Here is a 72,089-nt window from a genome sequence, read left to right on the forward strand (position 1 = left end):
TGCCCCCTGTGGGCTACTTCTTAAGAGTCAGTAGGATGCATGATTCGGTCATATGGCCAGAGTTGCGACAAAGTAGGTGTGTTTGTCCACTGGTAGGGGACTTCTAAAGTCAGTGTCCCAGTACTTTTGGCCTCCTTGCAGTCAGAGAAGACTACACTGTCAAAATTTTCAGCCAAAATCACATAAGTGCTGGTAGCTATACGTTGGGCCAGTATTTATGGAAATAGAAGTGGAGGGGATGTGGATGGGTCAGAGGCAGGATCTTTGCTCTACTCAAAGCCAGTCATGTACTACATATCAAATCTATAGTGTATTTTTGCTGATTCTGTATAGTGGGTATTAATAACTTTAAAAAGAGAGTTTATTGAGTGAATCAACATTCTCTGTCAATTGATGAAGTCAGTAATCAGTGGCATCATCATCTTCTACCACCCATTCTAGGGCTCTTTACTCTCAGAAGCAAACCTGCTGGTCTGGGTGGCTTTCTCAATGGGTAACCTAGATCTTTATCCCTGGGGATCTAAGCCCCCAATTATAATGTTATGTCAGGCCATCAGTGTTGCAACTGTAGAGTCAAGCACACACTCATGGAATCCACTGAATTTACCTCTCTGCTCACATTGTGTGGCAGAAACACTCCATAATAATAATATTATTATATAGTTTATATTATAAGATTATTTATAATAAGTATATAAAGAGGTCATTTCTCTTGACTGGAAAGTAACTCCTTTCTTTACATACATGTCTACTTTTATAAGAGCTCCAAATGAGCATTAGCAGTAGTCACTTTAATTTTACTGGGCTGCATACTACATCCAGTGGTATGTGGTCCTATCTCATTTCCAGAAACCAGGAGCTTTAGATTTACAGAACCTAAAGTTAGACACATTTATAAATTTACATTCCACATTTTAACTCAAAATCCCCGTTGAACCTGTCAAATGTGGTGTAAGAGTAGCAGTCTCACATTTGTAAAACCACAGAAAATCAGGTTTGCTCTTACATTAAGGCAAGAGGATTTCTAAGTGATATGGGCTATTTAGTAGAAACTTACCAGAACATACTATTTAAACTCAGACATTTGAAAATACAGTTCATCAAAAATCAAAATCAAAACATGGAGGGCTCTTTTTTCCCCTCCACGTTATTAATTAGAAATCAAACCTAACATAAGCAAAACTGTATCAGAAAGAAACAGTTCACACAATTGAGGAAAGATTCCATGAAAACTACAGAGGAAGAGAGCTTTGGGCTGTTTGGGTGGTTGGAGCTTGTGTAGGGGGTTTTGCAGTATTTCTTTGGGTAATTCAACTAGAGTTTCCTTCAGATGCTCTGCTCAGTATTCAAGTCCTAGAAGGGTGGAGCCTCTTTTGTGTCATTTCGCGTATTTACCTTTCTGCAGATAGCAGGAGCAGTTCCTTATGTGGATAAATGTTGAGATAAAACCATAATTAAAAAAAAAGTGTTCCCTACATTTTATGCCTTGGCTGTCAAGCAAATGCACGTGTACATACCTGCTCATACACACTATTAAATAGATAATTCTAAAAAATGTTCATGGAGACTATGTAATGTCTTATTAGGACAGGATACAAAGTCACAGCCAGAGACACTTTTATGGGTTCACTGACCTCTGATGATGTAGTCTCCAGTTGGCCTCAGCCCTCCTGTGATTTCATCACAATGGCATGGAAAAGGGAGAGAAAAGGATATTATTTATAGTAATAATTATTATATTATGTATTTATCATATATAATAAATGCTTGGTATGTGTGTATCATGCATGTGTATCTAGCAAGCAAGGAAAAACCGGAAGTGGCCTCTTTATGAAACTGATATTTGTGACTCTCATGTTCCATTTCCCATTATCTTTATTCCTGTCTTCAAGTGGGCCTTCGGCTGAATCGAAACCTTTTCTACATTGAGCCAAAATCATCATTCCTGAGAGTTGTCTAAGATCAAATAATTCCATCAGCATCTCACATTCTACCAGTTTGCCTCATCTATGCTAGGTGGCACTATCAGCCTCTAAAGAAGAGCAAATATTATTGTGTGTTGGCTAAAATGTCCCTGCCCATTAGTCTGAAAACTTCTGTACATGAATAGAAATATTCTCATTAGTCACAGAAATTAAAAGCATTTATCCTGTGTGTGGTGTGAATAGGGGCAGTAGGAGGATAGCTCAATTCCCAGAGCAATTGGTTGGTTCTGAGACCAATATATTATGATTTTTCTAGAAAAGCACCATATGTGAAACATTTGTTCAAATAAAGTTACACCTAATATTATGGCACATAATTTTTCTTTAATCCCTTAGCCAAATGTTCAGTGGGCCATTTTACTTTATAAATCAGGTATAAAATTTGACTAATAAACCCTATGGTGTAAGCCTCTTAACTTATGTATTTTTTTTTCACTGAAGTGTAATTGTTAACAATGTGTGGAGTATCACAATGGAGTGTTAGAGTTTCAGAAAATTCCTAGACTGTTGCAAATAGAGACCTGAGAGGACAGGGTTATAAGATTATATGCATATTAAATGCATTTCTAGTGAGAAATAACCACTGTTGTATTGGCAGTGGAAGGAAGCAAAACATAATCTGTATTGGTAATAAGATAAAAAATCTTAAAAACAGGGAAACTGAAGGAGCAAAATTACTTGTATTCCAAAGACATATATCCCACCATACTGCCCTCCTCCTCAGTCCAAACCTACTTGTAAACAAGTTCTTCACATCCATTTAAGGCATCAGGATCACAAGTGGCCTTTTATAATATGCAAAGGAGGCATAGCATAATTAAACAGTCATATCTACATGTGAACATCTACATTTACCCCAGGAATGCCGTTTTAAAATGTAAGTTTTAATGGGAAGGAACTCCTAGTGGTTTCATGTGGAGACTTCAAGAATAAGAGGAAATAGTGATGGGATTTACCTTGTTGTTGTTGTTAAGTTTATTTATTTTGAGAGAAAAAGAGAATCCAAGCAGCCTCCACACTGTCAGTGCAGAGCTCAGCATGGGGCTCAGACCCACAAACCATGAGACCATGACCTGAGTTGAAATCAAGAGGCAGCCTCTCAACTGACTGAGCCACCCAGGCACCCCTTACATGGTTTTAAAGGATCATTAAAACTAGATTCTGGGGGCACCTGAATTCTGGGGGCTTATTCGGTTATAATCTGACTCTTGGTTTCAGCTCAGTTCATGTTCTCACAGTTCATGAGATCCTGACCTGAGTCTGGCTCTGTGCTGACTGAGAGGAGCTTGCTTGGGATCTTCTCTCTGGTCTTCCCCTTCTCCTCTCTCTCCCTCTCTCTCTCTCCCTCTCTCTCTCCCTCTCTCTCTCCCTCTCTCTCTCCCCCTCTCTCTCTCCCTCTCTCCCTCCCTCCCTCTCTCTCTCCCTCTCTCTCCCCCCCTCTCTCTCCCTCTCTCTCTCTCCTTCTCTCTCTCTCCCTCTCTCTCCCTCTCTCTCCCTCTCTCTCCCTCTCTCTCCCTCTCCTCTTCCTCTCCTCTTCCTCTCCTCTCTTTCCTGTTCCTCTCTCTCTCCTTCCTCTCCTCTCTCTCTCCTTCCTCTCCTCCCCCTACTCAAATAAATAAATAAAAAATAGATTCTGAAAAGTTAGGGAAATGAACACAGGCTGTGTTGGGAATCAAACTACATTTGGTTTGAAATGTACTTATGTTAAAACTTAATTGTGTTTGCTTCAGTGATGACTATTTTACTTATACTTACTATAGAAATTAGTTTAATGTTTAAGTTTATAAAAGGTGTTCGTTTCAATTCTCCAAATTCACAGGATTCATGACTTCTGAAAAGATAGGCCCATTGAATTCCGTCAGTCCCACTAAGGTTTTCACATAAATGCAATTAACCAAAGTGACGTTAATTGTTCCTTGTTTCAATTGTCTACAATTGCAAATGGCTAAGTGGCAAAAAGTAACTCTAAATTTACATATTGCTTAATACATGTAAGTGCTCAATACATCATTAATCATTGGCATTATTATTACCTCAGATAAGTTTAATATAGTAAAGAAAACATTTTGGGTCGTTTAGCAGTAATTCTTTGGTTTTTGTTTTTTGTTTTTCATTTTGTTAATGTTTATTTTTGACAGCGTGTGAGCAAGGGAGGGGAAGAAAGAGAGGAGGAGACAGAATCCAAAGCAGGGTCTAAGCACTGAGCTGTCAGCTCAGAGCCCAAACCGGATCTTGAACTCACAAATTGTGAGATCATGACCTGAGCCAAAGTCGGACACTTAACTGACTGAGCCACCTAGGCGCCCCTGAAATTCTTTTTTTGTTTTTAATGTTTTATTTTATTTTAGAGCACATGAGTAGAGGAGAGGGGCAGAGAGATAGAGAGACTCTTAAGCAGGCTCTACAATCTGCATGGAGCCAGGCAAGGGACTCGATCTCATAAACCTAGGATTGGGATCTGAGCCAAGGTTAAGAGTCAGACGTTAACTGACTGAGCTACCCAGGCTCCCCAGAAATTCTTTTAAGTTCTTACTAGAATTTTAAATGTAAATCATGGCTTTCTAAATTGGGACATCTTTCTGACCAAGCTGGCTGCTTACCACATGTAAATTTGTTGTATTTACATCAGCCTCAATCTAGAAGATGAATTCTAGTTCTCCATGATGAGACCAAATATCATGTATTACTTCCCCCTCCCCAAATAAGAAAAGACTTTTTAGTGTGCCAAGTTAACATGTCTGGAGGCAGGTTGAGAAGCTGGTGTAGCTGGGGTCTAATGTCAAATATTAAAAGGAAGCAGCTATTGGTTTTGTGTTTAGTGTTCCAAAATGCAAATAATTACACCACATTGATGGCTTCTAAAATTTACCATGATGGAGTTGGATGAATTGTCATTTGTAGAGCAACACTGTTATAGAATTATCTGAGGTTTAATCCTGGTTTTCACAGTCTACTTAAGTAAAATAGTAGATTTATTTTCAGTAATAATTATCATGTTTAAATCCATAGACATTTTCAATTTAGCCTTCTGTCTCATTAATCTTTTGCTTAATTTTATGTACATAATATGCTTCCAACAAAATAAGCTTGAAGAGTGCACTCTATTAGTCATCTTAAACAGTCTTATATTAAGCAATTTACCAAATTTACTAATACATTCTATTTCCTCTTGAAAATAATTATTATATAAATTTTAACAGCTTTATTGAGGAATAGCTAATATATAAAGAACTATATATATTTAATATGTACAATTTGATGAGTTTGGGCATATGCAAATACCCACAATACCATTGCCACAATAAAAGGTAACCATCTAGATGAAGTTTTGTTGATTTTCACTATACTTCCAAGTGTACCACTGATCAAATAAGGAAATTTATTTTATTTAGGTTATTGCAATAAGAGGAAAATCCCAGAGAGAATTAAGTTGTAACTGGGTAAATTGGATTTTTTTGTGTGTGTGTGTGTGATCATGGGAAGTCTCAAACTGCTGGATAGGACATGTTTATCTGTGTACCTGGCTAGTTTCACAGGGACAAATAGTTCAGCTCATCTTTCATGAGATAAAAAATGGAGGTGGTGGTCCTGTGTGTCTGGCTTGTCAGCATGTTCAGATGAAAGGGAAATATCTGTGTGGCCATGTCACAGGTAAACGAGTTTTCCCTGAGTCTTAGAGTAGTCATGAGGAGGAATGGACATCCCATTTCACTGAAATTATTTGGGGCACGTTTCTTTTTGGTTGAAATCTGTTTCTCAGAACACAGAAGGATGGAGGGACTTGCTGGATCTTATATCAGGTAACATGTGGCTTTTGTCACCACTGTAATCTTTGTTATTTCCTTCCTTCTACCTGCTTAGTATTGTTTGCTCTTATTTTTCAGTTAAAGGGAAAGGTTAGGTTATTGATTTAAATTCTTTTTAAAATACTTATTCGCAGTTATACACTTTCTATAAGCACGGCTTTAGTTATGTATCATAAGTTTTGGTATGTCATCTCAAAGTTCAAAATAGCCATTTCTTTTGTTCATGATGATTATCATTCATCACTGAAAAATTCAAGCAGTCATAAACCTCCTGAGTAGGGTTAATGTGGGCCTAACAAATAATCTCTCACAAACTCCAAAGCCAGTTGAACCTATTGAGGCATAATAAAAAACATCAGGTGATTTACAGTCCTGGAGATCAGACCTCTTAAAAGAGGGATACATGAAATGGAAGAGACAAATATTCATGTAAAAGTTGTGGTGGTGCGCCTGGGTGGTAGGGTGGGTAGGTAGGTAGTAGGATCCTACTCTTGAATTCCGCTCAAGTAATGATCTCACATTTCGTGGAATAGAGCCCTCCACTGGGCTGTGTGCTGACAGTGTGGAGACTTGTTGGGATTTTTTTCTCTCCCTCTCTCTCTGCCCCTCCCCTGCTCATTCTTACTCTCTCTCAAAATAAATATTAAAAAATAATCTTAAAAGTTATGGTAAAGAGTCAGGAGATGAATCCTGAGACTCTTCATTCCAGCAAATTCCAAGAGGATGGTGAATGAAAATCTTCCTACTGTGCTAATTCCTCATGAAATGTGACACGTTTTTAAAGATAAGGCATTGGGGTGCCTGAGTGGCTCAGTCTGTTAAGCATTCAACTTCAGCTTAGGTCATGATCTCAGTTTGTGGGTTCCAGCCTGATGTCAGGCTCTGTGCTGACAGCTCGGAGCCTGGAGCCTTTTTCAGATTCTGTGTCTCCTTCTCTCCCTGCCCCTCCCCTGTTTGTGCTCTATCTCCCAAAAATAAATAAATATTTTAAAAAATTAAAGAAAACAAATAAGGTGTCAATGCTCTTGGTGATGTTGTCCACAGTACTGATTACCTTTTGTACAGAGACAGGCATGACCCAAGTGTTTCTCTAGACATACTTTATGGTCCAGACATTGGCTTACTTGTTCAGGGAGAAATCCAGCCTGCGTTTGGTCTGATGCACTGATGAGTCCTTTGAATAATATGTCAGTTTGTTAGCCTTGTACTCTTAGTATTTCTTTGGATTCTGAGGGAAACTAGATATGCATCAGTGGAGAGTTCTGATAAGGATCTTGGTGCTCAGGTCATAGTTCTTGGGGCTAAATTGGAAACGTCAGTTTGGAGGCTTGGAGCTGATATTGAAGAAAATGGAACAATTAAAAATTTCATAACAGAAGTTTCCATTCATGTCCTGTTAACATGTCAGACAAACACTTATTGAGTCTATACAAATATATTGCCATGAGCGTAAAATAACCCAGTAAAAGTATCCAAATTCTGGAGGGTACAACAAAGACAAAAATACAAATATTTTATTTCTGTTTGTAAAACCATAGTCTCCTAAATTGTTTTTGAGTTATATATAGCTTAAAAGAAGAGAAAGTGGTTCCATATATCCAGAAAATAGAATATTATCATATTAGCAATACTCCAAACATAACTTAGTCATTTGGTCCTATGTATTTAATTCTTATTCTGTTTGATCTTGGTTTAGCAATCTCATGACCACATTTGCTTCTCTACTAGAAATATGGAAAAATTTATTCTATTATGTGATCTTCAACTTATTTATGGAATGCCTTCAGGAATCTCTACCCAAAACTACTTTACTGGATAGTAATTTTCAAAGGGTCTCTGAGTCCCTTTTTATTAAAGAACTTTGTGGTAGCTGATTTGCAAGTACTTTCAGGGAAACATCAGAGTAAAACAACTGTCTGTAGATGAAAAAGATCTAAAATCACTGTGGTTGACTTACGATAAATTTCAAAAGTGACAGACCTGATGAGATTTTATTGTAGGAATAATGTAACTGACAAGAAAATTTTCTTGTTTTTGTGACATGCAAAGCAAACTGAAGTCAGTCAAAGAGTTTTATATAAAATATCTATAAACAAAATGAAAGTCTCTATTTTCAAAGAACAGGATATTACACCTAATTTATGAAAAAAGTTGAACATAATCTCCTTACAGAGAAAAAAATACCTGATGTATAATAACCCAGAGATCTACTGTATCATAATAGACCAAGAATATATTAAGATTATCAAGTAAAAAGAGTAAGCCTGAGGAAGATACTAAGTAACTGTGTATTAATTTCATAAGTGATGTGAATCTCCAAGTGAAAACCACTAGAATATTCTGGATTCAATTTAATAAGTAAAATTGTGACCAAATCAATATTTTAATAGCAACAGGAATTATGATCAATCATCCTAAACTCTCATGGCCTAATATCAGGAAAATTAATACCAGGACAGTGATAAACAAATAGAAACAGTGCAGTGACAAAGCTATGGAAATCTCATAGGATTTCTGCAATATTTACTACATTAATAACATCTTACTCAAATTTAACCCTGTGAAGGGTTATTTGCTCTTCTGAGTCGATAGCACTTTCACTCTAACTCATATCAAATCACCTAATTATTTCTACCATCTCTCTTTATACAAGGTGAAAGAATAAATCCTTTGTGATATTCCCAGGAGCCCCCTTCACATGATAATTGCTTTTCTATCCCTTCTCTTTAAATTTGCATGTATCTTTAGGTCTGAAATCAGATGCTTGTAGGTGGCATATAGATGGGTCTTATTTTTAAAATCCATTCTGTAATCCTATGTCTTTTGATTAGAGCATTTATTTACTCCATTTACATTCAAAGTAATTATTGATAGGTATTTAATTATTGCCATTTTGTTACTTATTTATGGTTGTTTTGTAATTCTTCTCTGTTCCTCTATTTTACTCGATTCTCACAGTTTGCTGGCTTTCTTTTGTGATATACTTGGATTGCTTTCTCTTTCCCAGTAATTTTTATATAACATGTTATGTATATAGCAGTCTATATCAGGTTGATGGTTGCTTAAGTTTACATGTATTCTTTTTTTAAATTTTTTGAAATTTTATTTATTTTGAGACAGAGACAGTCTTAATTTGAGAGAGACAGTGCGAGTGGGGGGAGAGAGAGAGGAGACAGAATCCCAAGCATCAGCGCTGCCCTGAAGTGGGGCTTGAACTCACGATACTGTAGATCAAGATCATGACTGCAGTGCACACCAGGAGTCAGACACTTAACCGACTGAGCCATCCAGGTGCCCCAAGTTTGAACCCGTTCTTCACTCCTTTACCCCCATCATGTTTCAGGAATGTGATGTCCTACTTTATATCCTTTTATTTTGTGAATCCCTTGACTGATTTTTATAGATATACTTAATTTTACTGCTTTTATGCTTCCTATTTTCTTGCTCCTATTTATGGTCTTTCCTTTCCACTCAAAAAGTCCCCTTTAACATTTCCTGTAAGGCTGGTTTATTTGTCATGAATTCCTTTAGCTTTTGTATGTCTGGAAGCTTCTTTATTTCTCCTTCCATTCTGAATAGTAGCCTTACTGGATAGAGTATTCTTGGTTGCAGTTGGTTTTGTTTTGTTTTGTTTTGTTTCTTTTTCAGCATTTTCAGTATATCATGCCACTCCCTTCTGGCCTGCAAAGTTTCTGCCGAGAAAATCGACAGCGTTAAGGGGTTTCCCTTGTAACAGTTTTATTTTCTCTCGCCGCTTTTAACACTGTCTTTCACTACTTTCTGCCATTTTAATTATAGTGTGTCATGTTGTGAACCTCTTTGGGCTGATTTTATTGGGGGATCTCTGTGCCTTCTGGATTTGGATTTCTGTTTCTTTTTCCACATTCAAGAAATTTTCACCTATTATTTCTCCAAATACACTTTTTGCCTCCTTTTCTCTCTCTTCTGGGTTCCTTATTAGGCAAATGTTATTAGGTTTGATGGTGTCCCTCAGTTTCCTAGGTCAATTTTTATATATTATTATTTTTTCTCTCTCCTGTTCAGCTTGACTACTTTCCATTACTCTGTCCTCTAAGTTGCTGATCTGTTCTTCTGCTTCCTCTAGTCTAGTGTTTACTCCATGAGGTATATTTTTTTCTTTCATTTCCTGAGTTCTTCATCTCTGATTGGTTCTTTTTTTGTATTTTCAGTCTCTTTGTTGAGGGTCTCACTGAATCCCTTTACTCTTTTTCTCAAGTCCAGTGAGTGTCTTTATGACCATTGCTTTAAATTCTCTATTGGGCATATTACTTATCTCCCTTTCATTTAGGTTTCTTGATGTGATTTTGTCCTGTTCTTTCATTTGGAATCTATTCCTTTCACATTTTGTGTAACTGTGTGTCTATTTGATGTGTTAGGAAAGCCAGCTATGTCTCCTGCTCTTGAAAGTACTGGCCTTATGAAGAAGAGGTCCTCTAGTACCCTGCAGGACAGTGTCCCCATTCACCAGAACCTGGAGCTACAAGTGTCCCATGTGTGTTGCCTGTGCCCTGCTCTTGTAGCTGAGCTCATATGCCTTCAGTCCAGTCACCTGCAATGGCTCTTCTTGACTTGTGAGCAAAGTTTGGTCCCATTGTTGTTAGTGAGCCAGTCTTGGGATGCTTTAGGCTTGAGTTGGGTCTGGCCAGGTGTTTGCCAGAGCTGCAGTGGCATTGAAATGCAGGGTGCTTTTTCCCTGTTGCCCCTGAGGAGCTTTTGTTGGTGGGTGGGGCCTGCAGTCAGATCATATTTCTGCCCCCACCCAGCCCACTGTTGAGCCCACTGTTGTAGGACTGTTGTGTGTGGTTATCTTCCCCTCTCCCCAGGGCAGGAGTTACTTTGGAGTGGTGCTGGCACCTGCACATGGCCAGGTTTGTGGCATTGCTTTGGATGGACTCCAGCCTCTGCTTACTGGAGGGGCTGGGTCTGCAAGAGAACTTTAGGTTGGTCCTGAGGTGTTACCAAGGTTTGTGCAGGTGTGTTGTGGGAGGGGACCTGCAACTGCCTGGGAAAAGGCCTGCTGGGTCGAGAGGGACAGCTCTGCAGAAGAACACAGGTAGGAATGAGAAAAGTTTACTCACTTCTGCTGTGAGAGGAGACCTGAAGCTGAGGCCTGGCCACAAGGGGTATGTCTGCAGAAGACTGGAGTGGGTGTCCTGTGAGCAACTTAGGTGGAAAGTGTTGGTACTGTGCTGGTTAGTCAGGTGTCTGTGTGTCTAGTCTGGGGGTTAGGGGAGGGAAATGGTGCCCACCAGCAATTTTTTTCCCAGAGAATTCTCCTAAAGATCCCTGCCCCTCCGCACACACGTGGAGATTAAGTGAATCTCCTTCTCTTATACCCCAGGTGCTTTTCAAACTGCTGCTTCTAGGGTATATTTCAGTGGGACTGTTTGTTGTGCTGTCGCTTTAAGGGTGGGGACTCTATTTCCTACTGCTTTCTTCCTTCTGCCAGAGCCCTGCCTGCTGACTATTAAAGTTCTACCTTATTAAGCCCTGCAGATTGTAATAAGTGGAGAGATTAGGCCCCTGTGGTTATCAAAGCTAAATGTTATGGGGATCTGTCTTCCTGTGAAGGCTTCTCTGTGCCTGGGGTGCCTGGTGTGGGGGTTCCTTTCTCTCCCTCTTTGAGCCCACAGCATCTCTCCCTCCTTCCTGCAGACAGTTCTTTGGGTCCCTTTAGCTCCTGACCCTGTCTCCACCCTTTTTACCCTCTTCACTGTAGCCTCTTCTCTGCATTTAGCTTTGGAGAGTATATTCTTACAGTCTCCTGGTCATTATTTGGGTTATTTACACTGTAATGGGTGTTGTCTAATTTTATCTATGGGACAATGTGTGCTTAGTATCTTCCTACTCAGTCATCTCCCTGTTTTTTTTTTTTCTTTTTTTTTTTTTAAACAGAGAAAACCAAATTTATTTTTGCATAATTGCAGTATTTAAAACTACATGTATTTAAAAAAAAAACCCTCACATTTTGGCTAGCTTTGAATATGACAAATAAAATTCCCTTTCTGTGAGCTTTCTACAACTTTCTGTATCCATTCAGGTTTTGTCCTATTTCTCATTCTGAAAACAAGCATTTTACTTTAGGACAAAACTACTCTTTTTTTCCTTAATAAAACACAACCAGCATATCTTATTACATACACAGTTGATTTTTGCCACTGTTAGTCCTAGTAGAGTCTTATTTATATATATTAATTGTGCCTAACCACAGTAACTTCATCTTCATAAAACTAGGATGTGGATCACTTCAGTTGTCCACAGTAAATCAGCATTTTGTACAGACTTGCAGTACTTATGAACATATCACAACTTTTTATAGCCATATGCTTCCTTAGAGTACAGTTTCTCAAATATAGCAAAGATAAACACATTAACATACCCAAACATGTACACACCTCCTTGTACCCTCTAGAAATAAGAACAAGTGCAAGAAACTTAATGTTATGCTTATTCATTAATATTTCAGTAGTCTGTTGTAGAAATTATGTACTTAATATGCATTTAGAAAAATCCAATATTTTTAGTTATTTAAAGATCTTTGAAACAAGCTGACATGCTAGAAAATAATTACTGTTGGAATAAAGTTTGTCGCAATAGTAATTTAAACATAAGCTTACATCTTTTATAATCTCAAACATTGAGTAGGTATAATGTAGCTATTCAGTCAGCAAACCTGAAAATTTAGGAAGAATATATACATAGGTAGAATAAAAAAATATGCTTATATTCCACATAATACTGGCAACTCAGAAAACATAGCTATTTTTATTTGTCCAATACTGTAAACTAATCTTGTTTGCCAAAGATTTGTGTAAATTATGGAATTCTTAAACCTTTTAGATCGGTTTCTGTGAGTATTTTTGTTTTGATGCATTGAAAGTATTAGAAGATTGATTACCTTATCTGGGAATTTTAGGAATATTCAATTTATATAATCACTATATATCTCACTTTTCTGCCAGATAAAATCTGCTGACCACTCCAAAATATCCATTTGGTTCTTCTTTATAATTTCTGTCTCTTTATTGATTTTCTTTATTTGTTAAGACACTATTATCATGCCTTCCTTTGATTTGATGTCTTAAATCCAGGATTTGGTCCTGCTCACAAGTGGTTTCACAAGCCTGCCTTGTTTTCTGTGTATGATGCTGTATCTAGCCACTTAAGATACTGATTCCTACCTGTCACTCCAGTTCTTGTGTTGCTGTTACTTGTTTAGGGCCTTGAGTGGGCTATTCTAGTGAAGACTGTTTTCCCTTTAGTGTTAAATCTCTGATGTCATTCACAGAGGATACAGCCTTGTGCTTTTCCCAATCATCCTTGGATGACAGGTTTTAGAATCCAGACCTCTTTTCCTGGTCTCTCTGGTAAGCCACCTGCCTCTGTTGTTATCACACTTAAATTTTAGGTTCCACTGTTTGTCAGCTGATTGCTGTATTCTCAAAAATTCTCTGTGTCACAAATTACTTCACTATCTGACCTAATTAAGCTTCAGCTCCTTTGAAAGGGTACTTTTTTTAGGCAAGTGTTTGAGGCTTTTTCCTGACCCAAAACTCTTCATCTCTCTCTTTCCCTGGGTCTCCTCTAGTAAACTAGCCTATAGTTTAGGTATTACTCTTAATTATTTACCACCAAAATCACCATCATTTTAATAGTGCCCTAGGATTTGAATTTCCCAGCACTGTCTCAAATAGTCAGTTGCCTGGGGAGAACTTTAGAGTTCTCTGTTTTAGTGGAATGCCTCTCTTCCTGCGCACAATCACAGATCCCTTGCTCTGGAGCCAGGAGTGGGGGCAGTGACTGCCACTTTTTATGAGCAGGGCAATGGATTGCAGATAATAGCCTCTGTTTTACTCAGCTAGCCTTCTCAGCATGGAACTCCTACCTCACAAACACTTGGGTCCTGATACTCTCAGTCTGCCATGCCTGGGGTCAGGCTTCCACCCTTTTACCCTGGGTTGGGTGGAGGGAGGAAGACTAATCTCTCAATAGCAGTTGGTTGATGTATGGGGATAATTAAGAAAGCGCCTCTAAGACTTATCCATTGCCTGATCATTCTTCTCAAATTCTATTTTTCTGTGCATAAAGTACTACTTGTGAAACCTTCTTCAGTTCTTAATAGTATAGTTTTGTAATGATGGGTATTAAATGGTGACAAAATCTATAGTATTTCTCATGGCTCCATTTTGCAAGCTTCCCTTTTATCTTTTTTTTCCTAGTATTTTGATTCATCTGTATATGACTTATAAGGTGACTTTGTTCTCAACAGTTGGTTCCTAATCATTAATTCTTGTTTCATTGTCTCCAAAGCCATGAAAAAAAAATACTATGTGTAAATAACAACAACAACAAAACCTTAATAACAAATGTCTACCAGCAGAATTCATAGATGTATTGTCAATATTAGCATAGGACTGCTGCTTACTCATGAAAACGATTAAGTCACAGCTAAAATCTGAATTTATAAATATCACAAATCTAAAATCCTAAATATGTTGAATAAAAAGACATGTTGAACAAAAATTCATATAGTATGATTCCATTTGGATAAAGAGATATTTGTATCTGATTAAGAAAGAAAAGATGTACAAACAAGCAAAATTTCAGGATAAAAAGCACTTCTTAGGGGAAATGGAGAGTCATAAACTAAAGATGTGCACACAGGATTACAAGGGTTTGGTGTGATTCTATCTCTTAATAAGAGTAGGCATATTTTCATCTTAGTTATAAACCACACATAAATATTGCATTTATTTTATTTTATTTTATTTTATTTTATTTTATTTTATTTTTTTAATTTTTTTAAAATATTTATTTATTTTTGAGACAGAGACAGAGCATGAGCAGGGAAGGGACAGAGAGAGAGGGAAACACAGAATGTGAAGCAGACTCCAGGCTCTGAGCTGTCAGCACAGAGCCTGACGTGGGGCTCGAACTCACGGACTGTGAGATCATGACCTGAGCCAAAGTCGGATGCTTAACCGACTGAGCCACCCAGGCGCCCCTATTGCATGTATTTTATATTTCATTCATTTTATAATAAAATAATATGCTATATAATACCTTTCAGGGGAGAACTGTTTGGTAATATCAGGAGCTAATAGGAATTTGGAGACATGTAAACACTTAGGCACTTTTAAAATGAAAGTAAATTAGTTCAGTGTTGACCATAATTAGAAATTTTAGTAAAGGTGAAAATGTTCAGTTACTTGACTGAATCTTCTTTCTTACATTTATGGAACTATTCATATGGATTACTCCAAACACTATTGTGTTATTTCTTCAACAAGTTTTCAGGGAAACCATATTTATTAATATATTAAGGTATAGCAGGGCTTCTGTCAATGCTCTGACTCCATCTCTAGCTGGAGTGAATTCTTATTAAGTTGACTTCTGGGGCTCAAAAGTCTGACTAGATGGCTCAGTCAGTTAAGTGTCTGACTCTTGATTTCAATTTAGGTCATGACTTCACGGTTAGTGAGATGAGGCCCTATATTGGGCTCTGCTCTGACAGTGAGGAGCCTGCTTGAGATTCTCTCTCTCCCTCTCTCTCATGCCCCTCCCAGCTCACATATACTCACACATTCTCTCAAATATAAATAAACTTAAAAAGTTGACTTTTGATCAAGATTTCTCTGTATCCTTTACTTCTTCCTTTTCTTCAGCCAACTTATTTCCTGCTTTAGACTTAATGCCCTATGTAAGCAAGATCTTTTATGTGACACTACTAATCCTTCAATAGATGGTGATATATTGTTAGAGTAAAATACAATATCAGAGGCCTATACGGCTTTGTGACATGCATTTGGAAAGACTTTTTTTTAATTAACGAGAGTAGAGAAATTGTATTTTCATCTTTGAAATTTTGTTTGGAAACTTTAGAAGCATACCATTATTCCGTAGATGTTTCTCTTTTCTATTGGGTCAGATGTCAGTTATTAAAGATCTTATTAAATGATATATTACATGTCAAAGCCAAACTGTGTTGTGAACAGATATATTAGGAAATCATACTAAAATATGAATCTCAAAGGTGTTTATGAGGTTGGCAGACACAAATATATGCCAAGACAACTAACGGCCAGCTACTCTGTTTGGAACTTGCTTCTGGAAGTTAACACCACACTCAGTACCCAAATCATGTGATAAGAAAAATGAACTAGACATTTCAAATGGTATGATTCTTATTTTAGCTCATTTCTAAAATGTGAGAACCTTTAAATATATAGGCAAAGAATTGGGTTTTGACAAGAATTTTATATGTAAAATTATCTGGTTGTTTTTCATAGAGTAGGAGAATTTTGGATTACAAATGAACAAATTAGTGCCTAAGAAGACATTTGGAGGGTCATACTTAAGAGAAAAATGGAAACAGTTATCCAGATAATAAAAAACAAATGGTTTCTTCTTAAAAACCAGGAATTTACCAAGAGTCTATCTGCATTGATTAAAGTCACTGGATAAATGTTCAACTGCCCATTTTACTTTGTATAGACAGAACCTACGAATAGGTCATGTCATCTGGGTGAGGGGAATTGAATTTGACAGAGGACAGGGAATGGGGTCACTATATAGTAAATTGCCTCTTCAAGTGCAATTATCTATTCATGACATAAATCCAATACAATTCTACCCATCTTTGGTTTTATTCTATATACCTCTTTTTTCTTCTTTGCCTTGTTGATAACTAGTATTTTATTTGCTTATACCAAAATCTCTTTTGACTCAGTTCCAGTAGATGTTTTCATTGAAAACTGACAGGCTTTCTCTAGTACATGCTGAATGGCTAAAGAAACATTATTATGTACTATTGACCTTTATCCATGAAACTTTTTCTTGGTGAAAATGAAGAGTATATTGTAGTAAATATGTATATACTTAAAATTTGGTATTGATATTTTTAATTACTTTAAATTTTATTCTTAGTAGCCACTTGAAGTATCTCTAAAACAAGTAGAAAAAAAAGCTCAACATTTTCAACTTTCTTTAGATTATAGTCAACCCTGTCTCCTATCCAATAACAAACACTCAACAATACAGCCATTACTGCACTTGTAGAGAAACTGTGTTTCAATATAACCATACATATGCTGAATTATGATTTCTTGGTTTTCCAGCTTTATTGATAAATAATACATAACTTTATTGATTATATCAGTTTATTGCTATAACTATATTGTGTAATATATAGTACTTAAAATAACTAATTTTTAACATTTGTGTTAGTAGTTATTTTTTAATGGTAAAAATTATCCCTGTGGAGTAAAATGTTATATAATTCATCAGGAACATTGCTATTACATTATTTTTAATTGTATATACAAATATAGGACTTACTGAAAGTGAAACTTTTATGTACCACTTAGTATCTGTTCTGGGGAAGACATATTTTGAATGATTTATCCAGGTTGCTTAAACTGCACAATTGTACGTTTGTGTAGACTATTTCCGGTTATGTGATGTTATAAGCATATAAGCTGTTTCCTGTGCCAGACTTACACAAATGATTTTTATCTCCGAGCATTAAAAATAATCATGAATGAGTTGGAGACACCAAAATTATTGTAATATCCTATTGAGACTGATGGAATTAAAAAAAAAAAAAAAAACAGAAACTTCCAAAGTACTTTAAATATCATGAGAGCAGATATCAGTGTTCCACCATGATTAATTCTGATGCCTTTACCTTTTTCACGTACTGTACTTGTTTCTTGGGTGCGCTTTGATTCTCAAGCATCAGCGTCTGCCTCTCTATCAGGAATCTGTCCTAGTCCCCTAGATTACATTGTGCAACCAGTGTACTGAGAGGCTTAAGTGCCAGGGAATTCATGCTCCCCAACAAAAAAACCCTTAAACAATGATTGATAGGGTGTAAATATTCTAGCTTCCTTGCTCCTGATTAGTACAATTTATGTAGGATCTACATTGTCACCAAAATTCCAATGTAGCACTGAATCACGGTAACCTTTTGTGGATTTGCTTGCTATTGCATATTTGCTTGAGGTCCTTAGCTTCTAAATTTCAATCCCCCACTCTCATAGTACTCCAGCCTTCTCCTGGAACATTTTCTGTGCACCTGCCACATAAATTTGTATTTCAGCATTTGTTTCTTAGGAACCCAAACTGAGACAGCTGGTTCTGGAAATGCTCTTAACTAGCAGACTCTCAGGATGGGATTCTGGGGTTGGATCCCTTTCTGGCCAGATTAAAACAGGGGCCATATTGTTCACAGTAAGTTATTTAGCCCTGCTATGTTGTAGCATTATACTATATTACAAAGGTATGCTTCATTGCTAAGGTAATTTGGATATGATTCAGTTTGAAGGGGATCTGCTACCTTGTGAAAAATTGCTAGCATTGGATAAATGTGAAAACATAGTAATTATAAAGGTGATGGAGTTCGTTGTTTTTTGCTAAGTTTGATTGGTGCCCAGAATAAGGAAAACTAAACAAGTCAGGTTATTACCAACTCAGGGCGTAATGAGCATATCAAAATGTCTTGGTGAAAACATTTCAAAAGATCTTTATCATAAGGCTAGAAAACTAGAGAGAAAGCTAACTCTGAAGCTTTAGAAAATTACCTGTGTCTAAATTAGGGCTCTGTAGACCAAGGGAGATTTTTAAGAGATGGTCTAAACCTGGGCTCCCTGTCAGTAGAGGAAATACAATTCTGGAAAAGCTGAGACCCAACGGCAGCGTTTAACCACTAGAGGCACAACAGATGTAATTAACATAAAAGACTTGAGATCAGATGGAAATCGTGGGACATGACCCATAGAGAGTTGCAACCTTGGCCAATTGATTATAGTGTTCCTTGGGAAAATATGGATTGACAGCCAAAAATATCAGTTGATACATTTGATTTTAAAAAGTGGATGATTAGAAGGCTGATAGCTGCTCCAGTGGAAAATCACAATCTCATACATTACCATGTCTGAGACATTTCTCAGACCACAGACAATCAATTGTAGAGGCTAATATCCCTTGAAGGATCATGGTATGAAACAAAGTGTATGTAACAGTAATCTCCCTGGTCCTTACCCCAAAGGATCCATGACCATTCATCTAAGAAATTGTATACCAGGGGGAGGGGAAGAGAAAAACCAAGATTTTTCAAGAGATTTTTAACATTGTATCCAAGTTAACATTTTGCAAGGAGGTCAGTACAAGCCAGAGAGTAAATGGAGGGATGGCCAAAGTGTGTCTTTCAGTGGTTACTATGTGTGAGGTACCTATTTCTTGGTCCCTGAGCTTGTATTTAAAACGGATACACTTAGCATCTGGAAAAACAATTGTTTCCTTGAACCCTAGAGTAAGGCCTCTTGAAATTTCTCCTCTGCTCAAGATTGCAAATTAAAAGCATGCCATATACTGAGTAAAAAGTCAGAGATTACTGCCCCTTTCAGAGCTGGAAAGGATAAAGAGTTGGTTGTCCCTGTCATGTCCCCATTTATTTACAGTTTAGCTCCCTGGGAGGGAGAGGGAGGGTGGGAGGGGGGAGGCAGTTCATGATAGGTGATGGTACACCACTACAAACTTAAAAGGTTTAACCATTTTTTGTACTTGATGTGGTATCTTTACTAGAAGACATTAATACAACTTCTTTGGCACGTTGGATGTTGTATGTGTCTGGCATATGTGTTCTTTTCAAGATGCATTAGGACAAAAATGATTCATGTATAATGGACAGTACTTCACATGGAAGGTCTCTGTCCATGGTTGTACTTACTCATCTGCCCTTTGCTACAATATATCCCAGAGGGACCTAAAAATCTGGACATTCCACAGAAGTCCATTGGTGATACTATGTTAATTGGACCTGAAGAACAGAAAGTGGTAATTACTGCAGATCCTCTTGAAAGATATATAAAGTCTAAAGGATGGAAAATACACTCTGTGAAAATTTAGGGGCCTTCTATATTGTAGAAAATTAGGATTACAATGGGAAGGAGCTTGACAAAAAGTATTCTCCAAGTTGAAATAATAGTTTTTATGTACTGCAATTACTATCACCACCGCTCTGTGCTTGGTAGGCCAGATTGGATTTTTGGCTTATTTGGTAATATTACTCTGAATACTTATTGAGTAATTTCAAAGGCTGTCTATTGTGAGAGAGTACGATCACACTTTCTCTTTTGTTGTGCAACCTAACACATGTAGTGGTGCTACTAGACAGATTGGTGGTAGATAGCATGCCATTTGGAAACTTCAAAAGCCTTAATAGGGAATTACAGTATAGACATGTAGGATTTAAGATCAAGGTCATGCTCTCTATTACAAGGACTATATATCATTTGCAAAGTTTGAGTAAGCATGGAAGCTATTAGTGTGTAAAAATAACATATACCTAGGATAGAGATTTTGTCCTTTGCATACAGGGCCAAAGGACAAAAAAAAGTTATGTGAACAGGTAGCCAAAGCTCCAGGTTAAATACATTTGTTAGACTTAGTTAATGATGTTGCATCAGCTTACAGTTATGTCCTAATAGAGGTTCCTTAGGATCCACTGGTGGAAGAAAAATAAAGTTCTGGTTTGAGGAGAGCTTAGCTTAGCTCAGTATGTTTTTATCAGCTGAAAATGACTAGTACCAGAAGGCAGCAATACCAAGTGTAGAGGTCTCTGGGGTATGGGGGAAGTGGAAGTCTTCCCAATGGCAGACCTTTGGAGATGTGCCTAGCCACTGTATGTAAAAAGATAAAGTGCTTTAGGTAAGAGTATCTGAACTCCTATTCGGTGACTAACGGCTTAGCTTGGTGGTTGGGGGTCTGAAAGGAAAAGTACTGGAAGAATGGGATAAAGGAGGTCTGGAGAAAAGACATGTGGATGCAGCAGTAGGAATGGGACAAAAGTGTGAGCAATGTTGAATCTCAGGTTAATGCAGGACTTGGATTATCCACTAAATACATAGGGGCAGAAATATCACATAGATATCAGCCAGCCTCTTTTCTCAGTAACTGAGCAATGGGCTCCAAAATAAGTGGTCATAGGGCTATGCATGGGCCCAACAACATAGTCTCCTCCTTACCAACATCACTGCCATTACGGAAAATCCAAATTGTGAATTGTAATATCCGACCCAGTATCTCAATATGAGCTTTAAAGACATTCACCAGGAATTATCACATTGATTACATTAGAGCTATTTAAGCTTTTAAAGGGTGGTAATTCATTGTGAACAGGACCAACTTGTATCTTGTGTAAAGATTTGCTTTTCCCACCACAGTGCCTTATGATAGCACTAGTATCCAAGGGATAAGAGTATCTGATTTACTATCATGGGATCCCATATAACATTTTCCCTGCATAGTCCAAGAGATGTATTTTTCATAGAGGAGTATGATAGCATGATCATGGGACTTATTGGTCATACCTTGTGGTGAATCACTAGTCCTGACTTTATGATAGAATATTGGAAATACTTAAGGGCAATACTGAAGTATCCATGAGACTAAGATACCGTTCTTCAAGGCACAACACATGCCAGGGTTCAATGGCCATTATGTGGTTCTATGTGTATGAGAAAAGGAATAAAATTGTCTGGAGACCCAGCGTTGGATATTAAGAGCATCTCCCTTCATCTTCAAGCCATGGGGGTTAATTGGAAAATGTGTGCTTCCTGTCTCCACAAGCTAAAATTTGGTATGTCCAGAGATCCAGGAAAACACCAGGGGACAGATTAAGACTTCTGTTGAAAATAGATGTATTGCTGCCTCATGGTTATTTTTAGATACTCATTACAGTAAGCAAGTAGGCAAGTAAAGGAATACTTACGATCATAGGAGAAGATAGGATATTAGATACTTAGTGAGGGTAGGAAGTGACACTGTCAGTGATACTGTTTATGGACAATACGAGCAGATTTCTGTTTGAAGTCTTGTCCATATATGTTAAGTCTGGAAACCAAGGGAATCCACTGAGCACCTCTGTATGCTCCCAAGTATGATTTAAGTGAAAATAGACAACTAACAGACAAGTGAATGGTAATCAGGCTTGGGGCTGTCAGCAGTGCGGGTTACTAAGAAAAGACCATTGACTACAAAGGTATTGGCCCAATCTTGAGGTAAATAACAATGGGTGGTTTGAAAAGGCAGTGACTCTTCCTAACCAAGATTGAAATATTTTGTGGCAAGTACAGATTTGGCAGCAACCTCAGCAACAGGGACTACAGCTCATCACAGTGATTGTGCTTTTGTACTGTTTCTTTCTGGAATCATGATTAGTAACAACCTCGAAGAAGCAGTATAGAGAATCTAGTGTGAAGCATGAGTGTGTCTGAGGCTGAAGCAGATGCTGGTGTTGCTTTTCTATGCCTTGCCATTCCCCTTCATCAATTTTGTGCATACTGCTTGCTCTCCAGCTGGCCTCTGTTAGCAGCAACCCTCTCAGAGTGCCTTCGTGGAGGAGCTCCCCTTCCTCACCCAGAGATCCTGTTCTCTGTTGCTGTAGTACCTGAAAGTGCCTGGGAACTGACATCCCCTCAGGAGCACTCCTGCACTCATGTCTGATTGGCGTGGGACTGCTGATTTGGACTTCACTGAAAAGTGAAGTACATGTCCTGTACTGTGTTATGAGCTGAGTGAGACTTAATGCCACAAATTTCCTTCTTCTCTAAGCCTGCTCTCCCACCCTATTCTGGTCTTTCCTGGAAATTCTATTTCCTCTCTAATAAACCATCCCCCTAAAATTTCTAATCTCACAGTCTGCTCCTGGGGAAGTCAGTCTTTGAAAAACACCAGATAGAGTCTGTTAAAATCAGCTCATTGTAAAAATAATGTCCCACATGTTTACTGTGAGATTAACCACAGAGTAAAATCTAAAGACAGTAAAAATAAATAAATAAATAAATAAATAAATGAATAGTATGCCACAAATACATAAATATGCTTTCATTAAGGATTCACCTGTTTATTTTCCCCACACCTCCATCCAACAATGCTTATATAAATAGTGATGATTAAAAAAATTTTTTCTGACCATATTATTCAGTGAAAAAAGTTTCTCTTGATAGTTTTCTTTGACCTGACTATAACATTCATAGACAGAAAACATCCACTTTACAACACTGTACATGAAGCTGGTTGAGTAATATTCACTCATCACCTAGAGTCCGTGTGAATGCTTCACCCAGATACTCCCACAGGAGATGCTTTTGTCAACCTGAAAATGGGTGCAATGAGAGGCAGACAGGTGTTTATTTGGGATCAAAAAATTGCAATTCAGGAAACATAGATTCTAGTAGAAACCCAAATAGTGTACTGCTCAGAAGGTGAAAGCAAAGTGTTTTCATGAGGAAAAGGAAAGTGGGAAATTACATGAGTCGAAGGAAAAAAACACACTCTTCTTTGGGGATTAACAAGCTACGCTACTCTGGATCATGCATTGACTGACCACTATCTTCAGAAAGTCCACAACCATGAGTCCTGTGATCAGGATGTTTGTCCTGATGACTTCTCAAGCAGTTGCTTAAAACAGTTGCTGTTTTGTCCAGTCCAAAGGTTTGCTCAGTTCAAACAAAGGCAGGTAAGGCAGTTTCTCTGCAGTCGTTGTTCCAGTCATGTCCATTTTTCACACCTTGCATCACCGTAGTATGATATAAAAACATGATATATTTAAGTGAACTACATACCTTATTCAGTTTTCATCATTTCTTCACATGTAGTCGTGTAAGTGTGTGTGCACAGTGTTCTATGCAATTCTGCCCAGTGTATAGATTTGTGTAACTACCAACAAAATCAACATATAGAATTATTCTATCACCATAAGTCCTTCATGCTATTTCTCTATGTTTTCCCCCTGTCCCACCTCCCCACCATCCATGTCTCTTGACAACCACTATTTTGTTCTCTTTCTCTATAATTTTGTCATTTCAGTAATGTTATATAAATGGAATCATGGAGTATTTAATCTTTTCAGATTGACTCTTTCTCCCTGAACCTAATGCTTTGAGATCCATCCTGGTGCTTTAATGTATCAACAGTCCATTCCTTTTTACTATGGACTAGTGCCCTGTCACGTACACACAGTATATTTTGTTGACCTCTTAATGGACATTTGTATTATTTACAAACTTGGCCATCATGATTACAGCTATTATGAATGTCCATGTATAGGTATTTGAATAGAATATATTTTCATTTCTCTTTGTTAAATATCTACGAGTGGGGTTTCTGGGTTTTAAGTGCTTGCTAACTTTATAAGATACTTCTGAACTTTTCCAAAATGTAAGTACTATGTTACTTTCAATCAACAGTGGTTTGTTGATCTTATTACTGAGTTATATTGAGTTGCAATACTTTCTCCCGTTATATAGTTTACCTTTTCTCTTTGTTAATGATAACACTATAAAACCAAACTTTTTTATTTTCAAAAAGCTCAACTTGTTTATTTTTCTTCACTTTGTTTTACTGTGTCTTTATGTAAGAAACCCATGTGTCAGAAAGAATTTTCTATTCTAGGATATTTTAGTTTTAATTTTCACATTTAGGGTTATGATTAAACTTGAAAAAATACGGCTTTAGTTGAGTGTGGATGGTCCCTTTTATCCCCATAGGACTCTGTTTTGAAAGCTTTCCTTTGCATGTTGAATTATGTGGTAACTTTGTCAAAAAGCAATTGAACATGCACGTGTGGCTCTGTTGCTAGACTCCTAATCAATTTCATTGATCTATATGTCTTTAATTTCACCAGTTCTACAATTTTTAATTTTGCATTTCTTTATATAAATCTTGAAATTCAGCAGAGGAAGAACTTTAATTTTACTTTTTCAAATTTGCTTTGCTAGTTAAATTTTCATATAAGCTAAAACAGTAACTTACTAGTTTAATCCTGAATGCCTGCTGGATTTGTATGGAGTTTACCTGAAACTGTTGATCATTTTGTTAAATTGAAATCTTACCAATATTCCAAACTGCGGATATTGAGTCTCTTCAATTATTTAGGCCTTTAATGTATCTCAGGACTGTGTAGTTTGCAGTGTGTGCATTTAAAAAAAACAATTATTCGGGGCGCCTGGGTGTCTCAGTCGGTTAAAAAAAACAATTATTCGTAAGTATATCATGTTGTTTGACACCAGTATGGATCAAACTGTTCTTTTATTTCATTTACCTAATTTTTTTATTTCATATATGAATACAGTTTTGTATGTGAACTTTGTAACCTGACTTTGTAAAATTTATTAGTTGTTTTGTAGAATCCTGTAACTTGTATTCAAAAGAAGTCACATCAAATACAAATAGAAAGTTTTAGCTTTTCAATTTTTATAGCCCCTTTCTTCCTTCCACCTTATCTGAAAGGCTAATAATGGTGACATAATGGTATGTAGAAGTGAACGGACAGTCTTGTTTCTACACCATCTTCGGTGGGAGAGCATTGAAGTTTTTTGTTGTAGTTTTTTGTGCATGGTCTTCATTAGATGAAGGGAATTCCGTTCCACTAGTTTTGTGAGAGTTTTTTATCATGAATGTGTGTGGAATTTTATGAAATCCTTTTCTGTGTCCTTAGAAATGATGATGTGATTTATCTCTTTTTTCTGTTAACAGACTGTTACATACTGTGATTTTTGCCTATTAAATCAACCTTGCATTCCTGAGATATAAACCCAGTTATTCATTGTTCATATGTTACTTTAATCATTAAATTTAGTTAAAAGTTATTCATTTATAATCTTGAGGGATATTGCTTGAAGTTTTGTCTTCTTTTGTTTTCCTTTGTTTCTGGTAAGAGCATAATGGTGATTTTATAAGAGAATCTAAAACTAATGTGTTTTATATAGCTTCCATAACAAATTACCACAAATTAGTGCCACATGAAACATACACACACTTTTTGTCTTACAGGTATGTAGGTTTTAAGTCTGACATTAGTCTCACCAGGATAAAGTTAAGGTGTGGACAGGTTTGTGTTTCTTTCTAGAGGCTCTGGAAAAGAATCTGTTTCTTTACGTTTTCCAATTTTAAAGACTACTCACATTCCCCTCCCTGCATCTTCACACTAGCTGTGTTACACCTTGACTATTCTTTCTTGTGCCATCTGAACTCAGCTGGGGAAGGCTTCTCTGATTTTGATGTGATTACATTGTTCCCACCTCTACAACCCAATATACTCTCCCATTTCAAGGTCATTAATCCCATCTGCAAAATCTTTTTAGCCATACAAGGCATATTCATAGGGTCCAAAAATTAGGACATAGGGTATACATTATTCTGCCTACCACAGGAATTGTTCTGTCTTGTGTTTATGAGAGAACCAATTTGCGATTGGTGATATTTCTTTCTGTTTTGTAGATTTCAGCAGTGAAACCTTCTGGGCCACAACTATTCTTTGTCCAGAAAGTTAACTACATATTCATTTTATTTAATAGATACGGAAGTGTTAAGGCACTCCCTAATTTGTTGAATTGTTGGAGAGATAATATGAGATTGTTAATATTAATTATATTTTTATAGTATTTCCTGTTATCTGGGATCTGTGATAATAACAATGTTGTCATTCCTGATATTTGTATTTTGTGTTCCTTCCATCTCTCTCCATCCCTCTCCTCTCTGTCTTGTCTAATACACATCATTTTTTAACTTTCAAAGACCTAGCTTTGGTTTTGTTATCTCTCATGTCTATTTTTTATTTCATTAACTTCTAACGTTTATTGTGTTCTTCCTTCTAATTTATATTTTTGTTTTTCATTGTTTTTTTCATTTTTTTTTTTTGTAGTAGAATCTTATATACCTGGACTTCTTTGGAACTATAAAATAATTATTCTTTTTAAATATAAACGTTAAAAGCTATAAATTTCCCTCTAGATACTTCTTTATTTGCCTCACTCAATTCTTCTGTTATATTTTTGTTATCTTAGACTCTACATTTTTATAGTTAGAGATAAATGCTGGTTAGAATTAGAGAAAATTGAAGGAGGAGAACATAAAGTGAGAGGAAGCATACTCCTAGTAGTTATGTTTCTGTGCCACCAAGGAAGCAAAACTACTTTTCTCTAATCAGTGGGCATAACTATGGATAAATTACTTACTGGAGATTTTTTTTTTTTTTGACCCATGCATTATTTCAAACTATGAGGAATAATTTCCAAATATTTGAAATTTTACCAGATTCATTACTATTGATTTACTACTTGTGTATTACATCAAACTCTTTTACATTTTCCAAGTCCTTTTCTTTTTTTCTTTTTTTTTTTTTTCATTTTTTTTTCCTTTGGTCCAGCATGTTTATCTTGGTGACTGCACCTTGTAAGAATATTCTGCCTTTGTTTTTTATAGTGCTGTATATGTATCATTTAGACCAAGACAGTTGAGAGTGTTGCTCAAATACTCTATATTTTTTAATTCTTTGACAAATAGTACTTAAATTTTTTTTTCAGTGGCTTATGTTTTTTCATATTTAGTTTTGGTTTTTCCCCACCATTAACTTTCTTTTTTTTAATTTTTATTGTTTTATGTTTATTGATATTTTGAGAGAGAGAGAGAGAGAGAGAGAGAGTACAAGTGGGGGAGGGGCAGAGAGAGACAGAATCTGAAGTAGTCTCCAAGCTCTGAGCTGTCAGCACAGAGCCCGACATGGAGCCTGAACTCATGAACCTTGAGATCATGACCTGAGCCGAAGTTGAACCCTTACCCGACTAAGCCACCCAGATGCCCCTGACAACTAGTACTTTTGATTGCTGAGGAAGGAGTGTTAAAATCTATGTGCACTTACTTATTTCTCCCGTTGATTCTTTCAGTTTTTGCCTTTTTAAAAATGGTCATTGTCTCTAATTGATGTGTATATATTTAGGATACTTCAGTCTTGCTGAGAAAAGTGATCCTTTTATCGTTATTAAAATGTTCTCTCTTTTTAGTATTTTTTGTTATCAAATTTATTTCATCTGATGTTACCCCAACTATTTCTGTTTACCCCAAGCCTTTCTATGTTTATGGTTTTCATGTATGTACATGTACATACATGTCTAAAATGAATTTTTTATAGATAATATATAATTGGGTCTCATGTTTTTACCTATTTTTATATCTGCTATTTATTTTTATTAGCTTATTTATGGAAATTTATTCATAAAAATTCTCAGAACTCTTTTGAAAATATCTTTTTAATTGAGGTATAGTCAACACAGTTTATATTAGTTTCAGGTATAAAAAGTAGTTATTCAACATGTCTGCTTTTTTATTTCAGGATTTAGTTAATATTTAATGTAATTATTGGTATGATCGAATTTATATAAATCATTTAGTATTTACTATTTTTCTGTTTTTGTATTTATTTTTTGAATTATGTAACTACATTTTAATTTAGTTTATATATTGTCATATTTAGCAATGCAGATTTCCTTTTTTTTTATAAATAATCTTGGAAGTACAATATTATACTTAAGTGTTCCCAGTATATCTAGAGTTATGTCAGATAAAATATAGAAAATTTGCAATCATGAGTCCTTTCCCCTGCAATCTTCTATGTTGTCTATGACGTATACAGTACATCTACATCTATTCCAGTACACTATAATAACATTTCATAATTGTTGCTTTGGGCAATCATATTTATTTTAAGTTAAAAAAAAACACATTTTACCAATGTATTTATCATTTCCATTATTTTCAGTCAGCCTTGAAGATATAGTTTTGTTTTAGTTTTATTTCACTTCACATTGAGAAACTTCTTTTAGCATTTCTTATACTACTAGTATGGAACGAAGATGTTACTTTTCTTTTATCTGAGTATACCTGTCATTGACCTTATCTTGAAGGATTTTTTGCCAGATCTAGAAAAAGCACAGACTTTTCTTCTTTAAGCATCTCAAAAATATTGCACCATGAACTTTTCATCTCCATTGTTTCTGATCAGAAGCTTAAATGATATTTATCATTTTATCATTTTTCTCTGGCTTCTGTCAAGATTTTTCTCTTTATCTTTGGTTTCCAGGTATTTCCTTTGATTTATCTAGGTGATGTGGTCTTCAAATATAGCCTTTTGAGCTGTGCTGAGTTATTGAATGTATAAAGAGCTGTGTTTTTGTACACTTTGGGGAAGTTTTTGTCCATTGTTTTCTCATTTATATTTTTTGTCTCATTTTCTCTCTCATGTTAGATGTGATATAGTCCCAAAGCCCATGAGGCTACCTTTATATTTCACCAATGTTTTTATTTTTCTTACTCAAGCTGGATACTTTATCTTTCTTCATGTAACTGTTTTTCATCTTCATTCTGCTATTTTATTTTCCACATATTTTTTAGTTCTAAAATTTCCTTTTCTATATTTCTTTGCTGAGTTTCTTAGATTTACATTCACTAATATGTGTTACTACTTTACCACACTGAGCATAGTTACTATAGCTACTCTAAATGTGTTTTGTTTTTTTTTTAAACTGTGTCATTTTAGGATTGACATGTATTGTCTTGAAACTTAAGAATTGGGGCGCCTGGGTGGCGCAGTCGGCTAAGCGTCCGACTTCAGCCAGGTCACGATCTCGCAGTCCGTGAGTTCGAGCCCCGCGTCAGGCTCTGGGCTGATGGCTTGGAGCCTGTTTCCGATTCTGTGTCTCCCTCTCTCTCTGCCCCTCCCCCGTTCATGCTCTGTCTCTCTCTGTCCCAAAAATAAATAAAAAACGTTGAAAAAAAAAAAAGAAAAAAAAAAGAAACTTAAGAATTGATTATGGTTCCTGGGTCTTTATATTTTGAACCTTACATTATTGCATCATTGATGTAAGTGCTATATTGTGGAGATATAGAATTCTCTTAATTGCTCCAAAGATTATTGATTTCTAAAAAAGCATTGTTGGTGGAAGTTAACTTGTTACAACTCAAATTAGAGACTCTCATTTCTGAAGTAAAAAGCAATTCAGAATTAACTTTAGGTGTTTCAGCTGAATTTGAAAGGTAACTTAGTCTTCCTTGCACAAGGTATATTGACACACTTATGGGTCTGTTTTAATTTCTCTAAGCCATGTTTAGTGTTCACATTACAAATCTTGCACAGCATTGATCAGATTTATCCCTAAATAATTTGTATTTTGATGCTGTTGTAAATGGTATATTAAAAAGTTTTAATTTCCAGTTTTTTGTCCCTAGTATATTGAAATGGAATTGAATTTTACATAGTGATCTTATACCCTGCATATAAGCTGAACTCATTTGTTAGTTAATGGGGCTTATTTGTAAAGTTCCTCGAATTATTAACATAGACAATCCTGCCATTTATGACTAGAATTTAACTTCTTTCTTAATTGAGATGATTTTTTATTTATTTTGCTTATTGCACTGACTGAAAACTTTAATACAATGAAATTTAAAATGGTGAAAACAGGCATCCTTACTTAGTCCTTGATATTAAAGGCAAAAATTAGAACCTTTCAATATGAGGTATGATGTTTGCTCTAGGACTTTTGTAGATGCTCTTTATATCACTTTAAGGACATTTCCTTTTAGTCCAAGTTTGCTGAGAGTTTTTTTTATTTTAATTTTTTTAATGTTTATTTTTGAGAGAGAAAAGGAGACAGAGTGCAAGCGGGGGTGGGGCAGAGAGAGAGGGAGATACAGAATCCGAAGCAGGCTCCAGGCTGAGCTGTCAGCCCAGAGCCCCATGAGGGGCTTGAACTCACAAATCACAAGACCATGACCTGAGCTGAATTCAGAGGCTTAACCGACTAAGCCCCAGGCGCCTTAAAAGTTTTTTTTAAAGAGTTTATTTTTAAGTTATCTCTATCACCAAAATGGGGCTTGAATTTACAACCCCAAGATCAGGAGTCCCAAGCTCTAGTGATTGTACCAGCCAGGCACCACTTGCTGAGAGTTTTATTAGGGATGAATGTTAGATTTTGTCAAATGACTTTTATGCATCTACTGAGATGCAGTCCCTTTTGTAATTATTAATATAATGAATTACATTGATGATTTTTTTTTCTTTTTATTGTTAAATCAACTTTTCATTTCTGGGACACAATATGTTTGACTATGATGCATTATCACTTTTATATATTTTTAGCTTTGGTTTGATATTTTTTTTAAATTTCTGCATCTTTCTTCATTAGAGAATATTAATCTGAAATTTTGTTGCCACCTTGTTTTGGTGTCATGGAAACAGTGTCCATTGTAGAAAAGTTGGGAATTATTTATTTTCAGTTTTATTACAGAGGCAGCAAACAACTTGCATTATTTCATCATTAAATATTTCATAGTATTCAACAGTGAAGATATTAGGGTGTGGAATATATTCTATGTGCAAGTACAAATTTTTTAAAATATACACAGGGTTGCTTAGATTGTCCATTTTTTTCCTTAAGTGAAATTTAAAAGTATCTTTCAAGCAATTTATCTAAGTTCTGTAATTCATTATCATGAAGTTATTATATTTTCTTATTTAAAAATGATTTCTGTTTTATTCCTGTGGTCTCTATAGACAACACTAAATTGTGTTTTGTCTCTTTTTTCTGATATGTGTTGTTTATCAACTCATTTTGTATTCTTCACTACTTTTGGTTTCATTGTTCTTTGCTACTCTGATCCGAATTACTTCCTTCCTTCCTCCAACTTTGGGTTTGATTTGCTCTTCTTTTTCTAGTTTCCCTAAGGTAGAAAATGAAGCCAGCTGACAAAGCAGATTTCAGACCTCTCTTCTCATGTAGGTATTTGATCCTATAAGTTTTTATGCTAGATATAAATTTAGTGGCACTTTTGAATATGTAATACGTTGTGCTTCTCCTTTTAGTAAATATAACTTACAATTTCCTTTTGATTTCTTTTGTGACCTATGAGCTATTTAGATGTGTTAGTTTCCAAATGAATGTATCTGTTACTGAATTTTATTTTAATATTGTTGTGGTAATACAATATACTTTGTATAACATAAATCTTCTAATGAAGTGGAAACTCGTATTATAGCCCAGACCATAGTGTAATCTTCAAAAGTATTTTGTGTGCATTTAAGAACTATGTATATCCATTTGCTTCTGGATAAATGTTTTCTGTAATGTCTGTTAGGTTCAGTTGGTTTTTAGAGTTGTTCAGATCTTCTGTATATTTACTGACTCTCTAATTTTATCAGTTATTGATATTGAATACAATCAGTGGAAAAAATTTAGTTTATAATCAGAATAATAGTTTAGCTAAATTTAGTTCTGTCAGCTTATTCTTTGTTTATATAAAACATTGTATATACACATATTAAATATTTGCATGGAAAGGAGGTAAAATAATTAGTTTAGGGTACTGAGCCAAACACCTTGAAGTAAAACTGGCTCTGCCACTTACTAGTTGTTCAGGCTTGAGAAACTTACATACTTTTTATTTTATAATCTGCAGCTAAAAGTATTATTTACTTTTAAGCATCCAACTTTGCCTCAGGTTGTGATCTTGCAGTTTGGTGAGTATGAGACCTGAATCTGGCTCTGTGCTGACAGCTCAGAGCCTGGAGCCTGCTTCGGATTCTGTGGCTCCTTCTCTCTCTCTGCCCCTCCACCAGTCTTGCTCTGTCTCTCTCTGCTTCTCTCTCTCTCAAAAATAAACAAACAGTATTTTTTTTAAACAGTATTACTCCAAAAAGTTTTGAGGAATAGAAAAAGAGACGCGTTTATTACATATAGTATGCCCTGAATACATTTCAGTTAATATAGGGCTATTTTGTTTTACAATATAATGTAAAGTTTTATTATTTAATCATATTCTACACAATAATAATGTCTTTTAAATCTCATAATATATAGGATATATTATTTTGAACCTGTAATTCAAGTGATAAAATTGAAGTATAATAAGATTAAATGACTTGCCTAAGGTTAGGTAGTTGCTAAGATAAGAAATGATTAATAGAACTCAGGTTTATGAATGCAAAGTATATTTTAGCTGAAGCTCTTCTAGGTATAAATATACTCTTTAGTTGGGAAAAGATAAAATTTGTATATTTATGTGTTTTAAAAATTAACAAGTTACAGATTTAGAGATGAAGATGTTCTCATACTAGGGCTTATGTTAAGTCTTTATGAACCAGTACAGCCATACCAGTTGTTCCATTACTTAAATTCATCCCCATGCAAGTTGTAAAATACATGCCGCTTTAGCTCCCACGTTGCTCTTCCTTCATCAACTGTCCCCTCCCTGAAGACCTCCAGGAGGTTCTTTTTAACCCTTGAAATCACAAAATCCTTCAAGGAGTCTATTTCAATGTATGGGTAACAGTGGGTAATAATATTGGCCTGTTTCTGTCCATTATCATTAAATATTTTCAGTATCACTCAATTTACAAATGGATACGGGGGCAGATGGATACTGTTTTGTGATATGGTGCTGGAAATTCTTGAGGAATAAGCTGAATCAGATGGAGGTTTTGCTAGCCATCATTGAACAATTAACTGCCACGCAGTTTACTAGGTGTATTAATATACATTCACGGGGAAAATGATGACTAATAGTTTTCCAGTGCCAGAAGGGGGGATTTATTAAGTAATAGCTCAACTCTCCTTTAAAGATGTCAATTATACTCTGTATCTGCTGATTTAGAAACTGAAGTTGGAAAATACATGCATAGTTCTATATTGCACTATTCGTTTACAATTGCAGTATAAAAATCAGAATTTCTGAGTCTATCTACATCTATAAATAGCATTTATTACCTTTTGCAGCCATCAGTGCACTGTGCCTTTACACAGTGTATTGACATTAGTGGGAAAAATTGCTTGAACTGGTTTTATACCTATCTAAGGAAGTATTTGTTTATATAGGTATTGTGGATCTGTGGGGAAGGAGGAAGGGGTATTCCTCTCTATTCTTCCTGTTTTTTAAGGTACTCACACGATCACAAATATAGCTGTATTTAATGGGTGGGATGAGGTGTAGGAGGCAGGATAGTGTCAGCGCATATAAGTAGCACAGTAATTGCTGTTCCAGCTGAGATTGGTACTGTGCACTGACACAGATTTTAAGCAAATCTCAATGTGGGAAATGGCTTTAGCTAATTGGAAGTTGTATAGTTTGTTAATTAGGGAGGGTATCTTTCTCTTTTATTCAAATACACAATCATGTATGAATTGAAGAGATATGTGATATTTTTAGATTAAAAATTAGGATCTGGGGTAGACCCATAGAAAAACGATGAGTTGAACATCTGAAAGTCATATCGGAGAAAAGATACAAACTCTCCTCTTTCCCTCCCCCTCTTTCCCTTCCTCTTCCCCCACCTCACTCTCCCTGCCTCTACCTTGTCCTCCTTCTCCCTCTCCTTCTCTTACCTTCCCCCCTTCACCTTTCTCTTTCTTCCCCCTTCCTCTCTCTGTCCCTCTGCTTCCCTACACCCTCCTCTTCCCTCCCTTCTCCTCCCCCACCCCTCCCCCTGTCTTCCACAGGCTCTCTCTTCCTCTCTCTCCATTTAAATACATGCCTTTATTTCAGTCAATTATGAACTGCCAATATTCTCTGCTAAGTTTATAAGTTAGTTTTTAAAAAGTCTATATAAATATATGTATATATTAATATATATTATTCAAAATTCCCATTGTCATTCTCATCCATAATTTTTGGTAGAGATGAGTTTCATGAGAAGTAAAAACAGGGACAGTGACGTTTAAAGGTACCTGGAGTCTAAAACTTAATGTGCATGGAAAACTTTTCTTAATTCAGTTATAGCCTTGCCTGAAATAACTGGACTCATTTGAGCCATTTCAAGTAAGATTCTGTGCACATTGTAAACTCAGAATTGCTCTTTTAAAAGTGTCTACCAGCCCCATGACTACTGCTGACAGAGGTTGTCTTTCATTACTAGTTTGTGAGGACCTTTTGACAGGATGTGAGCTGGGTGGCTGTGACACTTCATTGATCCATTTACAGTCTATCCCTGGTTGTTCTGTAACAGCTATGAATTGGTTTCCTTCTCCTGCTTTCTAATAATCAGTCTAGGGAATTTCTGAGAAAGTTTTGGGTCTGATTAAAATCTGGTGATTTTGAAAATATTGTAAACTACATTGGAAATCTGTCAATTTAAAGAAATTCGATAAATGACTCTTCTTAATTTATTCATGTATTTTGCAAACATAGTTAATAGAGGTTATTTAAATTTTAGAGAAAATTAATACTTGCCTTGAAATACAGTGTATTGCTCTTTATAGGTAACATTGAATTTCTGAAATGAAATTGTATCTTTGCAAAATGGAAACAGCAAAATGAGCGTTATTCTTAGGATGTGCAATTGAAAAATAAATTATTAAATTATTATTAAATATTGGCCAGAATAAGTGTGATAATATGAATAGTCAGGTTGATAGAGGTAGCTAGAAATATACTGTTGAGTCTCTAAACAAAAACCCTATTATTAACCCTGAATATAATGCATAATTAGTTGCTAATTGCTTCTTACAGTCCATAATTTGTTATCAGATGAATTCTATTTTTGCTACATAGATCTTTTTTAAAAAGTTTGAATTTGGATGTTATACACCAAATTATTAAATAAACTCTTTTAATGTAATGAGTTTTAACCATTATGAATTTTTCTAATGGTTTATTATTTATAGGATAAATTGCATTGAAGAATACAAATTAATATTGAAGAATTTCAGTTGTAATTATAAGAAGCATCGGGTTTTATTTTATATAGGGAATAACATTCTTGGAAGGAAGACAGGAGTGTTGATAGAAATGTTTTTTGTTTGAATATTTTATTTATTGTCTGTCACACTATCAGAAATTTCACTAATTTGTGGCATTTTCAAATGATACTATTGAAGAGACTTGTAAAACTGAGACATTTGTTCATATGGTCATGTGTTATAATTTGAAATTGGTATATTTCATATTTAATATATCCATCAATTTTCTTGAAAACAACAGGAAATAAATATGATTGGGCTGATTGGCAATAAGAAATTCAAAGAAATAATAGCACCTGAATAGTTATTTCATTTCGGTGTATCCATTTAGCCTGTAACCTGAATCATTCTTCTGTTGGCTGAGGTTCACTTCTTACGTTCTGTATTCAATACAAAACTTGTTAATGTCCTAAAGGACAATGCAATCCTAACTATTGGAGCTGTCTTTGCTACTGAATAGAAATCTCCAGGTTAACAATGTAACTTCACAGTGACAGGGCTCTAATTAAACAATAAATAACAAAGTCAGACCTGGATAAATTCTCAAAAGAATTAATTCATCTATGGGTGAGCTTGTTATATCCTGCCCCAATTTGACATTGAAAAGCTGTTCCACAGTCTTGATTTTCAAGTTAGATAACTCTTAATACATTGAAATAACATTTATTGAACTTCAAATACTAGGCACAGGACTCTATCTTTGCTTACCAAGCACTCACAGAAAAGATATGATGAAAACCCCATTAACACACAATTACAATATATGTTAGTTTTTGTAACTAAATTATGTTCTAGCAGTTATGGGAGAACATATAAAGGGACTATAAACATGACTCATCAGTTTAAGAAGGATTCACAGGGTAGGAAACCCTCAGTCAGATTTTTAAAAGAGGAACAGGAGGTACCAAAAGTAGAAGAGAACATGACAGGCTGAAAGAAAAACCTGAATTAAAAATGGGAGGTCTGATGGCGATAGGTCTCATTTGGCATAATTCATGCCACTTAGAATGCCTTAAGCTCTTTGTGTTGTTGTTGTTGTTGTTGTTGTTGTTACTGGTATGAGACAAAGTGTATAGACTAGCAATGAATCATAGATCATTTATGGACTTTTCTAAGAAATTAATTTTTAGCCTGTAGGAAATGGAAAAAGAAACAATTTAAGTAGGGCAGTGACAATTGTATTTGTGTTTAATGAAGAGGCCTTGATGGAATTGTAGATGATTGAGAAAATAGTGAACAGACTGGAGAGCTGCAGACCAGCAGCATGTTGCTATCATAATTTGCACTAGAGATAGAATGGCCATAGGACAATTTCATTGGAGCTGAAGAGGATCAGAGACAGGAGACTTATGTTTGAGAAGCGGAGAGAAAAAAAATATATATGGAATGATTCCCAAGAAATTGCCTTGGGCAACTGGGTGAGTGACAGTGTTATTAAATAAGATAAGAAATATATTAGGTTCAAGTGAAAAAAAGTGATGATTTATGTTTTGGACAAAATGAGTTCACGATGCCTATGCCTATGGGGTATACAACGGATAATATCCAGTAGGCCCTGGAAACCTGGCAGTAGAAACTAAGAAATAGATCTGAAATATGTAGCTTCTAACGTCATTAATAGTGATTCTTGTACAGACCACTAGCAATACAATACAGATGGTGCCAACTTTTGAACTTGCATCCTTGAAGCCATGACTTACTAAGATAATCATCCTAAGTGTATAAAGAAAGGGATTGTGGACTAAAATTTAAGAAACTCAGATAGATAAAAGGAAAAGGATAAAGCTCCTCTTGGATTCAGATTCCATTCAGTGTCGAACAACCAGAATGAATTTCCAAGTATCTCCTCTTACTCCTTGTGCTTCTGCATAGGTGACGACTGTTCCCTAGGTACTTAATATACATCACAGACACTGTACACGTTTTAACATACAATACTGAGTTGGTTAATTAAAAGCATGCTGCTAGCCAATATGTACAATCACTAGAACACATAAGAGCTTATTTTGTAAATTATTCATGTAAGTTGGGGAAAAGTCAAGAGGGCTTCAGAGGCTTAGCAAAGAGGCAAGTTAGCAAGTTCAGATTACCTGGCTTAGTGCCTGCTTCACTTAGTTTGACTTAATTTTTTAAGAAAGTCTTAATCCAGGAGTTAAAACAAAATTTCTCTCCTTTTCCAAACCATCACAAGTTTATTATATGTGAGAAATTGCTCTGTGAACTTCATACAGTACTAGTTCATTCCATCTTCACAAACAAAGGTGTTGTGGAGCAGTGTCTTTATTCCTAATTTACAGAAAGGAAAATGGAAACTGTCTTGGAAAAGGATATAATGTCCATGATGATGTAGATACTATTTTTTATATTACCTTATTTCCCTGCATAAGACATCATCAGTGCTCATCTTAGGCTGAGGACCAAGTCCTCTACTAAAATACAAGCATATCCAAGGCACAATTTTTTGTTTGTTTTTGTTGTGTGAATCCTAAGCTGATAGTTGCGATGCACAGTGGGTGCAACCAAATGCCAAAGGTTATTAAGGGCACTAACAAATATAGATACCTTGAAAAGGGTTCGGGTCAAAATACATAAGGTAATCAGAAGCATGGCTCAGTCAGGGCAGAACATGTAAGTCAGGTTTGAACAGAATATGGTGACTAGACACATAGGGGGAAAAAAAAATCAGCATTTATTGAATAATCACCTTGGGCTAAACACTGTGGTAGAGGCTTAGAGAAAAGTCTTACCCAAGCTTCAGAAGGGAAAGTATAACCAATTCTCATTCATGGATAAAGAGACATGTCTCAAATTGATTATGTTACTTATTCAATGGTAGACATTTCCTCATGGATCCAAAGCTCATTTTCTTTTCACTGCACCCGGCCACACTGCCAGATAGAACACCTTCTGTTGGTATCATATGTCCATTAGGACTTAGTTTATTGATAACAAAGTAGAAGATAATGTAATTTGACTTTCCTACTTAAGAAAGAGTTGTCTTAGTAATTATCACTGTCCATGCTATCAGTAGAACACCTCCATTTTTTTCTACTTGAAAGATTAAGACATATATGTACAATTTACTTAAACTATTTCCACTGGATGATGATTGTGATTTTAGATAAATGGATAGATATCCTAAACAGATCCATAGAAAAGGAAAATAGCCTCTTATCCATAATGGATATGTATACACACACTTACTATAATACAAATATAAAAGTGTGCAAGTATACAAACACATATCCGTGCACATCTGTCAAGGTGGAGAGACAGAGTGGAGGCAGAGACTTACCTTGCCTTCCACTGAAAGGAGATGTGTACCTATTTCTAATGTAGCCATACTGTTTGCATGTGAATACTGCAAACAGTCAGCCTTGAGGTGATTTTCTAAGTGCTGATCATGTAAGTTAGTGCTGCTTGCACAAAGCTTCACCTTATGGTTTAAACTTATTTTCAAGTTAAAAATCATCTGCCCCAGTGATCTGGATATCAAAACCCAGCATATAAAATAAATAGCACCTTTAGTATTTGTGAGTGTAGCGTCAGTTTTGACCTTCTCCATTGGTGCCATAGGATCTGAATAGCCATGCCATCAGTTCAGGATTGAAGAAAAGCAAGCTTCCAATCTGGTCAGGGCCAGCTATAATGCAAGGCAAGGGTGCTGTTAAGTCATGATTCCTTAGCAATGCTTCTTCTATACATTTCTGTCCTGTCAGCATCAAGGTATCAATCAAGTTAGGGAAAGGAATCTCTCCTGTAGCTTCAACTTATAAAACTTATCTATCTGTAAATGAGACTCAATATATTGAAGTTTTCAAATGTATGTATTAATAAACACATCACAACGTTCCTCACAGTACACCCTGAGAGGTGTAATAGTAGGCTTTAACGGATGAACAAAAAAAGTTGAGCTGCTTATTGACTATAAAGAAAGATCATTGAGCATAAATCAGCTTCATTATTTAACCCATTTGAAGGATAAGAATAATCCTTAAGAAAATCTCTCGGGCAGAATTCTAAGAAAAGGACTGACTAGGTGACCTAGTAGATATTTTATCTCTAACTTCTTAGATTTTATGACAAATGTATAATTAAAATTATGTATAATTACATAATATACAGTATAATTCAAATTATGTATAATTATAATTACATGTGTATAATTACAATTATGTATAATTACCTAATTAAAATAACACTCATTTCTGAGACACACATCAATGCAACTATATCGAATACTACATTCTTTCATTGGAAAAGGAAAATACATCTTAAATTTTTCAAGACTATTTTCTATGCATAATATTGGTTGAGTCAGTAATAGGAACTGAAAGTTTAGGAAACCTGGGGGGTGGGGGGGCAGGTGGAGAGTTGTGATATGTCCAAAAATTAAGCAAATTTCATTTTTGTAATTACAATAGCACATTTTCCTTAATATATCCTAAGGTTAAATATTTTCAGCATTCCATGGTTTATTTATAGAAAATAACAAAGACAAATGCTCATGATACATGCATTTTATTAAATTCATACAGAGTATTGTAACTTTCTGTTTCCCACTTCCTACATCTGACTTCTGCTTCCATAGACCTGATTGAAATCACTGTCATGTTTTATGGTTCAGGTCTATCCTGGAGATTTGAAAGAACAAGAAAAGAATGTTAATAAACACTGCCTTTCCTGATCTGGGGCACAGTGGATGCCCTCATTGCCTGTGCCTTGCTGCTTATACCAACATCACCTACACAACCCACCTTATTCTCATGTGTGAATCTTTAAAGTTCAGGGTATGACTGTGTAATCCTGAAAAATAAGAATGCTAAAGGCTGCCACCCTAATCTTGGAAATATTGTTATACTTCAAAAATGTGTTCCAGTGCACCTTAAAAATATGTATGATTGTAGTTGAATGGTTTTTTATTTTAAGTTTTTATTTCAAGAGAGAGAGAAAGCATGAGCAGGGGAGGCCAGAGGGAGAGAATCCCAAGCAGGCTCTGTGTTGTCAGTATGGAGCCCGATGTGGGGCTTCAACCCATGAACCATTAAATCATTACCTGAGCTGAAATCAGGAGTTGGATGCTAAACCAGCCCAGGCACCCCTGTAGTTGAATTGTTTTCAATACACCCAAATGGAAAACAGTTTCAAATGTCCATGTAGAATGGAATACATAATTTTTTTTAAGTTATTTATTTTGAGAGAGTGAGCAAGCAGGGGAGGGGCAGAAAGAGGGAGAGAGAATATCAAGCAGGTTCTCCATGCAGGCTAAAACTCACAAACCATGAGGTCATGACCGGAGCCAAAATTGAGAGTCAAATGTTTAACTGACAGAGCCACCCAAGCAGCCCTAGAGTGGAGTATATAAATAAATGATTTGTAAATGGAATGCTAATAAGTGTAGTTAATTAATTACAATTACAACATGATGTAATTGTAAGATGAATTTTGAGTGGAAGAAGTCAAAGATGGAATATATGTTCTAAGACTCCAGTTTTGTAATGTTCAAAGAGGCAAACATATTTAGGGTGTAATCTCAGGAGTTGTTACCTTTGGGGACAAAGGCAGAATAATTGGGTGATGTCATGGGATGAATTGGCTTTTGGGGTGCTGGTTATTAGACTTATTTTTACCACAGGTGGTTTCAGCAATATGTTTACTTTGTGATAATTCTCTGAGCAATAGAATATGATATATGAGTTTTTTAAGAAGTGGTTTATACTCAAAAAGTTCAAACTGCAGTATATACATACATACATACATACATACATACCACAGGATGAAAAGAATCCATATTAAATTTCTAATATTCGACTGGTCATATCCAGAAAAGTCAAATTCTTATTTTGTTGTTAGAAAGAAAAAAAAACAAAAAACATTATTTAAGATAACTTTGTTTTTTAAAAAATGGTGAAACATATTTTTTATGATTTTTTGTGCTTTATACCTCTCAATATGGGATGCTGTGTTACAGTTAAAATATTTAAGTATGTCTTTTACTACCAGTGTCAAGTGTGAGAAAAGTAAAAGAAAATAATTTTCTGGGTAATTTCCTATAAGGAAAAGAATGATGACGTAAAGTACAACTTGTATCTTAACATTCATAAATACTCCTGCTTTCCTGTTTTTTTTCTCTTTTACCACATGGTTTCATTGAAAGATCCATTTTCTTATTTATTAAAGGAATTCCACTTTTTAAATACTATTACCATGGTGGAATTTAACTGGGACTAATTCTCAAGTTTAATATGAAGGTGGGGATACAAAGTGTTTAATATACTTTCTGCTTGAGCAGCAGGATTCAATGGCAGAGAGTTACTTAAAACCCAGCAGTAGTTCCATCACTTTTTTGGTAAACTATTTCCACCACCCTCTTCCTGTGATGATTATTTTATGTCTTTTTGATTTTTCTCAACATAATGCCTATCTTCTCACTCTGAACTGATCACTTGTAGCATGCAGGCTCTCATATTGGAAATACATCATGTTTCCATGTCCCTATCTAAAATTCTACCTGAATTTGGGTAACTGTCTTTTCTCTTGTTAAAACAAAGGAAAGGGTTCTCATCACTGAGAAGCCAACATTTCCACACATTTTACATATAATTCCATTGATTTTTTTCACAGACCTCACTCTTTTGGTCAGCCTTCTCTTTGGCTGTATCTTCACCTTTTGTCTACTGTATTCCTACCCATCATGTTCAACACGCCTTAGGAACATCTCTCTGTAGAAACAGACAAAAATCTTTCTCTGACCCATATTTCTCTTTCATCCTGTGTTCACATGTTTTTCTTTTTACTCTACAGTAGTCTCTCAAAATCTGTGTTACAATTCATTGCAATATGGCTTCACCCTCAAAATCTTTACTCAAAGATAGTTTGCTAAGTCCATAATGATTTCCATGTCAGAACCAAAGACATTTTATAATCCACATCTTATTAGAGATTTATATTCTAGGTCATGTGAGACCTAGACCCTGTCATATTCAAGGTCATATTCTAGGTCCCTGTTTTTTCTTGGCTTCCATAGCACCAAGGCCATGTAATTTATGGAACCCAGGAAAAAGTTAAAATGTGGAGTGCATTGTTCATAAATAATTAAAAATTTCTAAATGGTGGCAAAGCATTATGCCAAATATGAGGCCCTGTGTGATCGCTGGTCACATGTCGATGGAACCAGCCTTAGGTGGCATTAAATCTTGAGTTTTCTCAGTTCTCTGGGTACGTATCTAACTTCTGAGTAAGCCTTTCTCTGGTGATTTTTAAATTGTAGTAACCTATTTCTTGTGTTTCATATTCCAGTTGTATGCTGATAATTGCAAAGTTTATAATACTTATCTGGATTTTACTTTAGGCCCACATATTTTACACTCTACTTGATATATCTTATATTTTCTCACTAAATAATTTTTTAAAATAAGAAACAATACAATCTAATCTTCGGTCATTCTATTATTAAGTAAAACTCTATTCAGTCAGTTGCCCCAGGCAGAAGTTTATGCATGAATCTTAATATCTCCTTTTAAGTTTGAATTCAAAGAAGGTATAAAGTAATAAAAGTGACCTATGATCATCTCTGTCCTCACACTAGAGTCACAAATATTCAAACAATTTCATGAATTCTTTAAAAATATAATAGATGGAAAGAATGCATTTGAGGCAAATTTAAGATGAAACACATTCTGAAGATGTTTCTTTTGATAAAATGAACAGCTCAGCTACATATAAATCTAACACATGAAACAATATCCAAATTACTGGACATTCAGTCCTTTTCCAGAAACCTCCAAAAATAACATGTATTTCCTGTGTATGTGATTATTTAGATATCCTCTCTTCTCTTGGATTTGAAACTTCAACTTGGAAGGACACTTAATATTGCACGTGATTTTTCTTAGGACTATTTCAGCCTCTAAAATATTCTTTACATCTTAGCTTAACATCATTTTTTTGCCATGATCTCAGTCCTTATTGGGTTCACTTATGATACATTGGCAGATGTCTTAATATGTGCACACATATATTCTACTCGATACAGTAATTTTCTATTTATTTGGTTATTTCACAACCACAGTAACTATATCAAGCAATATTTTCACCTCTTTTCTAATCTGGAGATGTAGTCAATGCACTTTTGCTTAAGGGTGTAGGAGGAACATTCACAGTTGAGAGCTTACCCCTAGTTTTCTCTTAATAGCCTTAAGGATGTACTTCCAGCATCAAACCTGTCAAGTCTCTAGATCTGGTGTATAGGGTAATTCTGGATGTTTTGTTTTCTCTTTTACCTCCATCCTGGTACAGCTGTCTGTAACATTAACTGTGCACTGTCTTCTTAACTAATGTTCTTCTACAATGTTCCACATAACTGCCATTCTTCATAGACATTCTCTATAGAGCATTCTTTTGAATATGTAAATTTGGTCATGTTTCATTCTGACAAAATCTTTATAAATAGTCTGTGATTGACTTTGGAAAAAAAAATGCACTCCTCAGCTCACATCTCATTTTGACAGAGTCCAGATCTAAATTACCACACCATCCATTTGTTCCCTGTCACAGTATTGCTTTTGTCTCAGGTTACTGTACGTAGCAGTACAGTATAAATGTAAATAGCAATTTTACTTACATGCGTAACTTTTTTCCCATTTTATCCTCTGTCTTGAAATATCTGACATATAGTCGATCCTCGGTAAACTTCAGAATGAGTAGATTAATGAACAAAGCACATAAGAAAACTTAGTTTTAATAAGTTTTCAAATAGAAGAAAAGCACAGTTTTTTCTTACTGTGATGGACACATTCTAAAGTAACTTATAATGAGTCACACTTTGTATGATGTCCTCCTCTTGATTGCAGATGGGGTCTGTGACTTGCTTCTAACCAATAAAATATGACAAAAGTGATCTTGGAACATCACTACCTTTATTAGGTTACATTACATGACAAAGACAATAGGATGGAACGCCCAACATCATGATTCATTATATTAGGCTCTTTCTTAAAAGAATGGAGAAAAACACTCTTAATCTGTGGTTAAAGAAGCAAGTCAATAGCTATGTTGTGAACAGCCAGTGGAGAGGATCAATTGACAAGTAACTGCTCTAGGACTATAGGACCTGTAGGTGACCTATATTCAACAGACAGAAGCTGGACTCTGAATCCTACAGCCAAAGATAATGAATTCTGCCAAAAGCTAGAATGAGTTTTGAAGTGGATTCTACCCCAGAGCTTCTCAAAAACCCAGCCCAATCAACACCTTGATTGCAACCTTGAAATACTGTCAGCAGAGGACCCACCTTAGATCTGCACCGATTCCTAACCATGGAAATTATGAGACAATTAATGTGCCTTAAGTCACTAAACTTGTTTGTTACATAGCAGTGGAAATGCAACCTATTTTTGTATAAGAAAAAATTGTTTTCTCATTTAGTAGAAATTGCTAATACTTATTGTCTGTGCTGGCTAATTTTATGTGTCACTTCACTGGTCCATTGAGTACCCAGATATTTCATCATACATTATTCTAAGTATTTCTATATGGGTGTTTTGGGGGTGAGATAAACACTTAAATTGGGAAAATAAATAAAGCAGATTGTTCTCTGTAATGTGGATGGGCCTCTTCCAATCAATTGAAGATCTGGTAAGAATAAAAAGCCCACCCTTCCTATGAGTGAGAAGGTTTCTTGAATTGACTCTCTAATCTGAATAGATTTAAAGATGCTAACAATTCTGTTTCTAGTAGAAAAGAGAGAACTGATTGTCTATGGTTGTGATCTGGCATAGAGTTAGGTGAAATGTCACCATTGGTTACTTTTAATTACTTATAAAAAGCAAGGGGCTAGGTAACTGTATATGACAGTTATTTTTACAAACTCACAAATGTAATAAGATGGTCTGATATTTACTAATCCCACTGAACAAAGTGGTAAAGGAAAAAGATGAGTTCAGGGATTCAAATTCCTAGTCCAAGTGCTATATTAAAGACCTGAAACCTACATGTGTGCCCTGATGGGCAGACTCTTATCTCCTGTAACAGCAGGGCTGAGATTACTGGCCATCAAACTCATAATCTCATCCTGCATCAGGCTGATAGACAATGCAAGTTGAACTCCCAGCTTCTCAGGGTGTCTACTGATACCTTGATTGGTGAGAAATGGATCTTGAAAACTGGAATATGTACATGTGGTAGGATCTTGATGAAACCTAGGACACTGAACACCTATATCTGATGAGTAGTCTTTGACCCTGGAAGCAGCTTTCCTACCTACAGTGTGAGGGGATTAACCCTGCATTGACTAAGGAGCCTATAGTGGCACCAGTTAAGGCAGTTGTCATGCAAGACAATGGATTCCTCCTGGAACCCACCCCATCACCTCTCTTTGCTTTCTAGACTCATTCTCTAGCTGACTTCTAAAGGTGAGGTAGTAAGTATGATTCATGAGGAAATTCATGTAGATTGCCTACAATTAGTGAGTTGGAAATGCCAAACCTGTCTTGGTTTAATGTAGAAGAAAAATTAATAAGGTTATGGAGATTAAAATTTTAGTGTGGATTTATAATTAAGATTTGTTTATCCAGACTTGGGATCTCAAAGACTTACCTTTCACCAAACTGTGAGAAGTAAATTTGTGAGGGGAGCCCTGTCATCTTTGAAGAACTTATCAAATCTCTCTTCTTTGTAGTCTAGCTCTTACAGTGGGACTAAAGTGATTGAATCAGGAAAATGAAATGCATTGGAATTGCATCTCAGGGTAGCAGGGGCCAAATGGCAACATTCAATTATCAAAGGCAAGGTGGGCACAGTTACTCTAGTGGATGGCAGAGTCGAAGAATAGACTAGTCTGACTCACACAGGTCTAATAACTAGCTGATCATGGTGTCCCTAGAAGAGAAATAGAAGCCTATTAAATTCTTACTTGATCTGTATAAGCAGAAAAGTTCTAGGTTGAGTGTACAAATGTCTAACCCCGAATCATGTAATCAGTCATGATTTCTCAATCATTTCCCATACTTGGGCCAGTTTACAGACCCAGGACCCCTTGAGGAAGGCCCCCAATAACTTGCCAAAATTTTATACTTACTCCTAGCCTTCCTCAAAAGGATCTATGACATTTCATCAGAGTAACTGTGCATTAGAGAAAGGAAACAGTCACAACTTTTGAAGACTATTGGACACTGCCCCCAAACTAATAGTAATTCTAGGAAATCATTTTATCACTATAGTACAGCCAGAGGTGAGGCTCTGGAGATCAGGTGTGTCTCACAGTGGACCTAATGAGTCCCTGACCCATCTTGTTATTTCTCCAATTCTGGAATGCATATTTGGCATAGACATAGTCACTAGTTGGCAGAATCTCCACATAGGTCCCCTAATCTGTAGAGTGAGGGCTATTTATCATAGGAAAGGCCAAGTGGAAGCCACTAGCACTGAATCTACCTAGGGTAATAGTAAATTAGAGGCAATATCACAGTCCTGGACAGATTGCCAATATTTGTACTACTATCTTGACTTTGAAGGATGTAGAGATGGTGATTCCCACTGCATCCCCATTCAGTTAACCTATCTGTCCTGTGTAGAAGGCAGATGGATCTTGTAGAATTACAGTAGATTATCATAGGCTCCACCAGATGGTGACTCCAGTTGTAGCTACCATGACCATGTGGTTTCATTGAACAAATGAACTCATCTGGTATCCTGACCGTAGACATAAATAATAAAAGTGGCTGTAGCTCGGTGGGCACAACTGTGCACACTATGCCACAGTTTTACTTAGATTTGGTGGTGGCATACTATGCTAAATGCTTTCTTTTTGTGACTGAACTAGGGCAAAGAGGAACCATTCTCTTAATCCTTCTTCAGTATTTTGAAGAGTTTTTAAGTATTCCTTTGTGCTCATGGTAGAATTACTTCCACCTTGCAAAAGTATATGGATGTATATCACAACCTTTTGACTTGAGGTAAGAGAGTCTTTGCAGAAGATTTAAATGTATAACTGCATGTATATGGCCTTTGAATATATTTCATATACATTATAGCTACAAATGCTGCACTATCTATAGTATTCAATTTTGCTGATTTTGCCCTTAGACCCAGAATATGTCCTGACTTTACTGTTTATGCAATGTTCTATTTAAAGAAATACTTCACTCTGAGATTTTTTAATCATCTTTTTTTATCACCACTTCCATAAAATGACTGATTAAAATTAGTCATTACTATAAGTAGCATTAGTGTCTGCAATACTCCAGTGTACTTCAAAATAAAAGTTGAGAATAATTACTCAGATTGCTGGTTTCCTATTGATTATTCATAAAGTACGGAAGAACAATAATAGCCAAAAGTTTTTTTATAGTGTTTCAATCCATGTATGCATACCTAAAAATGGCTCCTCCAATGTGTGATAGTGACATATGTTCCTGCACTTGAATGGAATAAATTCATTTATTAATGAACATTTTTTGCTTTAATATATTTAAATTGATTTATCTTAAACAATAATCCATTTTCATGCTTTTACTAGCCTTGCACAATCAATAAGCAAATAGCAATAGAAAATTGCAGGTATGTTGAAGAGGATATTTATTCATTTGCTTGAATATTATCATAATCTTGCTATATGAATGTTATTTCATTTTTAATTTTTTCCCCTGTTTCATTACTTATGTAACTCCAGTTCCTATCACACCAAATTTATTTCAAATAAATGGTATTCTGCAAATCACCTACCAACTTTGGATAATATCCAACTTTTTTTCGGTCTAATTTCAGTATTTTTTAGAAAATAACACTTGGAAAATTAAATCATGGACAGTTGATTTTAAGTGGTACATACAGCATTGTATATTGAAAATAAATTTTCTGACAGTGAAAATTATTTTGATTACAATTAATACACAAGAATCAATTCCATTATGGAATGATCCAAAAATGATATGTAATATGGCAGAGGAATTAAATGTCTTATCTTCCTGCTTCAAAAGTATGACTCTATAAACATTTGGAAAGATGCATTATGCTCTTTGGCAAACAAAGTAAGTGTCCTTGAAATCATATATCCTTCACTGTAATTGAACTTACTTGACATGTTGCTAACATATCAGATAATTAAATGGAAACATAAGTACCAAATGTTTAAAGCAACTTTGTGAAATAGCTTATGTATAAAACACCAAGTTCATGAAGTAGAAAATAAACAGGTACTTCAAGGAGAAGAAGGAGAATTACATGAAACATAAGGTGCTATCTGCCAAGTAATCTGCATTTTGTAGTCAGTTGTCAAATATGATTAATTTTGAGTTCAGGGGACAGCCAGTACACAGTGGCCTTTGTTAGATCCAGAAATTTCCTATGCCCTTCAGTAATAGCTAGGATGAACCTGCTTAGCTATTTGATTTCTCCTGCATTGCATATAGATTAGAAACCTCATACATAGAGACACAATGAGTTTAGTTATATTTCCTATGGGAAAGAAAAAAAAAACAGGACATGAGTAGGGATTTAGAAACAGCCATTCACATCTCCAATGATTCAGAATTATTTTCTAAGAGAATTCCAAATTGATTTAATAGCTTGAAAAAATATGCACCATGAAGCACTTTTTCTGCACGAAGAGGGGAGTAAAGGAAGCTGCAGGGAGACAGCATACAAGTGCTAAAATAATTGGAAAACTCATGTTGGAGGAAAATCACAGTCACTAATGTATAAAGCATGCCCTTAATAGGAATACTATTTTTTTTTTCTTAGTTTCACTGTAGATCAGTGTGATTCCTGGGCATGCTCTACAATTTTAGGCACAGTTCATGAGCTTCTACTTTAACATTCTGTGGTATTTGAAAAATATCATTCTTTTGCTTAAATATCTATGAAACACTTCTGGCCAATCTGAGTATGTGTTCATATTCCGTTTAAAAAAAATTTTTGTTAATCTTTATTTATTGAGAGAGTATGTGAGCAGGGGAGGAGCAGGGAGAGAGGGAGACACAGAATCCGAAGCAGGCTCTAGGCCCTGAGCTGTCAGCACAGAGCTCGACGCGGGGCACGGACTCATAAACCTTGAGATCATGACCTGAGCCAAAGTCGGACACTCAACCGACCCAGGTGCCCCCATATTCCATTTTTGATTGGAAAAGGATAGAGATGGTGTTTCTACGCATAGATGCATAGATGATGTTGATGAACACATGTTGCTGATGAACACATGGGCTTAGTAGTCCACCTGTCCCATATACTACCTGTGTGATCTGGGGCAAATTACTGAAATATTTGAATGCCTCCTGAAAAACAAAAACAAACTATAAGATGGACAGTATCTAAATCACAGGTTTGTTTAGAGGCATAGACTATGTACAGTGGCTGGCACAGTTCTGGGGAAGTGTTATCTATTCCAATTGTAATACTGTTATTGTTATTTTAGTCTCTTCATTCTATTTAGAAAATTCCAAGAGTACGTTTCCTTAGATGTTCAATACCTTTTTTTTCTGCTTGTAATAAAAAGTCCTGAAGAGGGTTCAGAAACAAGATCAGAAAACGTGTTTTGTTGCTGCATGCATAGGCAGGTAGATGCAGCGAATTGCTTACCTGCAGACCTATTACTGATAACTCAGCACACACTGCATTGTGAGCATGTGCAAATGCCAGAGGAAGGTGTACCAGGTCTCTCTCCACTCTTCCCTACAGCTGTGCAGTCCTGGTAGTCCTTCCCTGTCAGGATGGTTTCAGTTGGAGTCATCACTTGGGAAGGCCTAGTAGGACACTAAATACAGATCGAAAGTGAGCTTGGTGGCATATTTATTCCCCTCGCTCTCAACTTGCAAGGTCACCTTTAAGTGGCTTGATCCCTCAAGCAAAGGTCACTACTTTTTTTTTTTTTTTTGGGGGGGGGGGCGGGGAGGCTGCTGATGCTATGAACTCAGCATCTATGGATTCTGGTCATTTTTCTCTTCCCTTGTCCTTCAGACTCAGGTTGCCTCCTTAACTTGCTAAGTTCCCCTGCATATACTGTATATAGAATTCTCTATCAGTTTCTTACTGCTGCTGTAACATTACCACAAACTTAGTTGTTTAATACACATTTATTATTTTTTATCATTATTATTTTTTATTTTACAGTCCAGGTGTCGTTGGGGCTGCTTTCCTTTGGGATATTCTAGAAGAGATTCTTTACCTTTTCCAGCTTTTAGAGGTTACCGTCATTCCTTGGCCCATGGCCCTGTATTACCCTGACATTTACTTCTGTCATCATGTCTCCTTCTCTCTCTCACCTCACTCTTTTTCTTACAAAGACCTGTGTGATTACATTTAACCTATCTAGATGATCCAGAATCATTTTCCCATCTCCTTAGCCTTGAGTTAATCACATCTACAGAATCCTCTTTGCTATGTAAGGTAGCATGTCCACTGGTTCTGGGGATTAGGACAGGGACATTTTCTTTTTTGAGGGGGGCGTTATTCTACCTACCACAAGTTCCCATGTAAAGAAATTCTCATTTTATTCAATTTTGAGTGTGTCTTATCTTCTTGGTGGGACCCTCAATGATACCAGGCAACCAGTTTCTCTACTGTTACTCCTTTTGCATCATTCTATGTAAGTACAAGAATTTGAGAGGCACCAACTAATACCAGTGCTTTCTTTATATCTGTTCCCGCTGTAACTGATGTGGTTTAAGCTAATATTACCTAATTTTTATTGCCATATCCTCTCCTCATTAGCACTTTTTTCCTTATACTGCATGTATCTCTAAATATAATATCCTTAAAATGGAGCTGTTTGCTAAAAATAAACCTGAATTTCAGTGTCATTGGATTGTATTTTTTTAATGTTTATTTTTGAGAGAGAAAGAATGAACACAGAAGCAATGGAGGAGCAGAGAGAGAGGGAGACACAGAATCCAAAGCAGGCCCCAGACTCCGAGCTGTCAGCTCATAGCCTGTCGTAGGGCTCCAACCACGAGAACATGACCTGACCTGAAGTCAGACATTTCACCAAGTGAGCCACCCAGGCATCCCAGGATTGATATTTTAAACCAACCCATGTTAAGCAAATACCCCTGCACTATATATTTGTACTTTTAATGCAGCATTTTATTCATAAATTTGGGTATTTTAATTTTGTTGAGTGAGTATAAGACCTTCATGTTTTCACAATCTTATTCTTGTTTAAAAAAAAGTAAAATTGATACTAAGATTCAATTTCAGTTTCTTAGATCCATTCAGGTAGAAGTGAATCCTTCATTTTCTAACCTATAGGATTTAGGCATAGGCATCATTTGTGGTATTTATCACAAAATATTTCTCTTTTTGTATTTGTACCTAGATTTCAGATTTCAAGATCATTGGGTAGTTAGATTTTGTGTACCCCTTGTTATGGAGCATAGAGCACATTTATGCTGTTCTTACAGTTTTCCTTTTATCCAAATTACCTCTTCAAGAGTACTGAAGGAGGGACTCTGAACATGGAGCTGCACATCAGGGTGAATGCAGTATTTTCTTGTACATGGATTTTAAATATGAGCATCAAACTGGGAGTTATTTTTCTAATTCGTTGCCTAAAGTTCATCAACTGAATTATGGTTAGCTGGCCTAGCTGATGGCATAACAAATCATGCAAAAAATAATAAGACCTAATTTCAAAAAGGTGAAATTCATATAATGCCTGGTGACTCTTAAACATAGAAGAAGCTTAACAGAAAATGAGTTGTGTTTTGAGAAAAAGACAAAGTCTTGAATCAGCCAGGCTTGGGTGTTTACTCTGGTTTTGCAACTTGGCTACGTGGCTTAATATTGGTGCACTTCAATTTATTCCTTTATTATTTACACACAGAATTTTTGAGAACTGAATTACAGATAGGTTTGTTGAGAAAATAATTTATGTACAATGTCTATTTCAGTATTCACTAAATTTGTATTTCACAAAAATCTCAAAAGAAGGAGATGATGATACCCAACTGCAAATCTGGGTCTTCAGGACCATGCACAAGGTCAGATGCCAGCACCCAGGAAATACAGACCCTAGAAATGTGTGATTAACTAGAAAGGGAAGAAAGGGACTCACACAGATATTTTTATGAGATTCTGGGTTTGTTGCTGCTATTGTGGTTTTGTGTCTAAATGAAATACAGGAGTCTATTTCTGCCTACTTGGTATCAACAAGGAAAATCACACAGACCTATTGGGGAGAGTTTTTCTTCACCATCAAGAAAACCTATCACTACATTAAAGTTCTTATTAGGTCTCAACAACCCTATTTCCTACATTTCCCTCCCGCTGTTCATGAAAATACTCCTGTTGTCCTCTCCTTTCTCCCCATGAATTTCTGAGAGTATTTTCAAAAAAGTTGAGAGAGAAAAGGAAACTTCCAGAGATAACAACTTAGGTTCAAGCATTTGTGGTCTAAAGACAATCCTGGCATGTCTTCTACATTTCTCTATGTTCCTGCAGATAGATCTCAAAGAAATCAGGTTTCATCTGAAGCAGAATAAATGACATATGAAATTTGATTATTTTTAGAGAAAATTGGTTTCTTGTAGTAGATGATGTCAGTAGGAAACTAAAAGGATCCTGTTGTCCCTACCCAATTTTTCAGACTTCCTCTGATAAATATTCTTCCAAAGTTATTAGATTTATTTAAAAACTACATTTCCCTTATGAATATTATTGTAACCACCAAGCTATCTTCACTTTGTATCATTGTTATTCTACCTAGAGTCTAATTGCCAATACATTATAATCTAAATATTATAGTAAACAACAAATTACAATGGCTTTTGTCACAATACAGGGTAAAGGTTTCATCCCATACACATTGCAGTTTGATGACTTTCTGAAGTAATCATTGACAAAATAGCACATGTTGAAAAGAAGCTTACCCTTTAGACCTATGCTGCAATCAAAAGAAACACAACTATTTAACAAGGGAAGCATTAGTTTGAACAGCACTGTTCTGTCTGGAAGGGGGGTGCGGGGGGGGGGGGTGGGGAGGGGAATTCTAGTATTGCTTTTGAAGGATATTCAGGGAGACAGTTATAAAAACGCAACAAGTTGAAATTTGTAAATTAATTTAGCAATTGCTGTAACAAAGCTACAGGCATAGAGCTAGCTAATAAAATGTGTCAATCAAGTAGCACTTCTATAAAGGTACAAGAGAGCAGTTATTGTAGACTTTAATGGTGCTGCAGTATTTAATCTTCTGGATGTGACCTTGTATAATAAATCCCAGGTTGTTTTCTGGGAAAGGAGAATTTACTGCAACGCACAACTGTCATATGCCCAGTACCTTCCTTTCCCTTTTACCTTTATGTTAGGTGTTTTGTGGATTTCTAAATGAAGTTAATATGATAATAAAACCATTAGGGTTTTGCAAAGATGGAAGTACATACATGTATGAAGAAAATATAAACAAAGTCTTAAATTTTCCACAGGCAATATTAAATATGGTTTCCTCTGGATATAGACAAGAAATAGATATCCACTTAAGAATATAGTTAACCATAAATAAAAAATAGGTTAAATTCCCTCAGAATATTGAGTTACCAATTTGTGTCAATCATGTAGATTGACCTATAGAAGAGACAAGTTGTGGCCTGAGATTTTCTTTCAATCTAAACTAAGCTTTCATATTTTCTACAATAAATATTACACAGAATAAATATGGTATCCACATGCAAATTATAATGCTCTAAAATAGAATCCAATCAAGATAAAAATAAACTATTTAGAATAGTTTTAAATATACCAAGTACTCATGTACACATAAACAGGTACATACTCACATATAATCACATGTATATATGCAAGAAACACACACCTTAGGAACAATCTTGCAAAGTTTTATTAGTAAAGAGAAGTAAGTGTGTTTCAGTTCTAAAAGTTTTTCTGGGGTGCCTGGGTGGCTCTGTCAGTTAAGCGTCTGACCTTGGCTCAGATCATGATCTTACGGTTTGTGAGTTTGAGCCTTGCGTTGGGCTCTGTGCTGACAGCTCAGAACCTGGAGCCTGCTTCGGATTCTGTGTCTCTTTCTCTCTTTGCCCCTCCCCAACTTGTGCTCTGTCTCTCTATGTGTCTTAAAAAATAAATGTAAAAAAAAATTTTTTTTTAATTTTTTGGTGTAATCTTTTGGGTTTCTATATAGGGTATAATGTTGTCTGCTAATAGTGAAAGTTTGACTTCTTCCTTGCCGTTTTGGATGACTTTTATTTTTTTATTGTCTGATTGCTGAGTCTAGGATTTCCAGTACTATATGAGAGTGGACATCCCTACCTTTTTCCAGACAATAGAGGAAAAACTCTCAATTTCCCCCCATTGAAGATGATGGCCTTTCATACATGACCTTTATGATGTAGTTCCCTCTATCCCTACTTTGTTGAGGGTTTTTAACAAGAATGGATGCTGTACTTTGTCAAATGTTTTTTTCTGCATCTATTAAGAGGATCATATGGTTATTATGCTTTCTTTTATTGATGTGATGTATCACATTGTTCGATTTGTGAATATTGAACCCCCTTGCAACCCAAGAATAAATCCCAATTGATTGTGGTTATGATTCTTTTAATGTACTGTTGGATTTGATTTGCTAGTATTTTGTTGAGAATTTTTGTCCCCTCAAGTCAAAATCTCCGCATTCAAATTCTGGTTCTTAGGATCTATTATTCTTAGCCTCATTGTGCCTCATTTTCCTCAGCTATATGAAAAAAAGTAAATGATATAGATACCTAACTGAGTATTGTTAATAGGACACAATATGCAAATATATAAAAAATGCAACTGAGAGTAATATCTGACACATACTAAGCTCAGTAAACTTTAGGTTTTATCCTTCTGTACTTTATCTAATATTGATATTTCACTTTATGGTTCTCAGAGAATTTCCTCAAATACCAACCCTACTTAAAATATGATGACATATTACTCTGTGAAATATGTGTTCTATGTATTTTTCACAAAGCAGGGAGGTTTCTAAATCACTGGAGATGAAGACAGGGATTGAGGAAGGCTGCACCAAGGAAAGGCATTTACATTTCGTATCCAAGAAATGCCAACTCTGGGTAAAGAAGTTTTGTCTGCTTCCAAAAAGGAATAATATAGTAAAGAAAGGTCTCCCAAAGTTCCATATCCAGTAAGTTGGACCAAACTCTATACATTCAGTATGTAGAGTTTCAAGTAATAAAATAGTGTAGTGGAGGGGAAAACATGGAGGGGCTGAAAAGCTACATTGCTTGGGTATGTATATACTGGTTATACTGATTCCTCTTTAGGCAGGTTGCTTGATTTGTGTGTGTGCATGTACTGTATCTGTATAGTGAACTATATATTTAATATATATATATTTGAAATAGTGAACTGCTTCAACTGTAGTGAAATAATGGAACTTCCATGACATTTGACATTTGTGAAGTACCTGAAACTGTGGCTAGCATATCATGAATGTTATTTTTTTTGTTAAATACAATGAAGAGGAAACTGATAATTAAAAAAAAAAGTGCTGGGGTTAGTTTTCAATTTATTTTACTGTTTGGCCCAAGGAATTTGTACTTTTAAAAAAAATGTTTTTAATGTTTTTATTGTTTTGGAGAGAGAGACAGAGTACAAGTGGGAAGGGGCAGAGAGAGAATGAGACACAGAATCTGAAGCAGGATCCAGGCTCTGAGCTGTCAGCACAGAGCCCGATACGGGGCTTGACCTTGTGAACCATGAGATCATGACTTGAGCTGAAGTCAGATGCTTAACCGACTGAGCCACGCAGGTGCCCCGGAATTTGTACTTTCAGATGAGAAGTTTTGGAACAAATTTTTTTTCAATAATTTGTGTAAATCTAAGTTGTGGATGGTATTAAACAATACAGATGTCCACACTCTCCTCTATAGATAATGTAATTCAAAGAAGGGTGATCTGATTCAGGGATCTGCATAATAGCAAAAAGTAAGTAGCTCTGGTCCAGGAGTAGATCTGTTGGCACTTTGAGGAAATCTGCTATGGGAGAGTGTGAACCAAGTTATACAAACTTGAGTCACCGTTACTATTTCTGTAGTCTCCTTCACAGCAACTGGGATTTATTTTTCCAGAAGGAAAGATGAAAACTGGAACATGCTGGCTGCTCTAGAGAACACCTTCTCTTCATTCTCTCTCAACATAATCAAGTGTTTTTCAGCTCTGTGGATTTTTGCCAGCTGTGTTTAGCTGAGGGGTTATCAGACCATGATTGAAAATGAGAAATACTTAGGAAGGCGGAATCCCTCTTCCACCCAAACTGAGAAATATAAATGTGACCTCTTCCAAGTTATAGTTGAAGTGGAAAGTGGCTTTATGGCTTCTGAACTGATAAAGAGCAAAAGGAACATGCTCCTGCAGACACCGCAGCCCCTAATCATGAATAGCACAGCCTGCCGGGAGCCAGGCTGAGCCTCAAACAGCAGGCACTTTCCTGAAAAAGAATTGATTGAGTAGTGAAAACCTAAGTCTACGTCTGTAGTACCTGCAACTAAAAAAAAAATTGTAAAATATCACAGAAACATATTTGATTCTTCAACACCACCTCTGGAATTATGTGAAACGTAGAACCAACCGTTGTCACAAAAATATTTTAATGTCCCCAAATATATTCACCTTCTCCATATGTGAAATGTGGAATTAAGTGCTTTTCATGATTGAATGCTCATAGATTTGTAGTTGTGAGAGCTCTACTAAATATGTTCTTTTGTCTCTTCTCCAGAAAAGATATCATTTCCCGCAATGGCCAGTGTCCTGGGGACAATGCATTGGGATCTAATCAGTTCATAGTGAACACAGTTTATCAAATGCAAGTTATCAAGGCCTTGTGTATTTGCGTATACACCATAGTTCTTCTTAAATTCCTCCTCATTCTAAAGAAGGGAATGGAGAGAGATTTAATCCATTTGTTTTTGTTTTCTGGAGATACATCTCTGTGCTCCTTCTCCTTTTCTTCAGAGCCTTTTATTGATTTCAACATGCACACAGGACACCATTGTCATGTGCCATGTATTGATGTAGAGAACAGAACTTATATTTACAAGTTCGCTTTCCAGGGTGACTTCCTTCTCAGGTTAATTAGATCATCCATTGGTGCCTTAGCTTCTTGGGAATCTAGCCCTTCCCCGTGTCAATTCCCTGTCTTAGCAGAGGTATTATAATGGCAAAACCAAAACTGGTTCCTATTCATTTCTGCCTGTCAAAATCCTAAACATTCCTTCATACCGTGCTGATTACCATGCATTTATTCTTGAATACTGGGATCACTGAGCCAACTGTGCTCTTTCCCACAAAATGTAGCAACTATTGCCATTTAGCATCATCTGCTGGAAATATATAATCATATGCTTTTTTTTATTCATCTGTATTTTTCCTTTATATCATTATTATCACCTCATTTTCTTTCCCAGTTTTATCCATGTGCACACACAAAGCAGTAAGTGAATGTTTATATTCCTATATATACATCTCATTATTATTTTATGCATAGTGACTTCAGTTGTGATCTCTAAGATCAAAAGATGTACTTAAAATAAACCACGAATATATATAGAAATGTAAGATGTGCAATTATTCATATGGAAAGTTAAATGAGAACAAATATTCATTATTAAGAATAGACATCTACTCATCCTGGACCTTGATTAGCAAAGATTTTTCAAGTTACAGTAGTATCGGCTTGTTATTTCACAGTTACATACTTTCTGCTTTAATACGTGAATCAACTGTGGTCTGTGAATAGTGGAAGAAAAAGATTCCCATTGTAATGGAGTATACTAATAAAGGCACTTAGGGGCGCCTGGGTGGCTCAGTCGGTTAAGCGTCCGACTTCGCTCAGGTCGTGATCTCATGGTCCGTGAGTTCAAGCCCCGCGTCAGGCTCTGTGCTGACTGCTCAGAGCCTGGAGCCTGTTTCAGATTCTGTGTCTTCCTCTCTCTCTGACCCTCCCCCATTCATGCTCTGTCTCTCTGTGTCTCAAAAATAAATAAATGTTAAAAAATTTAAAAAAAATAGATAAAGGCACTTATTTATGTATCCTTGTGTGGCCGCAGACGTGGTGTGTAATCTTGGCCAAGTTACTTAACCTCTTTGTACCTAAATTTCTCCTTGGTAAAAAGAAGATAATTATATAGTATGTAGTTCTTTGGCATATTTTGAGTGTTAAGTATTACAATCCATGTAAAATACTTAAAACACTGCCTCATATAGTTACAACCTGGTAAGTGTTAGCTAGTTGCGAAGGGCTTACTATATGCCAGTCATTGGCAAGGATACAAACACGAATGTCCCAATGGTCCTGAAAGAGAATTGTGATTTATTTTATTTATTTATTTATTTTTTATTTTTTAACATTTATTTATTTTTGAGAAGAGAGAGAGAGCATGAGTGGGGGAGGAGAAAGAAAGAGGGAGACACAGAATCTGAAACAGGCTCCAGGCTCTGAGCTGTCAGCACAGAGCCCGACGTGGGGTTTGAACTCACGGACCATGAGATCATGACCTGAGTCGAAGTCGGACACTCAACCGACTGAGCCACCTAGGTGCCCATTATTTATTTTAAAGATGTTTAAATGCCCAGTCTTTTTTTCATTTGCTCAACAAATATTTCTTGAGCAGCTACCATGTGCCTTGTGATGTCATAGGTATAAAGTTGACAGGTGAATTCCCTCCCATTGTGCAAATTACATTCTACAGGTGGGGAGAGAAGTAAATGATTGTACCAATAAGCTAATGCCATAACATTGGGTAAAGAAACACTGTGAACACAGCCAAGGGAATAAAAAGTGACCACAGATATCCTATAGACTAGGGATAAACCAGCCTGTTAGAAATGATGAGGAGACGGGAAAATTCCCAATCAGATTTTTCTAGAGGGAGGAAACAGTAACAGATGCAAAGACACCTGCATAAAAACTTTGGTGTACGTGAGTATCAGAAGGAGGCCCACAGGCTACAGGTTGGTATGTGGAGGGCAGAAGTAGGAGGTGAAGTGGGAGAAATAGGCAGTGGCCCCATCTGTATCGCCTTCAAGTTGTAGGAAGAAGTTTGGATTTTATTTCAAGGCAATAGAATATCGCTGGAGGGTTTTTAAGAAAGAAAATAACATAATCTGATTTGTGTGGTAAAATTTCATGCTGACTGCTGTGTAGAGAATGGATTATAGGAGTGGAAATGAGAAGGCCCAGACAAGCATTAAACAGTTCCAGTTGTCCAGTGTAAGGGAGTGGTGGCTTGGTTAGGAAGCCAGAGGATATATTTGGGAACATTGATTTACTTGGAATCATTATCCAAGAAGAAAATCTTACCCCTTGTAATTTAATTAGTGCATGATGCTAATTAGTGAATTACAGTGTGGTCTCTTGCATGAAATGAAGGGTAAGAAGGATAAGCAGAGTTTGACAACTGGTATCAATAGATCAGACTATGGGTTAGATATCAAATATCTAAGATTAAATTGTATAATATACAGTATTTTATATACATATATATACACACACACAATTATATATGTATGTGTGTGTGTATACACACACACACACACACACACACACATATATATATATATATATGTTTTCTCATTCCCCTCCCCACAGAATGATTTATTTTCACTGTTTAAACACACTCATGGCAACTGAAACCAGTTGGAAAGTTTCAGCATTCCTGGGAGGAATGGGGAAGAAGAACTTTTGGAAAATAAACTGAATGTTTTGAGGGCTGTCACAGAGGTAGAAGGTCATAGGGGAAGAAAAGCTATTTCTTCTGGGAACACAGGTTTGGTTGCTGATGTTGAAATTATAAGTCTCTAAGTTAATGGTATGCATTAAACTCCTGTTTTATTAATCTGGATATAAGAGTGACAACTGATGTTATCATAAGTGAAAAAAATAATCACTTACCTATATGTTACCTAGGAAAAACCAGAATTGATAGGTATTTGTTTACACAGACATTTATTCAGCATTTATTACATACCAGCCTTAGACTATGTTCTCAAGTGTTTTTCAGTTATTTGAGGGGACTGAGGCATATAATCTGATCTTTCGAATGTAAGATGTAAAGTAGGGGCAGGGAGGAAGGAAGGCCCAGAAGTACGCCCACAGCTCAGCAGCAGGGCAGTTGTCCCATCTTGTACATTCTGGGGTGGGACTTGGTAGAAGAGATGGAACTCTGAGGTGACTTGGAGAAATGAGAGCATAGTAGGTGAAGGAAAGTGGCCAGTGACTTTCCTGGAAAGGGGATAGCATGAGTAAAAGAAGGGTGACCTGAAAAGTATGACTGAAACTCAGGGCAGATACTTTAATGGGTACTTTAATATCTACCCATAAAGAAAATGAAAATGAAAAAAAAAATCAGATTATCATTCAGTACTTTTACATTTATATAATATTAATTATACCCACCTATATACAAAACTTAAAATATGTATATTTAGTAGTAATGAATGAAATGTATATATGTATGTATGTACATTGAGATTTATTGAGATTATAAATAGATGCTAAACTCTGCCCTAAATACTATCTTACCTGACTTATGTTTCCATATAACATTGTAGTTGATGGTCTTTTTATACTATTTTCAGCTGCTAATGCTATTTCTTAAGTATGTATAAATGGTAGCTAAGTGTAATTCTAACTATAAAATTCTAGACAGAGAACTGCTCCAAGTCCACTCTTTCTAAATGTAGTATTTGAAGCTCTATGCCTTGTTAATTTACCAGAAATTCAATAGATACTACTTATAAGTAGTTTATTGGGGTTAACGTAACAAAATACCACAAATTGGGTGGCTTTGCCAGTGGAAAATAGAATTGGACAGAATTAAATAGGCAAGTAAGACTTCATTCAAGACTAATGCAGTAAGGATGAGAGATTGAACTCACCTTTGTTCAGACAAAAGGCAGGAGAGTTTTTCAGCACTGGGGTGAGGTAGCCAAGTACAAGACAATGGAGGATAGATTGTCAGTGCCATTAGGTCATCCCTGTTTGCCATTTGCTGCTTAAAGAAGTCGGCTCCTTTTCCCCTACAGAGCCTGGGGATAATGGGACCCTATTGTTCTTGATGTTTACATTTCAAAAGAATGTCTCCTGGGTCCTTGAGAAAGATTGTCCTGGCTTGTAAAACTGGAAGGAGGAGGGGAGAAGATTTCCATCTCCAAGGAATAGAGAGAAAATATATATAATTGCAAGTTTTTCTAAAGTAAATGTGCTAAGATAAGGAAGCTCGGCACAAAAACTCAAGAAGAAACCTGCCTAAAGTTTAGTCATAGCTGAGGGGGAATGTTAAGGCCCTTTTGGTCAGCTTAAAGAAAGTCATTGTCTCACAGTTGCGGTGGCTAGAAGGCTGAGATAAACATGTCAGTAGGGCTGGTTCCTTCTGAAGGCTGGGAAGGAACATCCGTTCCAGGTATCTCTCTCAGCTTCTGGTAGTTTACTGTCAATCTTTGGCATTGCCTTGGCTTCTGCTGCATCACCTTGAAATCTGCCTTCATCTTTATACAGACTTCTTCCTGTATGCCTGTCAGTGTCCAAATATCCCCTTTTAATAAGGACACAGGTCTTATTGGATTAGGGGCCTATCCTACTCCAGTATGACCTCATCTTAAGTAATGATATCTGCAACAATCCTATTTTCAAATAATGTCACATTCTGAGATACTGGGGAATAGGACTTTCAATATATGAAACACAATCCAACCCGTAATGTGTAGTATTTATGAGTTAACGGGCACATTTAATAACTCAAATGGCTCCTGCATATTGGGAATTAACACTCAAATGGATTCTCACTGCAGTATAAGACTCTGAGTCATTTGGTTTCATTCATAATGATGAGTAGCATTTAGTATAATTAATGTTTTTAATATATATATATATTTACTCTGATTAATAACCCTTTATTTTAGAGAGTGACTACATATAAATATTTATTATTAACTGCTTATAGTAAATTTTCTAGTTATATCTAAAAATGAAGAGTAAATAATTTCTCCTTCCATATATTTAATATTTGTATATATTAAATATATATTATTAGATGACTTAAAAACTCCATGACTAGATTTTTATAGGATTTTGACTTGATGCAGTTAAACTCAATTAATGCTTATGAGGTACATTTCCAATTAAAAAATTAGAGTCAAGAAAGAAAAACAGTGTGTCTAAATTTTCTTAGATATACAGGGTTCTTAATCACAGTTTTACTGATTAGAAAAGTGTCTGTTATTTCAGTATACATAATTATATCTCCATGTTAATATTTTTGTGTCTTCCTTGTTACCTGAATTTATACACGTTTTTATCAAAGTAGGGTACAAGTTCTATTGTATTTGACCACATGAAAAGGTGTTGCCTAAACCTGTTTTATTTTGTTTCTCTCTCTCTAAGGGATATTCAGGTTCAACAGGAGATGACAGAAGAACAAGATGATGGAGCAGTGGCCAGTGGGACAGGAGGGTGTGATTATGTCAACAACAAAGGCAAACTTGAAGAGCAAAGCATAGCAGTTAAAGATGTCTCCATACAACAGGGTAGGTGAAAACAGTGTTATAAAGGGTCAAATATTATATATATATATATATATATATATATATATATATATATATATATATAGTTTTCTCAAGTTTGTTAGAAACAAGAAAGAAAAGTAAAATATCCTTTTGGAAGGAATTTGTGACATAATGGTAATTGGATACTTTTTAAAATAGAAAGTAGCAGGATGTGGTAACCGTTTTTTTTGTGTGTAGGATAATGTAGTTATACCTAAATAAAGTTTCCTATAAATAATTTAATTTAAAATGACAGAAATGAGATTTAGAGTTTTGACTGAAAAACAGTTGGTGTTGAAAGGAAAAGGAGTTTAATCTTGGATCATTGTGCGCTGTGAGTAGAAAGTGAATGAAAGACCCTTCTAGGAGGAAATGTTGAGGCTAAAAGAAGTCCAGTGACTTTGTTCTCTCTTATATTGAAGTGTTCAAGGTTTGTAACTAAAGTCGTTTGCTGAAAAGAAATTAAAATGTGGGGGAAATAAAATCCAAAAGAACTGATTACTGGCCATGGCCTACCATTAACTTCCTTTACACTGAGTCTTCTTTCTTAACAATATGGTTTTATGGTTTTCTTAATGTGTATAAGCAAATGGACTACTGTGGCATTATGTTAATTATGATGATTTGGTAATCCTTATAGTATCCTACTTTTTATAGCTAAAGAGCTACACGGATTGTTTTATACTACATTAGATCCTGTATTTTTTCTCTAATTTAGAAAAAAAATTCTATCATTTATGATGGGTTTTATAGGTGAAGGTTTTGCTTCACTTTGGGATTGTCTGGTCTGGATGTATATGTGGAAATTGCTTTGCTAAGTAAATATTTGGGTTAAAACACAGGTAAGTGTTACTTAATGAGTGATGTGTAGCATCTAAGGCCTTGAACAATTGTGGGGAAAAAAACAAAACAGCAGCCTATGGAACTACTTAGTAGTTACCATGACTAATAGGGTAAGTCTTCCTTAGTAAACTGAGTATCTAAAGATGCGGTTTCCTATTTATTTCTGATAATGAGAATGCTGTATACAGGAGGAATTAGATGGCAATTTTTAGTTGTTGAAGTTGCTGAAGCATTTAGGCTGCTAAGATATTGTTTGTTGAATGTGTGACATTTATGGGAATCCAAGTGTACTTTTAGTAGCACATTTTAGATAATGTTTGATAGTTTGGATTCAAAATCCAGATTATGTGAGTGAATACTAGGAAATAGTTGACAAAGTATGGGAATGGAACAGTTTTACATAAATATATGTGTGATAAACTCATGTTGTAGGGGTCAATATCTTACTGCTTTCTCATTAATAGTAATGATTTTATTTCATCACTGAAGCCTGTTATGGACCACATTTGAAAAAGAAATGAGAAGGAATCTAGCCTTATAGTTTTGTTATGGGAGATGATAACAGGAAATGTATATTTTAGAGGTTGAGTTAACTCTATATAGAGTCAAATATGAACTTTCTAAAGGCAGAATTCATCTATATGCATGAGCCATATTTTTCTAAAGAGTAAGACATTAGGATTCTTAATATTAAGAAGCTGGTATTCAAGGGCTTGTAAAATTTTGATGACAAAGATTTCTGTTTTAATATGTGAGTTTTATGAAGTCCTCTTCTTCAATCTCTCCAATGCTTTTTATTTTTATGTCATTTCACTTTAGTTGTATACTTGGCATAATTAATCCAAACTTTATGCCTTCTCACTTTTTGAGCATTGATACATAATTCCCAATATTATTTAAAGTGAGTATTTACATTTTTAAAAGAGAATAAAGAATAAATTAAGAGTTGAAGATCATTTAGAAAGATCATGGTAAATTTACTTCTATGTTGAAAAATCTTAATGATGACTGTCAAACTTCCTGATTTCAAGCTATATGGTAGTTGAAATAGTATCTTACTGACATAAAAACAGACATAGAATAATGGAACAGAATAGAGAGCCCAGAACTAAACCCATGCATACACAGTCAACTAGTAGTTAACATCGGATCCAAGAATACTTAATGGAGAAAAGACAATTTGTTCAATAAATGGTGCTGAAATATTGTATATTCATAGCTAAAAGAATGAAACTAGACCCCTATCTTATACCACTTATAGAAATTAACTAGAAATGTATTAAAGACTTATATGTAACATCAGAAACCATAAATAAAACTCCTAGAAGCAAACATAGAAAAAAAGCTCCTTGACAATGATCTTTTTTTGGAGATAACACCTAAAACAAAAGCAATAAAATAAATAATAAGTGAGACTACATCAAACCAAAAACTTTCTGCATAGCCAAAGAAATGATCACCAAAATGAAAAGACAGCCTGTGGGGTAGTAAGGACTATTTGCAAACCATCTATTTGTTAAGGGGTTAATATCCAAAATATATAAAGAACTCCTACATCTCAATAGCAAAACAAACACATAATGCAACTTAAAAATGGGCAAAGGACCTGAGTAGACATTTTTCCAAATAAGATATATGTATGGCCCACAAATATGTGGAAAAATGCTTGACGTTATTATGCAAATCAAAACCACAGTGAGGTATCCTCTCATGCCTGTTAGAATAGCTCTCATCAGAAAGACAAGAGGTAACAAATGCTGGATGTGGAGAAAAGGGAACCCTGTGCATTGGAGGTGGGACTGTAAATTGGCATAGCCACTATGGAAAACAGAATGGATGCTTATCAGAAAATACAATAGAACTACCATATGATTGAACAATTCCACTTCTAGTAATTTAGCTGAAGAAAACGAAATCACTATGTTGAAGAAATACCTGCATCCCTGTGTTCATAGCAGCATTATTTAGAAAAACTAAGACATGGAAACAGCTGTCAGATGAATGGAAAAAGATACAGTATATGTATATATGTGCAATGAAATAGTATCAGGATATAAAACAAGAAATTATATCTTGAGACACAACATGGGTAGACTTGAAGGCATTGTGCTAAGTCAGTGGAAGGCAAATAGTGTATGATCTCACTTAATATGTGGAATCTCAAAAAAATAATAATTAAAAAAAAAAAAAAACCCTCATAGAAAAAGAGACCAGATTCCTGATTACCAGAGGCAAGGGGTGGGGTGGGAATAGGGGAAATAGAGAAAGGTGACCAAAAGTTACAAACCTCCAGTTATACCTTCCAGAGTTGTAATGTCTAACAAAATGACTATAGTTAACAATGCTGTATGATATGGGTGTGTGTATATGCATATATATATATGTGTGTATACCTATATGACAGTTTAGAAAGTAAATTCTAAGAGTTCACATAACAAGGTAATTTTTTTGTATCTATATGAGATGATGGATGTTAACTAAACTTATTGTGGTAATCGTTTCATAATATATGCAATTCAGATCATTATGTTGTATACCTTATGTTACATACACTGCTCTGTATCATTATAGCTTAATAAAACTGGAAAAATATAATGAGTCATAGATGGGCGGGTATTAAATTTAAAAAAAAATGAAATATTTCCTTGATGAAACATGGTGTAATAACTTCCTATCATCCCAAATGTTTGAAGTCTTATTTTCATTGAAATCATTCTGTACTGTGTAAACTTTTTAAAAATAATGTGTAAGTAGAATAAAAAAAAAAAAAACTTGAAAAACAGTGCAATTTTTTATTTTGATGTAAAAGATGATGGTATAATTGTTTTGCACTATGATCTCTTTTACCTTTAACTTTAGCTGTGTTTTTTAAAAATGTTGACTTCAGGGGAACCCGGGTGGCTCACTTGAAACAAAATTTTTTTGAGTTCTCTTACTGACAAATATGCTACTTTTATTTATATCTTACATTTATGATTGAAAGAAATAATATATTTCTCTTTTTTAATAAAAATGAAGCTATACTTATACTTTCCACTTCAATTCACAACTCCCTGATTTCTGTTCACAGATGACTCTAGTCTGTGGACCCCTGTTCTAGTATTTTAATTTTCCTACTATCAACTTCACAATGAGAACTTTTAAACTACGAGATGTGCATTTTTACTCCTCTTATTTTTCCAGATTCTATCAATCTTTTGAAAATAGCATATGATTTTGAGTCCTATAAGTCAGAGGTGAAACAAGTATTTGTTGCATCTTAGCTGCCTAAAACCAAGCAAGCCACGTGCTTTCCACGCATGCTCCCTCACACACTTCTTACAAAAGTTTTGGGAGAATTAGAAATAATTACTATAAACACCCAGTACTCCACGTTGTGAAATTGTTCTAAATAAGTAGTAGCTTTAAAAAAAGGATCAGGCAAATCTGAACTTATCCATGCAGCATGTAAGCTCTCACCAGCGTGGTTTACAAATTCAGATTACAAATTCACTTCTGAATTTTATAGAAAGGTACAGAATGAGAGAGAAAAATGGGACAGTGGTGGGGATTGGGCTAATGGGAACTAGAAGAGGTAAACAAAAATAAAAGAACTTGGGGTGTTTCTATAAATCAGTCCCCAAGAGGGGCGCCTGGGTGGCTTAGTTGGTTAAGCGTCCGACTCTTGGTTTTGGCTCAGGTGACAATCTTACCGTCCATGAGTTCCAGCCCTGTATCCCCTGGGCTCTGTGCTTACACCATGGAGCTTGCTTGCTATTCTCTCTCTGCCCCTCTCCTTTGGTCTCTCTGTCTCTTTCTCTTAAAATATATAAATAAACTTAAAAAAATGTTGACCTTATATTCACCTTCAGACTACGACATTATTTTGCATTCAAAAAGAGATACCTGACAGTACTATTTTGGAAACAGACATTAAGAAGAAAATGAATACAGATTTGACAGACAATAGCTAGAAATGTTTGATATTCCAATTATTGTTACAAACAATAAAAATGACTTCCTTCTGCCCCTGGAATTGTAACATCACAGCAGTGAAAATTTTATCTTTTCTTAGAGAATGTATATTTTCATATTACTAAAAGATTATTTAAGAGAACGTTTTTCACAGGGTTTCCGGTCTAACTTCACATTTCCAATTGTACCTTTTTTTTTTTTTTTTTAATCCAAATGACTGTCTCATGTGCACAGTCTTTTTACCTTTACTCAGCCACGTTAGAATGGGCCTTGGGCCTGGAACACTTCTGAGATAAAAAGCCTAAACAGCCTGTGCTGGAATGACCACCTTGTGTGGGTATCTTTCTTGTTTCATGTTCATTGAGTATTCTTTTGTCTTTTCTTAAAGCATGTATGTTACATGATACCTGGTCAACCCCACTGTTACATCTGTCTTCCTTAGGGAGAGGCCAGTGTTCCTTCCACTGTGGTATGAAAGGGATATGCATAAGGAAATTCACAAAGAGGGGTGCCTGGGGGGTTCAGTCAGTTAAGCATTTCTTTATTTCACCTCAGGTCATGATCTCACACTTTGTGAGATCAAGCCCCACGTCTGACTCTGCACAGACAGCACAGAGCCTGCTTTGGATTTTCTTTCTCCCTCTCTCTGCCTGCCTCTCTCTCTCTCTCTCTCTCTCTCTCTCTCTCTCTCTCTCTCTTTCTTTCTTTCTCTCTGTCTCAAAATAAACATTTTGAAAAAGAAATCTCTATGAGAGATGTCCTGTCCCTGGGTAACCAACACCCACCTTTGAAACTGATCTTGTTGTCTGTTTTCTATGTTTAATAAAGCATTGCTACACCCAGTTATTGACTGTGTTCTGTTTTCTTTGGCAACTCTGATACCAAGTTGCAATAGATGGAAGTGTTTATAGTTCTTCCCTGGGATGGAAATAGTGCATGGTACTCTGTTCAGTAGTCTTTCTCTGGAAAAGAAGGGGAGAAAAGTTGAGGCAAAACTAGCAATCTTAAACATTCAGACAAAAATTATATAATTTTATATAATACGTATTTTATATAATATGTATATTGTATATGTTATTATTATGAAATATTTATACAGATAGTGCTATTTAGTAGCAAGTATCACGAACTCAAAAGATCCCAAAAGCTGGGGTTTGAATTTAAGTTCTCAATTATTATTTGTGCAGTCTGTAATAAATTATTTAAAAATTGGAAATATTTTACCACTGCATTTTTATGGATAAAAATAAGGTAATGTTTGAGTGATTTTCAGTTTCTAAAGAAACCTAAATATATAAAACAAACATGGAACTGTTTAGCCAAATGGACACACATAATATCATGACTTTATGTTGTTGCAGGCTTTTTTCAAAATACTTCAAAATAATTTCCAGTGTTACTTGATGCTGATCAATGTTTCCTTTAATCTATTTCAATCTACTTCATCACTTCCAAAAATTGTAACTTGATGGGCTGTTAATTGTACCCTTTTTCTTTTCTGAAATGTAAACATAGATAAAATTTTCAATTATTTAAAATTTCCCTGGTAAGTAAATAATATTTGGCCTGGAAAGTGCAGTGGCATACTACCTGTGAAAATGTAAGATGCCTTTGTCCAACAAGTCTGAGTAAATTTTTAGACTTGGAGTGGCCTGTTATGGGTGTATGAGCAGACTATGTCAATTTCAAGTATATTGAAAGACTTAGGAATTGTTCCTGCAACTGAACTGTGCATGGTGTACATTTCAAATTTCCTTTGGTTTACATGGTTGACTATCTATGTATTCTATAAACTGGGTTGCTAATGTGCCAATAGGACCAGAGAGAAAAGGAGAGAGAATCACCTGATAAATAACATACTGATAACTAAGAAATCATCATCATCATCATACGCATTTGCAAGTGAATACATACTGGGATTTGGTTTCCTGATAAGTTTTCCTATTTCATGCTATAAAGTTTAATTTTAAGTTTATTTTTGAGAGACAGAGACATAGCATGAGTTGGGGAGGAGCAGAGAGAGAGGAAGACCCTGAATCCAAAGCAGGCTTCAGGCTCTGAGCTGTCAGCACAGAGCCCGATGCAGGGCTCTAACGCACAAACCGTGAGATCATGACCTTAGCCAAAGTCTGACACTTAACCGACTGAGCCACCCAGGCACCCCCATACTGTAAAGTTTTAACATGATGTAAATATCCTATGATCTAATTAGTAAATACTATAGGAGTGATAAGTTACAGAATAATTTTCAACAAGCAGATTGCATGATTATGAAAACTTCATTAATGTGACACACATGAATTATCCAGCCACTGCATTTATTCCCAGATGTTACTTAAGACTACATCTCCAGAGAAGTGGGCATTTTATGCAATGTCTCTTACCTCTTTCTGGACATTTTAATTCCTCATAACATGAAGGAACTACAACCTTCTTAGAATGACTGTAGGGAATTTCAGTGACTGGATTAAATCAGAAAGTTAGTATATAAGTTAGGCAAGTTGTTCCTTTGATGCTAATAAGAATGATGTGACTATTTTCATGGAGTATTTGCTCTCATAGATATTTTGTAGCTTGACTTTAATCATATATTGTATCTATGAATTATTTTATAACAGTATGTGATTCAACCAGATAACAATCTCTTGACCTGTGTTGTTGAGGACAGGAATCTCTGTTGTGTATTTTTATGATTGATCTGATCATAGGCTTTGCTGCCATGTAAATGCTGCTAAGTCTACATCTGGAAACACAGCTTCTAATCATCCTATTATGATAATCAAATACACCTTTAGGATTCCTACTTCTCTTCTTTTGCTGTAGTTATTTTTTCTGCTTTGATAGGAGTTTTCCCCTCAACTATACTCCACTTGGTGGACTCATTCTTTAGCCCATTAACACTCTCTAAGGACTGTAACATTTGTTGACAGAACAGATGAAAAAAAGAAAAAAAATTTCCTTATTTCTCTGACATAACACAAACAATATGACTTTGATGCTGTGACTGATAGTATTATATAATTAGTTAAAAATTGCTATTATGTGATGGGAGATAAATATTCTTCACTTCTAACTGCATTCATTGTTACCCTCCAGTTTAGTACACATGCAAACAGGTACCCTCTGTTAATTCAGTTTGTGTGTGTGTGTGTGTGTGTGTGTGTGTGTGTGTGTGTGCGCGCGCGCGCGCGCACATGCATGTGTGTGAGGTGGGGGGAGGCATATGTTTTCTAAGAAGTATTAAATCATATGCTCTAGTGCAGAGCTAAATTCACCATATTTGCTGTAGATTTTCAACATTTTCAAGAGAGTAATAGCTAGCATCAGTAACAACTAAGTTAACATTTTGCTCCTCACAAAGATTTTCAAATATGTATGTGTGTATATATGTTCATATATAATTAAAATGATGTAATTGCATAAGCATTCCCTTAATTTGTGAAATATTTTACAACTAAAAGCAAAACCAAAACAAAGAACCATTTCATGTCTGTACTGCAGGTGTCTGGAATGTCAGATTATAACTGACTGTGTTTCTTTTCTACTTATTTATAACAAAACAAAAAAACTAAAAATGAAATCATATTGAATGTAAATTTAAGAGTGTAGGTTTCATTTAAGGAGTTACTATCACTAATCCTGTCTTCATTGATATTGTGTATCATGATTTCTGTCTCTAGATTCCATTACCTATAACAATATATTGTATTGATATATTACATTGTCTGTGCCTGAGGCACTGCTTTCATTTTAATGACATTCTGTTACTCATGCCATCTGTTTTTGAAAAACAAATATTACATCTTTTTTTTTTTTTACGGTACAATGTAATTTCTTTCACTTTGGATAATTTTATATTTTCTTGGAAATTAGTTTCCTATTCATATTATCGTAATGTTATTAAAATATATATTAAATATGAATATATTGACTTTTTCAATTACACAAATATTTTAGGTTCGATATAATGGAATACATTTCCCAGAAGCCTTAAGATAGAAACTTACTTTTTTTATCAAGTTTTCAGTTTGGCATCATGTTGGCAGTTGGTAAATTATATTAGGATCAAGTAAACCAGTTGATTTTTTTAATAGGGTTCAGCCTAAATTTGGATTATCTCTTCCATGTTTCTGACTAAAAGTAGAGGGACTCGTTAGATTTATGACAACATGTAAATATGTCCAAGCAATTCATGTTCAACAAAGTACAATATTTTCCCCTAAGCTTGGCATTGATCTTTATCCACAATTAATATTTAGTTATCTAATTTAGTTAATATACTAAACAGTAGCAACTGCCTTAGTCAACTTTGTGACTTCAAAATTAACTCAGTTTTTATCATGTAATAGACAGTAGATGCAACTAGCATTGAACTAAATTTGCTG

The sequence above is a fragment of the Panthera uncia genome (assembly GCF_023721935.1).
Source record: "Panthera uncia isolate 11264 chromosome A1 unlocalized genomic scaffold, Puncia_PCG_1.0 HiC_scaffold_16, whole genome shotgun sequence".
Lineage (NCBI taxonomy): Eukaryota > Metazoa > Chordata > Mammalia > Carnivora > Felidae > Panthera > Panthera uncia.